At 42.9% G+C, this 72,089-nt stretch overlaps 1 long non-coding RNA gene across 1 annotated transcript; it reads right to left on the bottom strand.

Annotated features, from left to right (window-relative positions):
- Positions 1-42,573: 42,573 nt before the first annotated feature.
- On the bottom strand, positions 42,574-60,930 carry LOC122931022. The gene is made up of 3 exons (XR_006388200.1): positions 60,726-60,930; positions 43,577-43,795; positions 42,574-42,705 (listed from the first exon to the last, which is right to left on the bottom strand). It is a non-coding gene; the product is annotated as an uncharacterized LOC122931022 (long non-coding RNA).
- Positions 60,931-72,089: the final 11,159 nt, after the last annotated feature.

The raw sequence follows: 72,089 nt of genomic DNA, 5'->3' as shown, positions 1-72,089 counted from the left end.
AGATCGGGGGCGCACTCTGGAAATGCAGATGCGGAGAGCACATAGTGTGCTCTCCGCATCCATTCCGTCCCCATAGAGAATGAATGGGTCCGCACCCGTTCCGCAATTTGTGGAACGGATCCATTATACGGACGTGTGAATGGACCCTTATCAAACTGGTGTAAAGTAGAACTGGCTTAGTTGCGCATAGCAACCAATCAGATTCCACCTTTCATTTTCCCAAGATGAATGGAATCTGATTGGTTGCTGTGGGCAACTAAGCCAGTTCTACTATACACCAGTTTGATAAAACACTGTGTTTTATTACTTATTGTCAGTGGTGATCTTTATCACCATACAATGACGTCACAATGTCACTGACAGGCATGCAAAGTCAGCAAACAGCAGCTAGTACTCCACTCCATTGAACCCCTAAAATTATAGATCTGTCCTTAGGTTGCATTGGAAGTGCCAACCCTGCGACACTGCTGATCTAGTACAGGTGGGAGCTGAGGGCCAACAACTACCAGAGAGCCCCCTATATGATAAAGACAAGCAATATATATCGTCTTCTGAGCCACTTTACCTAAGCCTGTCATAGGTGAAACTGTCTGATGAGTGGCTATTCCTAATCCTATCATGTGTGATGGCATACCTATCAACCATACCAGATCTGGCAGGACAATCCCGGATTTTGGCAGCTGTCCCACAATCCCGGGATGGCTTTCAGGGGGCATAACTACTGTGTATGGGGCACAAAGGGGACCTGGGCAGGATGGGGCATGTACACATAGGTATTGGGCAGAGTTATAGGCTGGCTTAGTGTAAAAAAAATTGTCACAGCACGCTGCATGCCGCTGATAATATCCTCCTGGACCTGTGATACCATCTGATAAGTCTCTATATACAGGGAGTGCAGAATTATTAGGCAAGTTGTATTTTTGAGGATTAATTTTATTATTGAACAACAACCATGTTCTCAATGAACCCAAAAAACTCATTAATATCAAAGCTGAATATTTTTGGAAGTAGTTTTTAGTTTGTTTTTAGTTTTAGCTATTTTAGGGGGATATCTGTGTGTGCAGGTGACTATTACTGTGCATAATTATTAGGCAACTTAACACAAAACAAATATATACCCATTTCAATTATATATTTTTACCAGTGAAACCAATATAACATCTCAACATTCACAAATATACATTTCTGACATTCAAAAACAAAACAAAAACAAATCAGTGACCAATATAGCCACCTTTCTTTGCAAGGACACTCAAAAGCCTGCCATCCATGGATTCTGTCAGTGTTTTGATCTGTTCACCATCAACATTGCGTGCAGCAGCAACCACAGCCTCCCAGACACTGTTCAGAGAGGTGTACTGTTTTCCCTCCTTGTAAATCTCACATTTGATGATGGACCACAGGTTCTCAATGGGGTTCAGATCAGGTGAACAAGGAGGCCATGTCATTAGATTTTCTTCTTTTATACCCTTTCTTGCCAGCCACGCTGTGGAGTACTTGGACGCGTGTGATGGAGCATTGTCCTGCATGAAAATCATGTTTTGTTCATGTTGCAGACTTCTTCCTGTACCACTGCTTGAAGAAGGTGTCTTCCAGAAACTGGCAGTAGGACTGGGAGTTGAGCTTGACTCCATCCTCAACCCGAAAAGGCCCCACAAGCTCATCTTTGATGATACCAGCCCAAACCAGTACTCCACCTCCACCTTGCTGGCATCTGAGTCGGACTGGAGCCACGGGCCCATCCATCTGGCCCATCAAGACTCACTCTCATTTCATCAGTCCATCAAACCTTAGAAAAATCAGTCTTGAGATATTTCTTGGCCCAGTCTTTACGTTTCAGCTTGTGTGTCTTGTTCAGTGGTGGTCGTCTTTCAGCCTTTCTTACCTTGGCCATGTCTCTGAGTATTGCACACCTTGTGCTTTTGGGCACTCCAGTGATGTTGCAGCTCTGAAATATGGCCAAACTGGTGGCAAGTGGCATCTTGGCAGCTGCACGCTTGACTTTTCTCAGTTTATGGGCAGTTATTTTGCGCCTTGGTTTTTCCACACGCTTCTTGCGACCCTGTTGACTATTTTGAATGAAACGCTTGATTGTTCGATGATCACGCTTCAGAAGCTTTGCAATTTTAAGAGTGCTGCATCCCTCTGCAAGATATCTCACTATTTTTGACTTTTCTGAGCCTGTCAAGTCCTTCTTTTGACCCATTTTGCCAAAGGAAAGGAGGTTGCCTAATAATTATGCACACCTGATATAGGGTGTTCATGTCATTAGACCACACCCCTTCTCATTACAGAGATGCACATCACCAAATAGGCTTAATTGGTAGTAGGCTTTCGAGCCTATACAGCTTGGAGTAAGACAACATGCATAAAGAGGATGATGTGGTCAAAATACTCATTTGCCTAATAATTCTGCACTCACTGTATAATCCTATTATATGTGATACTGTCTGCTGAGTTGCTGCTAAGCCTATCTTGTGTGATAATAGCTGCTGTGTAAGCCTTTCAGATATACAGTATAGTATAGCAATATTGTATTTTGCTATACAATAAAGTCAATAGACAAACTTTGCTTGGAGCCTCAGAAATGCTAAGTCCACCCCTGCTTATTCTCCCCATCCCCTCTTTTTCTCTTTATTGAGACGCCTAGAAGCATTGCTTTTGTATGCCTCTATGTAAAATGGCATAGAGGAACGATATAGGGCTAATCAACATCTACAAAAGTCCTATTACATATAGTATGTAGATAAGCCCTAAACGTGTAGAGGTTAGCAAATTATATATGTTATGACAGATCCCTGTACTAACTTGTATATACTAAAGAACTAATACTGCATCCAACTACACATCATTGAATTTTGAAATAATATTGATATTAATATTAATAATAATGATAATAATAGTAATGATAATATACATGTCAACAAGGATTAACATGTTCAAGATTCGAGATTCTATTAAAGTTCAACGATTCGGATAAATGTGCTCAGGGTCAATTATAATAAAATAAAATGTAAAAAAAAGACACCATGCATACAGTGGATATAAAAAGTCTACACACCCCTGTTAAAATGTCAGGTTTCTGTGATGTAAAAAAATTAGACAAAGATAAATCCTTTCAGAACTTTTTCCACCTTTAATGCGACCTATAAACTGTACAACTCAATTGAAAAAAAAATAAAAAATCTTTTAGGTAGAGGGAAAAAAAAATATAAAAATAAAATAATATGGTTGCATAAGTGTGCACACCCTCAAACTAATACTTTGTTGAAGCACCTTTTGATTTTATTACAGCACTCAGTCTTTTTGGGTATGAGTCTATTAGCATGGCACATTTTGACTTGGCAAGATTTGCCCACTCTTCTAGGCAAAAACACTCCAAATCTGTCAGATTGTGAGGGCATCTCCTGTGCACAGACCTCTTCAGATCACCCCCACAGATTCAGGTCTGGGCTCTGGCTGGGCAATTCCAAAACTTTAATCTTCTTCCGGTGAAGCCATTACTTTGTTGATATTAACTGGTATTTGGAACTGTTCATAATCTCTAGATTAACTAAGGCCCCAGTTCTAGCTGAAGAAAAAAAGCCCCTTGGCATGATGCTGCCACCACCATGCTTCACTGTGGGTATGGGGTTCTTTTGGTGATGTGCAGTGTTGTTTTTGCGCCAAACATATCTTTTGGAATTATGGCCAAAAAGTTCATCAGACCATAGCACCTTTTCCCACATGCTTTTGGGAGACTTCAGATGTGTTTTTGCTAAATGTAGCCTGGTTTGGATGTTTTTCTTCATAAGAAAAGGCTTTCATCTTGCCACTCTACCCCATAGCCCAGACATATGAAGAATACGGGAGATTGTTGTCACATGTACCACACAGCCAGTACTTGCCAGATATTCTTGCAGCTCCTTTAATGTTGCTGTAGGCCTCTTGGTAGCCTCCCAGACCAGTTTTCTTCAATTTTGGAGGGACGTCCAGTTCTTGGTAATGTCACTGTTGTGCCATATTTTCTCCACTTGATGATGACATGGTATATCTATTGTACAGTTTATAGGTCACATTAAAGGGGGAAAAAGTTCTGAAATGATTTATCTTTGTCTAATTTTTTTACAGCGCAGAAACCTGACATTTTAACAGGGGTGTATAGACTTTTTATATCCACTGTAGATCATATAAAGCAGGGATGCCCAACCTGCGGCCCTCCAGCTGTTACAAAAGTACAACTCCCATCATGGTCAGACAGCCTACAGCTCTCAGACTACAGCAGGGCATGGTGGGAGTTGTAGTTTTACAACAGCTGGAGGGCCACAGGTTGGGCATCCCTGATATAAAGGGTTTGGTGCAAATATTATACCTGTTTGTTAAAATGCACAAAGCATTTACAAAAAATTGGCCCATGGTAAAGCCCAGCCAATAGCCCTGAGATCAGAAGACATATGTATATGTTAGGAGATTCCTTTATAGGGTAGGCATTTTTCTGTCTCCACATTACCATCTGCATAAATCTTACAGTCAAGCAACAAGCCATTTAGACGGCAAAAGTGAAATAAAGCCAAAATGGTAAGAGCAGTTGACAGGCACAAAGACAAAACATCCCTTGTGGCCCGTCTACTGGCAACATGCCAAGAAAAGCTGTATAAATTTATTGGGTCAGATCTGTTTATAATGGCAGGAGGATGCGAGGAAGGTTGCCCCTGTTAAACAATATGCAGACGATGACAGCCAAATACAATGAGAAGAAAGCGTAAGGAGCAAGACTGCAGCATAAATGTTATGTGGCAGCAGACTGAATAAAACACATGCAAATATGTGAACGTACAGGGAAAGTGACAGCATTCTGAAATGTCAGTCTATAACGCAATATAAAAACCTTTGTTATATTGAATATCAAGAGATTTTTTTTCCCTTAAAGGGATTGTCTAACTTCAGTATATTGCATTTATCATGTAGAGAAAGGTGATACAAGCAACTTACTAATGTATGGTTATTATCTATATTGCTTCCTTTGCTGGCTGGATTCATTTTTCCATCACATTATACACTGCTCGTTTCCATGGTTACAGACCACCCTGCAATCCATCAGTGATGGTCATGCTTGCACACTATAGGAAAAAGCGTCAGCCTTTCTGGTGGCCGGGACTTAAAAGTGACCTTCACAGCTCCCCACCCCCTTAACAGTGACCTCCACAGCACCATGTCCCCTTAACTGTGACTTTCAAAAGGCTTGTTTCCTTTACAGTGACCTTCATAGCAACATGCCCTCTTAATAGTGACCTCCAAGACACCCCATCTCCACCCCATTAACTGTGACCTCCACAGCGCCCCCCCCCCCCCCCCTTAACAGTGACCAGTTACATAGTTGTAAAGGTTGGAAGAAGACAAAAGTCCATCAAGTCCAACCTGTAATCCTGCTGTATTGACCCACAGAACAAATCCCTGGATCAATGTCCATCTTCCTTTTAAAAAGGGGTTGGGCCAAAGGGAAAGGGTGTGTAGAACAAGATTTCTATACATTGTCATAAGCCTCAATATTATTTTGAATTAAAAAATCTTAACCTTTTTTGAAGCAATCTACTGTATTTGCTGTAACCAGCTCTTGTGGCTAGTCCGGAGAGTCACTTACTGTAAAGAATGCTTGTCGCTTCTTAATCTATTTTTCTCCAGGCGTGTTTTTTGAGGGGGTTTAACACAGAATAGCTTCCCTTGATATTTTTTGTATGGTGCGTTTATATATTTGTACAGGTCAATCATGTCCCTCCTTAGACATCTTTTTTTAAGGGTAAACAAATTCAGTTCATTTAATCTTTGCCCATAGCTAAGATCTTCCAGGCCCTTTATGAGTTTAGTCGCTCTCCTTTGTACTTTTTCTAACTCCAGGGCATCCTTTTTATGGACTGGTGCGCAGAACTGAACCACGTATTCCAGGTGAGGCCGTACCAATGCTTTATATAGTGGCGGTATTACATCCCTGTCCCTCGAGTTCATACCTTTTTTAATACAAGACAAAATGTTGTTGGCCTTAGAGGCAGCTTACTGGCATTGCATGCTGTTATTTAGTCTATGATCTACTAATACACTCAGATCCTTCTCAACCGGTGACTCTCCCAGTTTTACACCCACTAGGACATATGCTGCATGCAGATTATTAGCCCCTAAGTGCATAACTTTACATTTATCTATGAACCTCAGTTTCCAAGTGGAGGCCCAAACAGTAAGTTTGTCCAAGTCAGCTTGTAAGTTATTAACATCTTCCATAGACTGTACCGTATTACAAAGTTTGGTGTCATCTGCAAAAATAGAAACAGCAATATTAATTCCATCCTCTATGTCATTAATGAATAAGTTCAATAATAGCTGACTCAGCACTGAACCTTGGGGTACACCACTTATAACCGGGGACCATTCAGAGTAGGAATAATTGACCACAACTCTTTGGATAAAATCATGAAGCCAATTTTCAATCCAATTACAAATTAGCGTAGTGGCGTAGCTATCGGGGAAGCAGGGAAAGTGGCTGCTTTGGGGCCAGAGGTCAGAAGGGGCATGGGAGCAGCAGCAGCAGAGGGTGTGTTCAGCAGGGCCGTATTTCTATTAGGCACTCCAGGGCATGTGCTTAGCTCAGGCCCAGCAGTATTGTTTTATTATTTATTTTGTTTTACAATTTCTCTCTCTCTCTCTCTCTCTCTGTGGAAGCCCCCCTCTGCGGCCAGCACTGTGTTAGATGACTGGTTGAGCAGGAGTGGACGGAAGCTACTGATCTACCAATCTGGCCCTCCCAGATGAAGCACGTTGGCCCTGTATGCACCCGCCCTCATGCACTCCTCTCTCGCCCACCTGCACTCCTCTCCTGCCTGCACTCCTCTCTTGCTCTCCTTCACTGATGACCTCCTGTCAGCCAAGAAGCAGCAGGAGTGACCTTGAGCAGCGCTGTCTCAGCCCTCGCCCTCCCGCCTCTGAGTACTGCTGCTGCCTGCCTGCCAGCCACTGCCACAACCTCCTGCTTCAGACATTGTTGAGTTTGATACCCTATACTGTGCCCCCTACAATGTACTGTGCCTTATACCCTGCACAACACCCCATTATAATACCCTGTAGGAGCCATAGTACAGGGGTATAAAGTGATACCCCTATACTGTGCCTCCTAACCTCTACTATGCCCACTTATACACTATACCAGTGATGGCGAACCTTTTAGAGACCGAGTTCCCGAACTGTAACCCAAAACCCACTTATTTATCTTGGCAATTTAACCTGAATACTGAAAAATACCGGACAAGTTAAGCTGTGGGGACGTAGTGTAACACAGGCCCCAGTAAAATGAATGCCCCGTTGGCCCCCTAGTATAAAAAATGTCCCATTAGTGGCTCCCAGTATTAATAAGGCCCCATTAGTGGCCCCCAGTATTAATAAGACCCCCATAAATGTCCCCCAGTAAAATGAATGCCCCCATTAGTGCCCCCTAGTATTATTTTTCCTCCATTAATGGCTCCCAGTATTAATAATGCTCCCATTAGAGGCCACAGTATTATTAATGCCCACTTCTCCACTCTTCTTGCGCAAAAAAAAAAAAATCACCTCATCCACTTAATTGCGCTGCGGTGAACACTCACTGCACATTGAATGTGCAGAACAAGACCTGCGCTCCAGCGTGAAGATGCTTTGCAGGTTCTGCTGCTTCTAGTTAATCGTCAAACGTCATCACGCTAAAGCGCAGTCCTATCCTGCGCATCCAGTGAGCAGCGAGTGTTCTCCATGGTGCAATCAAATGGATGAGGTGAGTTTTTGTATTTATTTCTTTAACACAGGCAGGAGAGGGGGCAAAGCCTGTACTAATAAGCACTCCACGATGGAAGCGCTCATTAGTAATAGTGCACACGTGGCAACCCTACGCATGGCCCACTAAGGTTGTCACGATACCAAAATTTTTATTAGATTTCAATACCATAAAAAAGTTTGATGTTACACGAAAGAAAAATAAAACAGCAAAAAGGCTGTGTGCATTCCACCAGTCAGCTGTTTGAAGTAGTCTCAGTGCTCAAGTATGGTCTACCAGTGGGACTGTGCTATACATAGGCCATGTGACTGGTGTACATGACGTCACAGGCTGAGGAAGAGGCCACAGGGCTCATCGAGTCACCAAGACCCCATCTAACAGCTGAATGGTGCAGGTTCCGGTAGCCAGTCCCCGCTGATCTTCAACTGATGACCTATCATTAAAGGAGTTTCAAATCCATTAACATCGATGGCCTATCCTCAGGATGAATAACTGAGGGTCCAACACTATGCAACTCCTCTGATCAGCTGTTTCTGAAGTGAGTGGGAGCAGCACTTCAGTAACCACCTCCGTCCACTACACAATGAAGAACTGTGTAGTTCCAGTGATGGGGCAGCTCTTGAGCAGCTGATTGGCAGGGGTTCAGGGTACTGCTGTGGATAGGTAATCAGTGTAAAAGGAGGATCTCCAGACATGAAGGAAAGTTAAAAAAAATCGAAGTCAAGTTTGCCATGCAAATGATAGGAAAAAAACGGACGCGGACGCGCGGACGAAGGTTTGACAATCTTGTGTGCCTCTACGTTTTTTCACGGACCCATTGACTTGAATGGGTCCGCGAACCGTTTTCCGTGTAAAAAATAGGACAGGTTATATTTTTGGGACGGACTGAAACCACAGATAACGGACGCGGATGACAAATGGTGCATTAGCCGAGTTTTCAACGGACCCATTGAAAGTCAATGGGTCTGCAGAAAATCACAAAAGACGGACACGGAATGAAACAACGGTCGTGTGCATGAGGCCTAGTCTGATTGCTGGGACTTGTAATTTCACAGCAGCTGGAGTGCCAAAGGTTGCTGATCCCTGTTATATAGTAATCTGATATCCTGAGATAAGGAGAGGTTAGTAATTATTATCTGCATGGTATTCTGTAGTGTTGAGCAAAGTGAAGCATTCGAAATGCAATTCGGTCCAAAATTTAGGAAAACTTTAATTCTCAACGAATCAGAGTTTCCTTGCGCTTCATGGTAACTGATCAGTTTTTCCTAAAATGGCAGCTGCACGTGTTACAAAGTGAAAGTAAGAAGCCCAGGAATGCAAGATCACCCATAATGCCATGCAGCCAGCCAATCCACAGGTAGCCATCCTCTGTGATGTCACAGCCTTATAAAACCCAGATCTCGCGTGGTCTCCACCATTGTCCTGTGAGCTGAGCATAGTGAGAGATGTGGCAAGCGCTCATGTGCTAGGGACGGTGATGCTGCAGGAACAGTGCAGGAAGACTTATGCTGCGTCAGTTTTATTTATTTATTCCTACATTTACTTATTCCTACATCAGCCGTAAACTAAGATATGTAATTCAATACAAATAAAATGGAAGCCTTTATTATTCCACTGCCAGTGTGCCAACCAATACCATCCAGCCTGCACCCCTTAGGGGGGCCAAGTCTTAATGATGACCATCCTCATCTTTTGTCGGCTTTACTTCTTCCAAATCCTTCAAAGTCTCCATGTTCTAGAAGAGTCAGAAAGTTATAGATAGAGGAGGGACTGGATGTTCTTAAAGACATATTCTCATTGATATTAGATGATGTGGAAAAGGAGGAAAAGCAGATGGCAAAAGAAGGGCACCCATCTGTAGGGCAGGAGAGCAATGAGGTTGGAGAAGAGGGTATGCCAGAGCTGATTATTATTCTGTGTTTACTGTCACATAACCTGCAGGAGACTGTAGGCCAGAACATCAATAATATGCATATTGTCCCCCACCTAACCAGCCAAAGCCCATACCAGCAACAGCCCCTGTTTAGACAATGTGAGCATATTGCTAGTACGCCCCTCTGGGAACCGTACCTATGAAGAACAGAGCAGGGAGTGTGGTGGCTGGAGGACCCCGGGTTCCCCGGGGTCAGGCCACCGGCAAGCCCTCTCCCCATATCGCTAGGATATGCCCCCTTTGACTGACCTCTGGGACCCACACCTACACCAAGAACGGAGCGGGAAAAGGTGGTGGAGGGCGCCCTGCGCTTGCGCAGCCATCGCTCCCATTCATTTCCATGGGGCCGATAGAAATAGCTAAGCCAGCGCTTGGCTATTTTCGGCTGCCCCATAGAAATGAATGGAGGGCGGCTGCGCATGTGCAGGGCGCCCTCCACCACCTTTTCCCGCTCCGTTCTCGGTGTAGGTGTGGGTCCCAGAGGTGGGACCCGCACCTTTCAGTCAAAGGGGGCATATCCTAGCGATATGCCCCCATTGTCTTTGATGGGAAGACCCCTTTAACAATAAAGACTGACTATACAGTGAGGTCTTTATTATTAAGGCATGTAAGGCAGTTGCAGGCTAATTGGCTGCGCGGTTCTTCACCGCAGCATGGCTGCAACCCACCAGCAGCATGGCCGCTTCGTGTGGCCTTACCCTAAGGCCTTTATGCACACGACCTTATGTATTTTGCAGTCCGCAAAAAACAGATCCGCAAAAAATACGGATGATGTCCGTGTGCATTCCATATTTTGCGGGACAGATCAGCTGGCCACTAATAGAACAGTCCTATCCTTGTCCGTAATGCGGACAATAATAGGACATGTTCTATTTTTTTGCGGAACAGGAATACGGACATACGAAAATGGAATGCGCATGGAGTAACTTACATTTTTTTGCTGACCCATTGAAGTGAATGGACCGTATACCGTCCGCAAAATAACTGGAACGGGCACGGAAAGAAAATACGATCATGTGCATGAGGCCTAACGCCCCTTCAAAGGGAGAGCTCCAGAAGTCTTAGGGTCCATTCACACGTCTGCAATTTTTTTCAGGATTTTGCGGACCCATTCATTTTAAATGGATCCTAAACAGATGCTATGTGCTGTCCGCATCCACATTTCCGGATCCGTACTTCCGGATCCTCAATTCTGTTCCCCCAAAAAATAGAATATATCCTATTCTTGTCTGCAACTGCGGACAAGAAAAGGCATTTTCTATTATAGTGCCAGCGATGTGCGGTCCGCAAAATGCGGAACGCACTTTGCCAGTCTCCATGTTTTGCGGACCCGCAAAACGCTTACGGACATGTGAATGGATCCTTAACAGCAGTAGACTGTCAATGAGAGAGTAGTAGTTTTTCAGCTGCAAGGATATGAGGCCCATGGTGGAAAGGGAACTGACAAAATACTGCTTGTGTAACACTTTTCAAAAACCGACAGCCAAAAACGGATACATCCCCTTCTCGAGTTGCCACCTACCAAGGTGGCTAACAAATGTCCCTTTCGGACAGTTTCGACGTTTAAAGCGAAACTGCACGGAAGACAATAAATTTGAGGAGGAGGCCAATATCATGAAAAACCAGTTTAAAGAAAAAGACTACCCAGAATCCATTATAAATGAGGCCTTGATGAAAGTAATAAACCTAGATAGGAAGACCTTCTTTGAACCGTCACAAAAACTAAGACAGGAGGAAGATTGGAACTTTCGCATAATACTGCCATATAATACCCAAACAAAGCAGATTGAATATATTATAAAATCTCATTGGCATCATCTGCACAATGATAAAACCATAGGGAGGCTTTTGCCCCCAATGCCCAAAATAATATATTCAAAGGCCCGAAATTTGGGAACACAAATAGCACCCTCGGTAAAGGAAAAACGCAAGAAAAGTCCAGTTACAAACTGGCTTCAGCCAAAAGGCTTTTTCAGATGTGGGAGATGCTTGGGCTGCAAAAAAACTAAATTCCCAAGAAAAACAACATCAATCACTTCCACACAAAACTCTCACTCCATGACTATCAGACATTTCCTCACTTGCAATTCCGCCAATGTTATATACCTGATCCAGTGTCCATGTCGGAGACAATACATAGGCAGGACCAAACGCACCTTGAAGATCAGGATAGCGGAGCACCTAAATAATATCGTCAAGGGCTATGACAAACACGTGCTATCCAGACACTTCAAGGTGGCACATAATCAAGACCCCGGGGGCCTGTCCTTCATGGCACTGGAAAAGGTGGACAAACATTGGCGAGGAGGAAACCAAATTGAAAGACTCTCAAGGGCGGAATCTAGGAAAATTTATGAGTTTGGCAGTTTGTTACCAAGGGGTTTAAATGCAGAGTTGGAAATATTTGGATTTATATGAGAATTGGGTGGCCTGTGTGGGTGTCGATGCAGGGTTGCATGCCAGGCTGTTTTATTCCAGCGCTGCAACCCTTCCTCTACCCCACATAGACAACCCACTTTCCTACAATGCCCCATCTGCATTACTTTGGAATATTCCCTCTGGCAAGAATCTGCACTATATGTAGAACAATAAATAAGATCCACACAAAGAGAATAAGAATAGATCTATCCGGTTAATAAGAACTCCATATATTAAAAGCTGTTTATTTTTATTCACTTTTAAGATTTTTTATGGATTTTTATCTTTATGCTTTGTCTACGGATTTTAGCGATTAATATATGTATTTCTTTTGATAAGAATATGCACGTAAGAGATTGGTATGTAGAAATATATGCTAACATATGGAGTGGTATATAGAAATACATACTAATACATAGAAATTCCTATATTAAAATGCACATTTTGAGAATAAAATGGTATTTTTGAAAATCAAACAATGGAATAGACTAGAATTATAAAGCCGTAACCACTAAAGAAAAAAACGCATCTTCATGAAAAAACCGCATGAAAAAAATCGCATGAATATCACAAATAAACCGCAATATTACAAAACAATTCAATCCAGAAAATTCAAGCCAGACCGGCTTTTTGTCAGTACTCCAGGTCCGAACCGGATTTTGAGTAAAACTAAGAACAGGTATAAAAGAAGTGAATTTACAAGGTCGGGGTATGCCACTGAGGAAGGGGACAGCGTCTCCCCGAAACGCGTTTGGTGATTAATTAGAAGAATACCCCGCTCTTCATGAAAGAAAAAGTGCATTAAAGAGGAATACCTGCACTTTAAAGAGGAATATCTGCCACTATTTTGGAAAAGATCTCCATTACGTCATCTAACCTGCGCCTGAGATCACAAGCACGCAGCTCCTATACCAAGTCAGCTGTGGGAAGTAGCTGTGCAACACACGTGGGGTGTAACGGACTCTACAGCCGGGACGCCGGCTCACAGCACGGAGCAGAGACCGTCTTTTTACCCCCAGGAAAGTGGACAATCAGGCAAAAGGTAAGCCCACATAGTGGGTAAAAAATCAAGAGGCAGTAGGTTAATAAGACCGAAGAAATTGACGATCTATATTTGGCCATTTCATCTTAACCCCTCCGCTTGAACTGCATTGGAAACATATAGAGACTCATACTGTTTATAAAGATTGCCAGTCTCAGGAGAAGCTACCGGGACATTAGCGATACTTGTGCTTACTTAATAGGACACAAACTGACACACACAGTGTTATTGTGTATCCACAATAGGAAACATAGTTGAGATATCTGTGTTCTGAAAATAGTCTATTCGCCTAGGTCAATTACTCATGTGCATTTATTTGGACATAGGATTACAATGTTTAATGTATTTTTAAGGGTATAAGAAGACTGAATAGATTTTTTCGGTAGAGGCCGCCTACCCAGTGTGACCTCCTCCTATATACCTAGTACTGGAATTTATTCCAGTGAGATCGACTGGAGTGGATAACCTCTGCTTGAAAAACAATTTTTTTATATTTTTTACATTTAATTGCTTTTATTTTTTATTATTGTTTTATTGCTATATTGTTTGTATGTTTCAATAAATCCTGTCCTTTAATTCCATGTACGAGTGCCCATCCATAATTCTTTCTTTACATTTAATCCAATTTTGAGGGGTGTCTCAAATTTGGTTGGCGCACCTACCTTGAGAGAGCAGGAGTGAGCGGATCTCTACACTAATATTTTTACAAAATACTGCTTACCCTGCTTGTTACCAGCAGCCAACACTAACGGCAGATCCCTGCATACAGGTTTATCCAGCTATACTTGAGTTCACTGCTAGCTGTATAAATCCATATGCAATAGACCCCTTAGTTGTGGCTAAATTTCATTTATCAAGTCAGAAGAATAGAGCTTCCCTGTATAGTTAAATCAAGAAATGAATCGGCATGGAAGTTCGTAACAGTGGGCATCAGGGGTGTAACAAGTAAACATTGGCCCCCATAGCAAGTTCAGAATATTAAGAGTTTAATTTGATTTCACAGCATATAAATAATGCTCACTATGATGTTACAATTGGGGAATAATATGTACAGTGATGTCACAATAGTGAATAATGCTCAAAGTGATGTCACAATGGTAGGATAATGCAAACAGAAATGTCACAGTACATCTACTCAGTAATGCTACAGCAAAGAATTATACAAGCATACAAGAATTATGTACTATATGATACGGCAAAGTAATAACACAAATAAAAATAAGTCACTATGTACCTATGACTTCCCAGCAAAGGAATACAAAACTATAATGAAATGGGCCCCCTTGGTTGTTGGGCTTCATAGCAGCTGCTATGCCTGCTACCCTGGTAGTGACACCCATGGTGGATATTAAAGGGGTTTTCCCATCTTGCTAATTCGTCCTGTTCACTTCCTAGATTCATGCTTCTAAGACTCCATTCACACATCCGTATAATGGGTCTGCATCCGCTCAGCAAATTGCGGAACGGGTGCTGATCCATTCATTCTCTATGGGGACGGAATGGATGCGGAGAGCACACTATGTGCTCTCCGCATCCGCATTTCCACAGCGCGCCCCCGATCTTCCGGGCCACGGGGGTGCTGGCCGTGTGTATTGCGGATCCGCAATTTGCGGATCCGCAATGCACTACAGACGTCTGAATGGACCCTTAAAGGGTTTCTACCACCACATTTGTACCTAATTAGCTGGTGCCAGCCGGCTGGTTGTATTGAGGATCCGCAATGCACTACGGATTTCTGAATGGAACCTAAGGATGGGTGGGTTTAGGCAGTTTGACTGAAGCCCTGCCACGCCTCTTTCTGACATCACACTCCTTGCGTGCCCATTCATGTGTCTCTTATGGCCACCGCTTTTCTCCCGAATCCCTGGTCCTCACTTCCGCAGAAGAAATGTTTTTTTCACCCAGCCAGCCGCTCATTGCAGTCCTGAGAGCTCACTCTGCCGCCCATGCGCAAAGCCTATTTCTTTAGTGCCGCGTCTCATACAGAGCTGCTCTGCATACAGGGCATGTGCGGCTCTGTATGAGACGCGGCACTGAAGAAATAAGCCTTGCGCATGCGCGGCAGCGTGCGCGTTCAGGACTGCAATAAGCGGCCGGCTGGGTGAAAATAAAGTGTCTTCTGCGCAAGCACGGCCCATGAATTCGGGAGGCAAGTGGTGGCCGTATCTATGGGATACCATATGACAACAATGAGGTAGGAGGGAAAGAATTTTATCAAGAAGGGTGGGAATTTGCCAATACAATATATTTACACAAATGATCACTGACACATCATTAACAGATTAAACAGTGATCATTGTGATGGGAATACCCCTTTAACTTAAATAACCTGGCAGAGCTCTCGGTAGCTTCTGTGTACACCTCGGATGATACCAGGACAATGCATCATGTCTACATGAGCTCTGCTCACTGCTCTAGCTATGGGAATAAAGGGGGTCATTTATTACGAAAGTACCCTAAGAGAAGGGTATGATAGAGGGAGAGAACCTGAGCTGTGTGATATATAGGTGTATATGATTTGGAGCAGAGTGAATCCTCATAGGACTCCTAGGAGAGACAGTGAGAGTCCTGATTGCTCCACCCACACATAGTGATTGACAGTTTTCCCTGTATCAGTATATTTACAATGTGTGTGGGCAGAGTAAGCAGGACTCTTGCTGTCTCTCCCAGGAGTCCTGTCAGAAATCCTGCTCCAAATCATATAGAATTAGAGATCAGCTTCTCCCGTCCTCGTCGTCCCCCGGCGCCCCACCATCTCCTGCCCTCAGATAGGGCAGCAACAGATTTGCTTTAAGCGTTGGCTCCAGATCTGAAATTATGTATAACTAGAAAAGCAATTCAGTTTAAATAAAGTTGAAAAAAAGTGTATTTGTTTCAGTCATTCTATATTAGTGCCAGTGGCAAATATAAGTCAATGTCTCAAGTGAGAGACGGCACCCATTACTGTTCTGTCCAAGACCTGAGTTATGTTCTGCAGATGATCCATTATTGATATAATATCAGCAGCGTAGAATTAGATTGCTAGAATATTAGTTGTAGCTTATTACAGTCTCTACAGTAATGTTCTATAGAGCTGGAGCAGCCCATAGACAGTCCACTAACCTGCAGTGAGGGTCAATGGATCTCATCCCTTATCTCAGTAATACCAGGCCGCAGCCAGTGGAAGCTTCCTACTTGGCCGTTTAGGTACAGAGATTCTCCAGAACGGTTGGGTGTCGGGAACACCTGCTCTGAGCCTCGGTCTGATCATGTGTGGATAGCCGCTGCAATATAAGTGTCCACTTATCATTATGAATGGCCACATACATACAAATGCAGCCGTTCAATGGAGGATAATACAAAAACATACACGGCAAGGTCACAGGCCCCAAACTCCAGGCAGCCAGTTAATAAAACAACAATTTCAGGAAAACAATTGTAGCAGAATGACAGCTCAATAATAGTGACATATGAGCGGAATAGGGGAGGGGGAGTGCTGGTCTGTGCGGGAATAGGATTCTCAGCCTTGTCTCACTCCTGTTCTCCTGCCCCCCCCCCCCCCCCCATTCCTCTTTACCTTGCTCACTTTTCTTTTCTTCATTAACTCTTGATGTGCCATAGCTATATTGTTTACCTCATCGAATGGGCATATGGGGTATAGAAGGCAAAGTAATCAACCAAATGTCCTTCGTCTGGTTCAGCGCAGGCATATGTAGAACGATGAGGAGACATTTAGGCTCTATTGCTAGAAGGAACCCCCCAACTATAAGCCGATCGCATGGCACTCCATTAGCTGTATATGTGACTCACAGATATGCTGTGGTCTCCTCAGCATTATACGCTTTTTGTATTCCCTCCACTGGCTAATACAAGGAGTGATTTTCGGAGACTTTTATGCTGATGGCCTATTCTCCACACACCCAGGACCCCGCCGTTCAGCTCTTTGAGAAGGCACTGGTGCTCCTAGTACCGCTGTGGCCTTCTTGCATCTTTGCCTAGGCCAGTGACGTCACAAACTCGGCGGTCACATGGCCCAGAGATGCAGCTCAGCCTCATTTAAGTGAATGATAGGGCCCCCCAGAGTGTTTAGCTTGGGGGACACATGGTGGCACCGTTCTGTGGGCTTTATTGTGTTGGTACGGTCCTCCGCTTTCTCCTCCTGCTTTCACTCTTGTTTTACAGTGGACTTACCGAGTAGTCAAGCTGTACATCTGGTACGAGCTGGTTCTGGTCTTTTCAGCTGTTGCTGGGGTCATCATGGACAATGGTTACTGGAGCTTATGGCGGGAAGATTTGATCTTTATAAGACGGAACCATCTGAGGTTGGGTGCCAGTCTGAGAAGAAAGAAGACCAGCCCTCCCACCCTTTTTGTTTTAGCTTTTGAACTGTCATGGTGTTTATTAGAGGGGGTTTCACGCTGGGTGGACGTGGTTCAGCTTGATGGATTATTAATGGTTTTTTATTTTGACATTTTTGGTATTCATTTATTTATTGATTAAAAGGTTTTAATTATAATGATTGTGTAACCCCTTAATAAACATTGTGGCCATTATTTATCCATATATTAGTGTTTGTCGTTATTTATTCATATTTCTATTGGTTTGTTAATGCCCACTAATAGAAAGCATGCTACCATGGGGCTCAGTTGCGAAACCAAACACAGCCGCTATGCTATGTACGGCGCTGTGCTTGGTGAGCTGAGAGAAGGGTGTGGCGCTACTGTGAGTGTGGGTGCCTTCTCACCCAGCTAATCAATGGGGGTCCCGGGTGTTGGACCTCCACTGATCAGATATTGATGGTGTAGGTCACCAGTTAAAATATCTCAGAAAACCATGTTAAAGGAATTGTCCCATATGGAATGGAAGTGTCCAAAACGGAGTCACTACTGGAAGGTGCCACATGACTTAAAGAGCACCTGTCACCTCTCCTGACATGTCAGTTTTAGTTACTACTTACTTTTCCCTTGTAATAACAATTCTGGAGCATCTATTCTTAAGACTCCATGTTGTGCCATTCCTTTATTATTCCTGCAACTAGCAACACCCCTCTGTACCCTTACTGCAGACTGCTAGCAATTCATTCATAACTTCTAGTAGAAATAATAGAGGAATGGCACAACATAGAGCCATAAGACTATATGCTTCAGAATTGTTATTACATGGGGAATGCAAGTAGCTACTAAAATGGAAATCAGGAGAGGGGACAGGTCCTCTTTAAGTAATTTGACATTAAAGGGGTTATCCAACCCCAACAATGCCCCCCCTCCAAATGCCCGGGCTCCTCACACAGATTGTACTTACCTCGCTCCCGGACACATGCATTGCTTCTGCTGCCCGCACAGCCGCCGCTGCATCACTCTGGATCAAAACATCATAGCCTCATCCGCGATGCTAGGGAGGCTTGTTCGCGTCGCAGCTTGCTATTGGCTACCCCCCCAGTCACCGGATGTTTTGATCTGTGCGACGGGAGATGCAGCAGCGGGCAGCAGAAGCGATGCTGGTGCCAGGCAGCAATGCAAGTACAATCTGTGTGGGGGCCCAGGCATTTGGGGGGGGCTTTTTTTGGTGTTGAATAACGTCCGAAAATGGCATTTATTATGTAGAGGATGTTAACACAAGGCACTTACTAATGTATTGTGATTGTCCATATTGTCTCCTTTGCATTCATTGCATTGATTCATTTTTCCATCACATGATACACTAGTCGTTTCCATGGTTATGAGTAGTGATGAGCAAAGTTTTCAAAAATTCGCTTAGCTGAACTTCGACAAGTAATTCATAACCAATCACATTCCATTGTATGGAGCGGGCGCAATGATGGGGAGCGGCAATCATGCTAAGATGTTGTGTTCAACGCTGATCGCAGCATCTGGGAGTCACATTCAGCCTATCAGGGGGTTAGTCAGGGGTTAAAACAAAAAAATACATAGTCACCTAATCCATTTGATCGCAAAGAGGTCGTTGCAGCCATCTTGATTGAAGAAAATGTGCCAAGATGGCCGCGACGGCCTCTCTGCGATCAAATGGATGAGGCGACTATGTTTTTTTTACCGCCATTTCAGGAAAAATTGATTCGTTACCACAAAGTGCCAAGAAATTCAGTTTTGTGGCAAATCTTATTTTTCCTGAAATTAGTATTGAATTCCACTTTGTTAGCTTTGATTCGCTCAACACTAGTGGTGGTCGTGCTTGCACACTATAGGAGAAAGCACTAGCCTATGTGCACTCTCGCGGTCCCATCGACCAGAGAGGCCGCGACCACTGCTACTGGATTACAGGGTGGTCGTAACCATGGAAGCGAGCAGTGTATAATGTGATGGAAAAATGAATCCAGCCAGCAAAGGAGGCAATATGGATAATAACCATATATTAATAAGTGCCTTGTATTAACTTTGTCTACAAGATAAATGCCATTTGCTGAAGTGAGCCAACCTCTTTAAGGAGTACTAAGTGAAATTACTTAAAGGGGTTATCCAGGAGTTTGATACTCATGGCCTGTGCTCAGGATAGGTCATCAATGTCAGATCGGCAGAGGTCTGACCAACAGGATGTGGTCTAAGACTGGTCTGAAATATGATAAAAAGTCATTTCAAGCCACCAAGATACTTAGGTCAAAAATCAACTATAAATAGGTACATTTCACCTATATGGAAGGCAAAACAGATTTATTATTAACCTTCTCATTAGGGATTATAAATTAAAGTATGTAGGATTCGTGGGAATAAATAAAACTTTAGATATTCCCTGTTGGTAAGGGGTTGAGAGGATAGAGAGAAGTGGAAACGTTATAATAAAACGTACACCACAAATGACCAGAATGAAGCTTGTAGAAGAAAAGGCCCTATATGATAGTACTATATGATAATCATAGCTACCATCGCTGAAATAGCTGCTACCATATGGGAAGCCACTACCAGGTCAAAGCTATGTATAGTTAAATGCATATGGGGAAGCATTATGCTAAGGCATTGCACAAAATACAGCTACGTCCATAAAAAATAGCCCCCTGCCATAACCATCTCACCTAATTGGCAAGTGACAAATTATAACCAACTACATCCATAAAAATAGCCCACTGCCATAACCATCTCACCTCGTTGGCAGATACCAAATTATACATTTCTAGAGGAGTTGATTAGAAGGAAAAAACTATAAAACTACTTTTACAAATGATGCTTTTGTATTATGCAGATATAGATAATTGGATGTGGAAATATCTTATCCACAGCCAGCAGCCCCCTTATCCAGTGATTGTTCTACAGACTCCTAAGGGAAAGACAGGTCAGATTCACACATATTTTTATTATTGTGTCCGTCTTATCCAAGAAGTAGATGCAAACAAAGAGTAATATTATACGTTTTTCCTTTCGGAACTGGGACCTACATTTGACTTTGGGTATAACAATTAATCAAAACTGGTGTAAAGTGGAACTAGCTTAATGGCCCACAGCAACCAATCAGATTCCACCTTTCATTTTTCAGAGCGCCTTTGGAAAATAAAAGGTGGAATCTTATTGGTTGCTATGGACAACTAAACCAGTTTTCCTTTACACCAGTTTAGATAAGTCTCCTTTCCTAACTGTCCTGTGTGAATCTGGTTTACAGATGTTCCCTCTAAGCAGCTTCTACACTACCCCAACTCAGGGCCACAGTGGGCCTGCTCACCACCCCAGGCCTGGCTTTGGATTTTTGCTCAGAATATCCTGGCGCTACATACATCTAAGTTTTTTCTATACGTTAAACGAAAGACAAAAACATGATTTGAACCCATTTTAAAATGTTTGAATACCTAGGAGGCGCTGAGCTCCCCCTAGTGGCAGCTGCAAGCAACCAGCTTTGTGATGGTGGGAAACGGGAGATTTATCAGTGTATTTATGCCAGTTGTCTGGCGTGAATACACTCAGAAATATGGTGGTCTGAATGAGTGCAAAGAAGTCATAGATGAGGCCAGGTGTGACATTTTTGTATTACAATTTTTTTTAATGAAAATAGTTTCCGCTTAAAAAAATTAAAAATGTTAATTATCCAGAAACCTGAGGTGTTACACTTTTGATTCTGCATTGCAAGGGGGCGATTGACACAAACTTACTCAGAACCAGGGTGGGGCAGGGGGCCCACAGTAAGCTTTGATATGGCACCCTATGAGATCTGTGTACTCCCCTGCTCAGGCTCATTATTCTGGCACAAGATATCTGCCAAATTGTATTGGATCAAGAAAATGCATCAAAAACTACACACTGTTAATCTGGTCTACATGCAACCATGTTTAAACCTCGGCCATTTACCACCAGGAGTTATCCTCTTATTCCGTGACTCCGCACGCATTCCGTTTCTGTATGTCCGCATGGCCATTCCGCAAAAAAGATAGAACATGTCCTATTCTTGTCTGTTTTGCCGACATGGATAGGCATTGTTATAATGGATCCGCTAAAAAAAACGGATGCAATATGGATGTGACATGGACGTCATCCGCATTTTTGCCGGATCCACGTTTTGCGGACTGCAAAGTACACACGGTCATGTGTATGATCCCAAACTGTAATTCCTTCCGTAAAAAGTCCAACATTTTTATTTTCAGATTTTTTTTCCATTTGCATCATTTAGAAAGAATGGTGTCACACTTCGCTTTAATATAACAGTATATGTATATTCTATTTTCAAGGCAAAAAAAAATAGACATTTATTTATTGGTCACAAAGAAAATGATCATTGGAAGCCTTTCTCCATGTATTATGCACATTTTACCCTGCAAAGTATGAGCAGATGAATCAACTATTTGCATATCTTCAACACAGGCTGTCAGAAAGGATTCCTTTATCACAATAATGTGTGTGCAGTAATATAAGTCAATTAACATAATATATATTAGGAGGGTAATTTTAACTTGTTCCTGTGCCTCTAGCCCATACTCTTAGATATTAGTCCATCATTCATTTTAAAGGTTTGTAAAATCTTAAAGCAAGTCTTTAGCATGATATATTGTTTTATAAAATGGCCTTTATATAGCATACATAGTGGAACTGATGGTATGTTTTAATATTTCTATATAAACTCTTAGGGGGTTATTTATTAAACAGAAAAATACCTATATCAGGCGTATTTCTGACGCAGATTGCGGTGCAATCTGCGACTTTTTCTCGCTCGCGTCAGGTCTAAAAATGTGGGCATAGCATAGTTACGGAAGCTCTTACATTTAGAAGGGGCGGTGGATGCACCGAAGTTATGTACATGCCAGTGCCTCTACATAACTGCGGCGGATCCACCGCCAGTGCAGGGCTTTATTAAGACCGGCGTCTAAAAATTTCTCTTAATTTTCATGTATGACATGAACATCTTTTAATTACTTTGAATGGCCAATTGAGGGAAAAAAATCAAGGTTTCAGATCATTCACATAATCCCTCTAGAGAGCGATATGCAGTTCCTGAAGATCGTGGGTTAAAAGCGGCGGAGTCACCCACCCCGAGCGTCCTTAACGAAGGAGAATTCTCTGATTAATAATGAATTAGTACAAATTGGCTGGAGCTGGCTGCGTGCTCGATGCTAATCTGTGTAAATAGGGGAGACAGCGCTAGCTGTGTAGTCGCCCAGTACCAGTTATTCCCTAGGGGCTGATGGGGAGGGAAGACGCATTATTTATATAGCGACAATGTCCTTATTAAATTTCTATTGCTTAGGAATGGCATGTCCTTCCCTCCTCCTCTAGATAGCCTCATTTGGAATAGTGGAATAATAAGGTAATACTGGAGCGAAACATTTATCACTATTTACGTTTGCTGTAAAGAGATTTATCAGAATATGCCAAACTCAGCGTCCACACTGTGTATGGTGGTTAGGAAAGAAAATGTTGTGTTCAGCGCATGCAAATAACATGCACTGATCTGCCAAGTGGAGTATGACATTGTGTGAAAAATGGTTATTAGAGTGCAAAATTAGATTTTAGATTTTGTGTAGTTATAGCTGAGGATTTCCGTAATGTCATGTATGCCGCATTTTTACAATATTTAAACACATTAAATACCGCATTTGACAGTGATGGCGTGAAATATATGTTATTTTCCATTTAGACAAAGGGGGCACACTTATGAAACAGATCCTTGGTCTTGCATTACTTTGGTTTTGAAATTGGCACAACAGAAATGACCCGCTGAAGACGAAAGACAAAATATGGACACAAACAAAAGTCCAGTAAAAAGATACAAAATAATAATTCTGGTAAATCTGTTTGGTGCCCTTGAAAACGTTTTACAAGCACTGTAGGAACCACATAAATAATCTCCCATTAGATTTCAAGAGGGTTCCTGCAAGCAGTGTCGGACTGGGGTGCCTAGGGCCCACCAGTAAAATTCATTCGGGGGCCCCCTGTACAGCTATATGCAAATGCCACCTGTTCACACAGCGGCAGGCAGCAGCAACAATGATTCATTATGGGTGTCTCTGCAACAATTTTGATAAGATAGGCCAAGGAATAAAAGGATACTGGCTGGCCTGCCTCTGTACCTGATGCATCTATCGGTATGTAGTCCAGTCAGTCTACTGTGCCTCTCGTGCAGGGGGTGGAGGACTAGGTGCCCACCGAGGGAGTCACCTGTTCTCCTATAGGCCAGTCTGAGCTTGTCTGCAAGTATGTATGAGGTTACTCCATTCAGAACCAGTAGATGCTGCTCACGTAGTTGCTCACCTGCGTTTTCACCATGTAAACCAATCACTCTGCATTGTTTCCATCTTATATGTAGCACTTCCTGTTGCAGTATCCATCGAAATACATGATGCACTTCTCCTGTCTCTGCCACAGCTCCTGCACCGCCACTAATAACACCCAGCTAGTTTATAGCTGCTCCCACCCAGCTAGTTAGGCTACTTTCACATCTACGGCATGGATTCCGGCAAGCTTTTCGTGAGTCTCTGCCAGAATTCTCCGGATCCAGCACTGGCTACTTTCACACTGGTGTTTCTGGGTCCGCTTGTGGATCCGCACCTAACGCAGGTGTGAAAGTAGCCACTGCCGGATGCAATCAAAATGCCCACTGGCCTCCTTAACTATAATTGGGTCTGGCGAAAATCCAGCTGCAATCCGGCAAAAGTGCTGAGAATCGTCCAGATTCTGCATCACAGAGCCACAGATGTGAAATTAGCCTAAAGGTGGATTTCGAGGGCCCGACTGAGCTGCCAATTGTCCCGAAGGAAGCGTTGCTTCCCGAGAGTCGGTTGCTCATTCAGTGAAGGAGATCACGCATTTACATGCGGCGATCTTCTTCACTGTATGAGGATGGGGGATGGCTATAGTGATTCCTTGTCCTTACACAGAATCCTAGCTTCTGAGCAGCAGATGGCTGTTTTGACCACACAATCTGCTGCTAAGAAGCCGTGATCGGTGGTACCTGCATGAGCGACAGGATCACCTGATGAACGAGTGTTTTGCTCATTTATCGGGGGATCAGTGGCACATTCAGATGGTCAGATGATCGGGAACGACCGTTTGCAGGAACGGCCGTTCCCGATAATCTGGACAATTATTGGTGCGTCTAAATGCACCTTTACATATACACATATACGCTCCGGAAGATAGGAGCAATAAAAGTAAAAGAAATACATTACAAAATTACAGCTATCCTCATAAATGATTATTTTAAAGGACGTTGATGCAAACTCGAAACCTCTTTAAAAGGTACAATAAAGCATACATAAGTTTGGAAAATGCCAAAAAATATAAAATAATTAGAAAACTATCCTTATAACCTTGTGGAATTGAGAGACAAGAGGGAAGGACAAATGGAGAAGAAGGGATAACAGAAGGGATGACATTGCAAGAGCACAAGAAAGATAAAAGAAAATGATTGAGCACGGTGACAGTGGTTGTATGTATACTCTTGACTCGGTAGGTGAGGGTTGAAGTATGCTCAAGCAGGTATTCCTTACAGATCTCAGCAATGAAAAAAAAAATCTTGCCAGTAAAATCATACCTTGTATACTTTTCTAGCTGTAAACGCAGCCTAAAGAGGTAATGAAATTAATAAATATCTGTGTTGGATAGAATAGTATATAGATATAGTTCAGACAGGCAAATTAGAGTTCAAAGTGAGTTCAAAAAGGTATTCCGGCATTTGAAGAAGAAATTTAAAAGAAGGCTGAAGAGTCATTACACATGAAGCAGCAGTATAATACTACATCCTAAACATTTATACTTAGAGGTTTTGTCACACTGTTGCTCCCTTTGTACTCCTCCTCGGTGGAGGAAGAGCGGGGCATGTGGGTAACAAACTACAGCTCTCATCTTGCATTGTGGACATCTACTCCAGAATGTTCTTCTGCCCCTGTAATCCCTGGTTCTGCTCTCTTGTGCATTTCATATTGTGTTCCCGTACTGCAGAGCATCTCCCATTAATTCCCAGTTACAGCCTTAAATAACTACTAGTCCTGCAACTGAGCATGCACAACCAGAAAACTGAACCAGAGGTCATAACCCTAGGCAGCAAGCTATAAGCATGACATTCTGGGCCAGTAAGTGATGAGTGATTTAGTGGAAAACCGCTGACAAGATTGTGTCACTAAATATTAAAGATTTTTTCTTTATACCACATACTTTGAATAGGACTTGAGTTTTGTATATGGGATTATTAATTATAGGTGTTTTCACGTGTACTGTTTTTATGCAATTTTTTTATACAGATGTTAGAGACAATAACAGAGGATCAAAAAAGAGAAATATAATCTTTCCAATACAATTTCCCTTAAGTTTTGATCCACTCCTGACATTGGATTTAAAAACTCCATGACACAACTGCATTAAAATGGCATACGTGAAAGAAATATCAGTTCTATCTTGACTGTTGACCTCTGGGTGTTTTATCTGCAGTAGCTAAGTGAAATGAATAGACTGAGGCTAAAATATCTATAAACTGAGAATGAGATCTACTTTTGGTTCTAGTAATATGTAAGTTTTTCTTAAAATGAGTTAAAGAGTTAATGGAAAGGCTGTAAATAATTGAGTGAATAGCAGTAAAACCACTATAGGGAAGAGAGTCACCTGTTCACTCTCATCGCTAGAGAGGCATACTTAAACTAGTCACTAACCTTTCAACAAACTATGCATAAATTAATAGCACAGGGGAATAGAAGAAACTTTGTAATATACAGACGTGGACAAAATTGTTGGTACCCTTTGGTCAATGAAAGAAAAAGTCACAATGGTCACAGAAATAACTTTAATCTGACAAAAGTAATAATAAATTAAAATTCTATAAATGTTAACCAATGAAAGTCAGACATTGTTTTTCAACCATGCTTCAACAGAATTATGTAAAAAAATAAACTCATGAAACAGGCATGGACAAAAATGATGGTACCCCTAACTTAATATTTTGTTGCGCAACCTTTTGAGGCAATCACTGCAATCAAACGCTTCCTGTAACTGTCAATGAGACATCTGCACCTCTCAGCAGGTATTTTGGCCCACTCCTCATGAGCAAACTGCTCCAGTTGTGTCCGGTTTGAAGGGTGCCTTTTCCAGACTGCATGTTTCAGCTCCTTCCAAAGATGCTCAATAGGATTGAGGTCAGGGCTCATAGAAGGCCACTTTAGAATAGTCCAATTTTTTCCTCTTAGCCATTCTTGGGTGTTTTTAGCGGTGTGTTTTGGGTCATTGTCCTGTTGCAAGACCCATGACCTGCGACTGAGACCAAGCTTTCTGACACTGGCTAGTACATTTCTCTCTAGAATTCCTTGATAGTCTTGAGATTTCATTGTACCCTGCACAGATTCAAGACACCCTGTGCCAGACGCAGCAAAGCAGCCCCAGAACATAACAGAGCCTCCTCCATGTTTCACAGTAGGGACAGTGTTCTTTTCTTGATATGCTTCATTTTTTCGTCTGTGAACATACAGCTGATGTGCCTTGGCAAAAACTTCGATTTTTGTCTCATCTGTCCACAGGACATTCTCCCAGAAGCTTTGTGGCTTGTCAACATGTAGTTTGGCATATTCCAGTCTTGCTTTTTTATGATTCGTTTTCAACAATGGTGTCCTCCTTGGTCGTCTCCCATGTAGTCCACTTTGGCTCAAACAACGACGGATGGTGCGATCTGACACTGATGTTCCTTGAGCATGAAGTTCACCTTGAATCTCTTTAGAAGTCTTTCTAGGCTCTTTTGTTACCATTCGGATTATCCGTCTCTTAGATTTGTCATCAATTTTCCTCCTGCGGCCACGTCCAGGGAGGTTGGCTACAGTCCCATGGATCTTAAACTTATGAATAATATGTGCAACTGTACTCACAGGAACATCTAGTTGCTTGGAGATGGTCTTATAGCCTTTACCTTTAACATGCTTGTCTATAATTTTCTTTCTGATCTCTTGAGACAGCTCTTTCCTTTGCTTCCTCTGGTCCATGTCGAGTGTGGTACACACCATATCACCAAACAACACAGTGATTACCTGGAGCCATATATATAGGCCCAATGGCTGATTACAAGGTTGTAGACACCTGTGATGCTAATTAGTGGACACACCTTGAATTAACATGTCCCTTTGGTCACATTATGTTCTGTGTTTTCTAGGGGTACCATCATTTTTGTCCATGCCTGTTTCATGAGTTTATTTTTTTACATAATTCTGTTGAAGCATGGTTGAAAAACAATGTCTGACTTTCATTGGTTAACATTTATAGAATTTTAATTTATTATTACTTTTGTCAGATTAAAGTTATTTCTGTGACCATTGTGACTTTTTCTTTCATTGACCAAAGGGTACCAACAATTTTGTCCACGTCTGTATCTTATCACAGAAAAAAGCCTCTCTCTCCACTTATAAGTCTTTTCATTTTGAATGCCATGCACAATCTGCCTTGAGAAATCAAGGCAGACTGTTGGCTCAATGAAGGATCATTATTAAAGTTGCCTATATAAGTCTATGGAGAGGGGAGAAAACTAGTAAGTTGCTAGAGGGAGAAAGAACCAAAAATGTTTATATTCATCTGTGCTATTATACAAAGTTTATTGAAAAGTTAGTGACCATTTCTAATACTACTATAAAATCCCATGCTCTACAAATTAAGTTTATAAGGGGGTTTGAATATGGATATGGCTTTCTTCAGATGTTAGAAAAGTTTTTTTTTTTTTATGTTCCCTTGATTATGTTTTATGTATATTAAATGGGGTATGTGGACATGCAAACAAGAGGAACATAATAAGGAAATGATTGTGAGAGAAAGGTGGAACCCCAGAAGAAGCCAACATTGGAGCAGGTCGTCATTTTTAGAAATGCAATTTATGCCTTTGAAATGTTTTGGCTTGTGGAATTTTTTATGCCTGTAGAGTGAGCCAAACAATGAACTTGAGTGAGAGTTCAGGGACTACCTAAATTTACAAAATCTGCAACATTTTCCGTTATATATAGGTACATTGGAGTGAAATTACAGTAGGTCCGGTGGACAACCTTACAGAATACTGCTATAATGGCCTGTTACATGTTGTCACGGCTTATGGTGTGCATTGTGACACTTTTCTTCACTTGCGGTTGCTCGTGGCAATGTGTGGTGTTGTGTACATGTGGTGGCAGTGTCTCGGCCTTCTGGCTGTTTCCCAGGACATGGTTGCCACGCATGTCGTTGCCGGCGGTTTCAGCTGCAGTGTGATTGTTGTTTGTACACTTCCCCTTTAAGTGGCTTTCTTCCCTTGCCTGGTGTTGGAAGGGTTAACTTCCTTCCTAGTGTGTGAACACTGGGTGTGTCTGTGTGTGGGTGTGGCTACTTGGGCTATTTAGCTTCCGCTGGATGCCTGTATCTGAGGGGTACTCCAGCCATGTGTTATGCTGGAGTCATCCTCCTGGTTATATACCATCTATCCAGTGAGGGCCACCCTTGTGGTCATAAGTTTATGTATGATGCGATGAAGATGTGTCTATGGTCTCTTTGTTTATTGCAGCTATGGTTTCCTGGGTTCCTGTGTGATGTGTGGTGTGTGCTGTGTCCGTTTGTGTTGTTGTGGACAGCAGCACTTGTACATGGGTTCCAGGCTGTGTGTCTGTGGCAGGTAAGTGTGGTACTTGTTTCACTTATCTGCCATTGCCATATGCTGTATATGTTCCCCTTTCCTTACAGCTTGGCCAGTGAGACTCCTGTTCGTCCGTATCTAGGAGGAACAGGTCGTCTTACCCTGCTCCTAGTCCAGGGCTACCCTGAGGGCTAGTAAGGACCCTAGGTTCTGGAGTATGAGCCCTCCTACCATCAGGGTTGGCTCATACAGCTAGGAGTCAGGGTCAGATTTAGGTATGCGTTAGGAGGTGACCTGCTCCCTGATTCCTGTCCTGGCAGCGACCATTATCTTCTGTCATCGCACGGCTGAGGGTTTCCCCCATCCTCAGCTGTGACACCTGTACATTTGTACTGTCTGCACTAGGGCTGAAACGATAACGCGATTGAATCGAGTAATTCAACACAAAACATCCTAAATGCAAATTTTTTGCAACAAGGATTCATTTGTGTCATGTGACCACGGAGCGGGAGTGAAGCGCTTGCTGTTACTTACCGCTCCTGGGTCATCCGCCAGGCCGTATCACTCTGCACCCATCAGGTCCTAGTGCACGTAAGTGCACACTATGACCCGGCTCTGTGTGATGTCAGGATCCAGTGCAGCGCGCGGAGAAGAAAAGGAAGGGGCTGATCTGATGGCACTAGGGGAGTGGGGACATGGAGGGGCTGATCTGATGGCACTGGGGGACATAGAGGGGCTAATCTGATGGCACTGGGGGACATGGAGGGGCTGATCTGATGGCATTTATGAACCTACAATAAAGAAGATTCTTCTACTATATGTTCCACTGGTACCAGATTCTTTGCGCCAAAACTAGAAATATTTGCTTCTCTTTACTTCTAGAGGCTCATCTTTCTGCAACTGCCGCCCCATTTGCACTTTGATTGACAGGGCCAGGCAGTGTAAATGTGATCACACCTGGCCCTGACGTCTCCTAAAGTCTTGCAGTGCAGTGTGCACTTTAGTATCTGGGGCAGGAGCAGTACAGGAGCGAGCCTCACAATACAGAAGAGAACTGCTGGCAAGCCTCTTTCCTGTGCTGCTCCTGTGCTAGATACTGAAGAGCACAGCCCAACGCACAACTTTAGCAGAAGTCAAGGCCAGGCGTGATCATGGGATCAACACAGATGCCTTTAGCTGCCAAGTGCAAATGCAACAGGTCAGCCAGTTTCACAGGTACAAAGCTGCTGACAGATGCCCTTTAAAACAATATTCCAGGATGGCCTATCCAGAGGATGGGTCATTAATAGCCAAAAGCTGGAATACCCCCTTAATATCTAATCATTTACTTTGCATTGAATGAGTTAATGATGGCATTAAATACTATATTAAGTGCTCTACTGCTAGAAACACCTAAGGACAAATGCCTCATTAAACCAATTACTTTTCATTAGTTATTCTGCACTAGTTCAGCCTTAGAATTACAAGGAAACAGCTCTTAGCAACACATAGATGGGGCTAGTGTATTTGAATGTTTAACAAGAAAAACTCTAGCTGTGTATAAATTAGGAATTTCAGGGTTTAATATATTAAATAAATAGACAAGTCCAATTTAAGTGATCTTTCAAAAAGTTAAGGCTTTATTCACAATATCATTATAGTTTTCATTATTACTGGATTTCAGACAAATATGACTGATCTTTCTACGGGAAAGAATGTTGCAGCAGACCATAATATTCTATCTGTCCCTAGCCAACGGTAACACAACAGAATGGACTTTAACAGTAATGTGATCATAGTCTTATTTAAAGAACTGAAACACTACAGTTCCCTAGAAGTGATGTTCATAGTTGGTCATAACTGTATTCTAAACCCTGCAACTATATAGCACGCTTGTTAAACAGGATATAGGGCCACAGTGGACTTCCTTAAGTGCACTAGAGGTAATGAGATCCACCATCAAGTTATACACAACAAATGTATGTTCAAACTCTGTTTGACCTGGACCCTTCTTGGCTATGAGTAATCATAATTTCGTGGCTTATTCCCATTGGAAGATTCTCCTGTTCCCTAGTGGGCAGTAGTGTTGTTGGCACCAATCATCCAGAGCTTGAGATGAAGTTGAAAATTGTGGAGAAGGAGAAAGATATGACCCATCAACTCCAATCCCCTCCATTTACCCTTCGAGATAAAAGCCCACTTTCAGCCTGCAACTAATGAAGGGGTCAGATTATTATGCCCACCTGCACCTCAAACCACTCAGGCTTGTAACATGCAACTCTGGGCATGATGTGGAAACAGGGTTAAATGAGTATATTTTACTTTCATTTTATTTTGATTCATAGAGTTGGGCACTCTGCTTGGGGGCTTTCAGGGGAACACAATTCTTTTGGGGGACACAATGAATCAGAATTAATGTTGGGGGAACTACTAAGCACCTCTGCCTGGCACAGATATTTTGGGAAACAATCAGCACTATTACTGCTGGAGGCATACTGCCTTGGACTATGTAGACACCATATTGGAATTTTTGTTGTTGTTGAGGGAACTATGTCGCAGGCACCATGGAAGAACAATGCTTGGCTACTGCTCCCTTTAAACTGCTCATTGTGGTCATACAGTTGTGAGATGGGGAAACAGCGCTCATTGTCTGAACACTGTGTAAAACAAGTTAAATGATCTGGACTGACGTTCTGCTGTTTGGCCACAAGATGCCGCTGTTTCGTAAACACAGTTAACAGACTGCATATTTTTTCCATATTCATGAGAGGTGGAGTAACAAAACCTGAAGAAGAAAGGGAGCATCTATCTTAGAGAAAGCTGAGAATGAGGAACCGTGTAAGCACAGGATCCGTTGACATCCAGGTGTGGGAGCATCCCTCAATGACCAGAGCTGCAGCTAAGTGAAGCTGATCGTGTTCAAGGCCCTGATCCTGTGCAGAGGAATAAGGATTGCTTCTGGCAATGCTGATGAGAGCTGAGGTGCAAAGCAACATACACTGCGGTCCCACATGCTTGTTGAAGAGGCATTTGTTCAGTTCACAGTCACCAGTGGATGCAGAGCAGACCCAAGTCAGTAAGATCGTGCACGCACCTCATTACAGTGTTGGTGCCTAGGATCCTAGAGACTGAGACCAGGCCTGTAGTAAGTTAGATAGGGTTTCTGTTTTTGTCAGGCCACAAGTTTTGCTGGCTGTTCATTGCAAGGACTCCACAATTTAAAGTGACATTTCACACTGGAGAGCTGATAGACTTCCCCACAAACTCAAGCCAGGCTGGCGTTTTGCTCAGAAGGAATACTCAGGCATGTGCTACAAGACCAGTTATGGGAGGGGGAGTACTGTAGAGCATTGTAAGATTGTAAGATGTTGTGCTGCACCGCAGGCAAGCCCGTACCACACACCCAAACAGTTGCTCTTGATTTTTAGGGTAATAATAGGTAAATGACTGCACTTTTCTCCGGCATCCATCGGAGGACGCCGCGATGTGCAGCACAAGTGTCTCAGCCTTCGGGCTGGGTGTATGTAAATTTATTGTGTGTTCCCAGCATTTGTGGTTGTGCTCATTGCCACATTTAAATTAAATACTGTTTTGGCAAAAGCTGGTTTTGGGGTTGCTTTCCTCGTTCGTGACTTCACTGTATCCTGGGTAGCCCACCCCGGTACACAGCTTACACAGGGAGGAGAAACAAGCGTCTTGTTCCTATGTACTGTATAGGTGAAAAATGTCCTTAATAGTGTCATCACAGTACCCCATATAAACAGTAGCATCAGAGTGTAGTGGTATAAATCTGTAGTGGTCTCTGGTAGTGAAGAGAGTAACTGGCAAATCCCTAGTGGTCTAGGGTTGTGACTAGTGTTAATTGAGCACCATAGTGCTCGGGTGCTCGGGGGCTCGGGCCGAACACATCGGGATGCTTGGGTTCTCTACCGAACACCCGAGCACGTCTCAGTGATGGTGACGATCGGTTCAGATGTCTGCCCTATCAACTTTCAATGTTTTTTTCAGCGCCAACCACGGTGACCACAGGTAAGGGGGAATCAGGGTTTGATTCCGGAGAGGGAGCCTGAGAAACGACTACGGCTCCCACATCCAAGCAAGGCAGGATGCGTACAAATTACCTATTAGGTATAATTAGGTGAGGGCCTGCAGGTGAGCTGACCCTGTAAAATAATTTAGGTGCTGGAATGCAGGTGAGCTGACCCTGTAAAAGATTTTAGGTGCGGGCCTGCAGGTGAGCTGACCCTTTAAAATATTTTAGTTGCGGGCCTGCTGGTGAGCTGACTCTGGAAAAGATTGTAGGTGAGGGCTCGCTGGTGAGCTGACCCTGTAAAACATTATATGCAAGGAATTCAGGTGAGCTGACCCTGTAAAAGATTGTAGGTGGAGGCCTGCTGGTGAATTGAACCTCTAAAAAATTATATGCGAGGGTCTGCTGGTGAGCTGACCCTGTAAAACATTATATGTGAGGGCCTGCTGGTGAGCTGACCCTGTAAAAGATTTTAGGTGCGGGCCTGCAGGTGAGCTGACCCTGTAAAAGATTTTAGGCGAGGGCCTGCTGGTGAGCAGACCCTCTAAAAAATTATATGCGAAGGCCTGCTGGTGAGCTGACCATGTAAAACATTGTAGGTAAGGGCCTGCTGGTGAGCTGACCCTTTAAAATATTATATGTGAGGGCCTTCCGGTGAGCTGAACTTGTAAAAGAATGTAGGTGAAGGCCTGCTGGTGAGCTGACCCTGTAAAAATTATATGCGAGGGGCTGCTGGTGAGCTGACCCTATAAAACATTATATGCAAGGGCCTGCTGGTGAGCTAACCCTCTAAAAAATTATATGCGAGGCCCTGCTGGTGAGCTGACCCTATAAAAAATTGTAGGTGAGGGCCTGCTGGTGAGCTGACCTTGTAAAAAATTATATGCAAGGGCCTGCTGGTGAGCTGACCCTGTAAAACATTATATGCGAAGGGCATATATGCAAGGGCATTATATGTGACGAATAAGCATGTTGATATGATGGAAGAGCAGGAGAAGGATGAGAAAAGGAAGATTCAACCATATATTTTTGTTTGTGGTGGAAGGGGTTGCATGGGAATACAGTGTATTCAGTATATTATAAACAACACATTTAAAGTTCCTTTATGTTAATCAACTTTCCTCTGGTGGAGTCGAGAAGTCATGGTTAATCCAGGCCTTGTTCATTTTTATGAGTCATCCTGTCAGCATTTTCAGTTGACAGGTGGATACGCTTATCTGTATTAAATACCCGCTCAGACAAAACGCTGGTGGCAGGGCAGGCCAGCACCTTCAAGGCTTAGAGCGCCAGTTCATGCCACATGTCCAGCTTGGACACCCAGTAGTTTTAAGACACTGAGGGATCATTGAGGACGCTGACACGGTCTGCTATGTACTCCTTCACCATCTTCCAAAATTTTTCTCTCCTTGTAACACTAGGCCGCGCATCAGGGTGAGGGTGTTGGCGGGGTGTCATAAAACTGTCCCAGGCTTTGGAGAGTGTTGTTCTGCCTCTATTGGAACTGCTGTGTGTTCCCCTTGTCTCTCCTCCTAGGTTGGCCAAGGAACCATGGACTCTGCCGCCAGCGTTGTCACATGTAAATTTTTGGAGCAATTTTTCAACAAGGATCTTCTGGTATTGCACCGTTTTGCTCGTCCTCTCCACTTGAGGAATGAGAGATGAGAAGTTCTCTTTGTAGCGGGGGTCGAGAAGGGTGAACAACCAGTAATCCGTGTTGTCTAAAATGCGTATAACACGCGGGTTGCTGGAAAGGCAGCCTAACATGAAGTTAGCCATGTGTGCCAGAGTACCAACAGGTAAAACTTTGCTGTCGCCATCAGGAGGATGACTCTCAATCTCCTCATCCTCTTCCTCCTCATCTGGCCACCCACGCTGAACAGATGGAATTAAACTTTCATGGGTACTACCCTCTGTAGTGGAGGCAACTGTCTCCTGCTCCTCCTCCTCCCCTTCGTCGTCCATTCGCGCTGAGAAGGCGAACTGAGGGTGGTCTGGCTATTACCCTGTGTAATGTCTTCCCCCATTTCCACCACTTCCACATGCAAAGCGTCGTCCTTAATTGTGAGCAGCGAGCGTTTGAGTAGACACAGAAGTGGGATGGTTACGCTGATAATAGCGGCATCGCCGCTCACCATCTGTGTTGATTCGTCAAAGTTTCTTAGAACCTCACAGAGGTCAGACATCCATGCACACTCCTCGCTTGTGAATAGCGGAAGCTGACTAGAAAGGCGACGACCATGTTTCAGCTGGTATATCACTACTGCCCTCTGCTGCTCACAAAGCCTGGCCAACATGCGGAACGTAGAGTTCCAGCGCGTGCTCACGTCGCATAACAGCCGGTGAGCTGGCTATTTCAAGCACTGCTGCAGCGTTGACAGACTGGCTGAAGCTGTCGATGACTTGTGGAAATGTGCACACATGCGGCGCACCTTCACCAGTAGCTCAGGCAAATTGGGGTAGGTTTTGAGAAACCGCTGAACCACTAAGTTTAAGACGTTGGCTAGGCATGGGATGTGTGTGAGCTGGCCGAGCTCCAAAGCCGCCACCAAGTTACGGCCATTTTTAGACACAACCACGCCTTGTTCTAGGTTGAGTGGCGAGAGCCACAGCTCAGTCTGGTCTCTTATCCCCTGCCACAGCTCTGCGGTGGTGTGCTGTTTGTCAACCTAAGCATATTAGCTTCAGCCCGGCCTGTTGCCGCTTCCCCACTGCAGTGCTACACTGCTTCCAGCTACCAACTGATGACTGACTGGTGCTGCACACAGATAATTAGGAGGTGGAAGTGGAAGAGGAGGAGGAGAAGTGGGGGTTGGAACCACTAACTTAGGTGCGGAAACCCTGACCGACGTAGGGCCCACAATTCTTGGCAACTGTAGAACCTGTGCCATCCCAGGGTATGACACGCTCCAGGCCTCCACAACATTCACCCAGTGTGCCGTCAGGGAAATGTAGCGTTCCTGGCCGAATGCTCACGCCCCTGCTCATGTTTTTATGGCACAGGTTGCAAATTACAATTCTTTTGTCGTCCGCACTTTCCTCAAAAAAGCGCCAGATTGCAGATCCCTCCCCCTCTGTACTGCTGTCCTGACTCGGCTTTCCACCTTCCCAGGTTGGGTCAGTGACTTCATTGTCCACCACCTCCTCTTCCTCACTCTGCTCATCCTCCTGACTTGTTGACCTAATCACTACCTCAGTGATTGACAACTGTGTCTGATCCTCTTCATCAACCTCTTGAGACAGTAATTGCCATTGAGTTATTGGCAACTGTGTCTCATCATCATCCACCTCATTAAACAGTAGTTGCCGTTCCCCACTGTCATCTTCTTGTGATTGTGGATGCTCAAGAGTTTAGGAATCAGGGCACAAGATCTGTCCCTATTCAAGTGTGCTTGGCGAGAGGGCCAAATCAAGGAATGGCGCTGAAAAGAGGTCCTCGGAATATCCGAGTGTGGGATCACTTTTTTGCCCAGACTCTCCATGGTGGGAGGAAGGAGTATCAGGGTGAGGATTGGGTTGAGCAGTCTCTTGGCTACTGAGACTGGACTTGGTGGAAGACAGGGTAGTGCTTAAGCGACTGGAAGCATTATCTGCTGCAATCCAACCGACCACCTGGTCGCACTGGTCTGACTTCAAGAGTTGTGTCCTGCGCCGCCCTGCAAATTGGAACATGAAGCTAGGTATCGTGGATGATTGTTTTTCTTGTGCTCTGGCAGTAAGCATAGTTTCACCACGCCCAGGGCCACGGCCTCTGAGTGCACCATCAGCATCACAGCCATTAGTAATGAGCGGCAGGGGCAATATTCGAATTCGCGATATTTTGCGAATATTTCAGCGAATATTTGCCATATATTCGAGAATTCGAGAATTCATGATCTCCAGGCATTATTTTCTTGATTGCGAAAATTCGCAAACAATTCGCATACAAATTTTCGCATAAAAATTCGCATGAACTGGTATTTTCCCAAAAATCGAATATTCGCAATTACGAATATATTTTGCGATATTCGAAATATTCGCGAATTCTCGAAGTGCCGATATTCGCGATTAAAATTCGCAATTCGAATATTCTTGATTAACACTAACAGCCATATCCCCGTCCCTTACTGTTCGCCTTCTTCATATTAAATGTTACAGTCATGGCTGTAAATGTTGGCACCCCTGAAATTTTTCAACTAAATGAAGTATTTCTCACAGAAAAGTATTGCAGTGACACATGTTTTGCTATACACGTTTATTCCCTTTGTGTGTATTTGAACATATGAAAGTAGAATAAAAGAAGAGAAGTTCACTTAGTCTTTGCATTGTGTGTCTGTGTGCGCCACACTAAGCATGGACAACAGAAAGAGGAGAAGAGAACTGTCTGAGAACTTGAGAACCAAAATTGTGGAAAAATAACAATCCTACGGGTGACTGATTGAAGCGGGGTATTATATACCTTCTTCCACAAACACTGCGCTTCTCTAGAGACTTTTGTCACAGGGTCATTTAAAAAGGCAGGCCCTTCCTCAGGAGTGGTAGGGGTCGGACAGGAACACCAGGCCAGAGCCTAAGTGGGAAGTTGCAGAAGGAGCGTGCAATTACGTCAAAGGACGCACCAGAATTGGTTGAGTGGCTCACTCAGCCTTCTGCTTCTTCACCCTCCTCCTCCTCTCTATCTGCACCCTCTTTACTCTCTGCTGTGTGCACCCCAAAGACACCACCACCATATCCCCTTTACTCAAGTCAGAGGAATTATATTCCCATCCATTCCAAGACATCACCGATGCTCAGCCATTATTGGCATTGGATCTGGAAGAGGAGGTATCAACGGTCGCCACTCAGCAGTCTGATGACAGTGCCCAAATCAGCCCAAGGAGGGTGGTCCCCGCTGTTGCTGCCTACTCCGAGATCTCTAATGTCAGTGGTGGTGAAGGTGACGATGATGATGTGTTGATGGACATCACGTGGGTGCCCACAAGAGAGAAAAAGGAGGGAAGTTCAGAGGGAGAGATGGAGCAGCAGATAAGGAGGAGAAGCAAGCAGAACTTACAGTGCACAGGAGGCAAAAAACAGACTGCTAATGAATCTGGAACGAGCAATCCACCATGCACGGTCACATCTGGCGCTCCCAGGATGCCAGCACATGGCTCCGAAGTGTGGGCTTTTTTTAACGTATCCGCTTCTGCACCCTCCTCATCCTGTCTATCTGCACCCTCTTCACTCTCTGCTGTGTGCACCCCCAAAACACCACCACGATATACCTTCCGCTTGAGTCACAGGAATTATTTTCCAATCCATTACAAGACATTTCCGATGCGCAGCCATTCTTGGCATCGGATCAGGAAGAGGAGGTAGCAACGGCTGCCACTGCTGAGATCAGCCCAATGAGGGTGGTCCCCATTGTTGCTGCCTACTCCGAGATCTCTAATGTTAGTGGTGGGGAAGGTGAAGTCGATGATGACGTGTCTATGGACGTCACGTGGGTGCCCACAAGATAGGTAGAGGAGGGGAGTTCAGAGGGAGAGATGGACCAGCAGATAGGGAGGAGAAGCAGGCAGAACTTACATTGCACAGGAGGCAAAAAGCAGACTGCTAATGTATCAGGAGCGAGCCATCTATCATGCACGGTCACATCTGGTGCTCCCAGGACGCCGGCACATAGCTCCGCAGTGTGGGCTTTTTTTAACGTGTCCGCTGCTGACAATAGTGTTGCCATCTGCAGCCTTTGCTGTCAACGCATAAGTCGTGGTAAGCCAAACACTCACCTAGGGATGACCGCCTTAATAAGGCACCTGGCCTCCCATCACCGAGCTCAGTGGGAGCAATGCCATCATAACCCACAAAGCCACACTTCAGGCGCTCACCGTCCAGCCTCTTCTCCTTCTCCTCTCTACTCCGAATTGTCCTCCACTCCACCTTCCATCGTGCCATCCTCACTTTTATCTGGCAAAAGGCAGGCTTCCGTGGCCCAAATGTTCCAGCGTAAAAAGATGATGATGCCAGAACTGCTAGCCCGCCAACTATTGCCATATAAACTGGTGGACTCGGAGGCCTTTAGAAAATTTGTGGCCATTGGAACATCGCAATGGAAGGTACCAGGAAGGAAATATTTCTCCCAGAAGGGAATCCCAGAGCTATATGGCCACATTCAGCGGCAAGTGAATGTATCTTTGGCACACAGTGTCTGTGCCAAGATACATCTGACCACAGACACGTGGTCTAGCAAACACGGGCAGGGACAATACATAACTTTTACTGCCCACTGGGTGAACCTTTTGATGGCCGTCAAGCATGCAACCCGTGGCACCCATGTAGATTTGGTGTTACCGCCACGGATTTCATGCAAGCCTGCCTCTTCTTCTCCTACTCCATCCTCCCTCTCCTCCTCAGCTGACTCCTCCTTTTCCTCTGCTACCGTCTCTTCCGCTGCACCCCCAAGATCCTCAGAACCTATTTGACATGCCAGGTGAGACATTGTCATGCTGTGCTGCATCTGTTGTGCCTGGAAGCCAAGAGCCACACCGGTCCTGCACTCCTTTCAGCTTTGCGTTCACAGGCAGATCAGTGGCTAACGCCGCTCAATTTGACAGTTGGTAAAGTGGTGTGCGACAACGGTGTCAATCTGATGAGCGCGCTGAAACACGGAAAAATAACACACGTGCTGTGCATGGCACACGTCCTGAACTTAGTCGTGCAGCGATTCGTTGCCAAATACCCCGGGGTCCAGGACGTCTTGCGGCAGACCAGGAAAATCTCTGGCCATTTCAATAGATCTTACACGGCCATGGCTCACCTTGCTGACATTCACGATGGAACTCCACCTTGTATATGCTTGATAGGCTGCTCCAGCAGAAACGTGCAGTTAATCACTACCTGTACGAACTCTGCGGCAGGACAGGTTCTGGGGAGCTTGGTTTTTTCTCACCGCGCCAGTGGCTGCTCCAGTGGCTGCTCATGCGCGACGCATGCAGACTTCTGCGGCCATTTGATGAGATCACCAAACTGGTCAGTCGCAGCCAGGGCGCCATCAGTGACATCATACCTTACGCCTTCTTTCTGGGGCGTGCATTGCATCGTGTCATTGATCAAGCCGTCGAGGAGCAGGAGCAGGAAGATGAGGAAATCGCAATGCTGGATGAATTCCCAGGGGGGGGCTACTCCATCTGAGACAAGTCAACGACAGGAGTCTGAAGAGGAGTCAGAGGAGGATGGGGGCGGATGAGGAGGAGCAAGAAGAGCATACTTTAAACCTTTCTGGGATCCCTGGTGTTGTCCGTGGATGGGGGAAGGAGAACAAGGACAACATTATCCTGGATGATAAGCAGGAGCCAGGCCACCACACCGCTTCCAGTTTAGTGCAAATGGGGGCCTTCATGCTCCAGTGTTTTAAGAGGGACCCTCGTATAAAAATCACCCCTGGTACAAACAAGAAATGGCGGAAATGTTACCACCATCACAGAGGGCTGTCAGAATGCAGCACCTCCAGGCCTTGCTTCGAGAAATGCTGCATTCTGCTTTTGCGGGCGCTGGCAGAGGAATTTCCACTCACAGAGAAACAGTTGCGGGTACCAATCCAACAGCGCCTGCAAGAAGAGGGCGGTTTGAAGATGTGTTGGTCACTTCTGATATGAGATCATTCTTTCAGCTGACCCATCGACAGCTGTCCTCCGGATCCAGCCTCAAGGAACTCCTAGACCGACAGGTGTCCGACTACATCGGGTTAACGGCCGATGTCGACGCTCTGAGAAGCAATGAACCCCTGGACTACTGGGTGGGCAGGCTTGACCTGTGGCCAGAGCTGGCACAATTTGCCTTGGGACTGTTGGCTTCCCCTCGTCCATTGTCCTGTCTGAAAGGACGTTCAGCTCAGCAGGGGGGATCGTGACCGATAAGCGCACTCGCCTAGCTCACGACAGTGTGGACTACCTCACATTTCTAAAAATGAATGAGGCATGGATCTCAGAGGAATTCAACACATGTGACCAGTAGACCATGTTTGATTCAAATTCCTCATGACAGCCCACAAATATCCGCCACCACCCAGAACAATTCATGGTCCCTGTCTTAGGTAAATACAGCGGCATAAAAGGCCTTTTATGTCCGTTGAATGCCTAATTTTTGGGGTCTGTGCTAGTGGCCGACACGTATTTATCCTGTGACCGGCTAATGTACCTCCAGCCACGGAATACAAAGTTCTTTGCTGTCAGGTGAACGCCTGTTGTCTAATTTGTGGGGCCTGTACTGGCCGACACTTAGGCCTCTTTCAGACAGGCGTTGTGGGAAAATGTGCGGGTGCGTTGTGGGAACACCCGCGATTTTTCCGCGAGAGAGCAAAACATTGTAATGCGTTTTGCACTCGCGTAAGAAAAATCGTGCGTGTTTGGTACCCAAAGTCCACTTGCTCGCGTAGCCGGCATCTCCTTCTGTCTTCATCTTAGCTTTGTGTAGCAACAGGACCTGTGGTGACGTCACTCCGGTCATCACATGATCCATCACCATGGTAAAAGATCATGTGATGACTGTGACGTCACCAAAGGTCCTTGTTGCTACACAGAGCTAAGATCAAGACAGAAGGAGATGCCGGGCTGCGCGAGCAAGTGGATTAAGGTGAGTTAAATTTTTTTATTATTTTTTTTTAACCCCTCCAGCGCTATTTTACTGTGCATTCTGTATTCAGAATGCTATTATTTTCCCTTATAACCATGTTATAAGGGAAAATAATAATGATCGGGTCTCCATCCCGATCGTCACCTAGCAACCGTGCATAAAAATTGCACCGCATCCGCACTTGCTTGCGGATGTTTGCGATTTTCACGCAACCCCATTCACTTCTATGGGGCCTGCATTGCGTGAAAAGCGCACAAAGAGGAGCATGCTGCGATTTTCACTCAACGCACAAGTGATGCGTGAAAATCACCGCTCATGTGAACATCCCCATAGAAATGAATGGGTCGGTATTCAGTGCGGGTGCAATGCGTTCAACTCACGCATCGCATCCGCGCGGAATACTCGCCCGTGTGAAAGGGGCCTTACTTATTTATCCTGTGAATGCCTAATGTACCAACAGCCACAGAATACAAAGTTCTTTGCTGCCAGGTGAACGGCTGTTGGCTAATTTTTGGGGCCTGTACTGGCCGACACTTACTTAATTTATCCTGTGAATGCCTAATTTTGCTTACTGGAATTGAAAATCAATGTGTCTGTACTGTAACCGTTCCGCTAAATTGCGGAACAGATCCGGACCCATTTTACAGACGTGTGAATGGACCCTATATGTATTTGACATGTATTTACAGGCTGGCTACTGTCAGTTCTGGCTGATTTAGGCCGAGCTATTACACTAAAACAGAGCAATATTACAAAAACCAAAATACACGTAATAACTGCATAAATGATTTATATAACTTATTAGAAAAAAAATTAAAAAATTTAAGGCAACTTTTCCAATAGCAGGAGCATCTCCTGCACCCCCTTCATGGCCTGGCGGTGCCTCTCCTCCATGGCCTTCATCAGCTCATGAATTTCACGCAAATCCTGGAGGTGCTCCTTCTGCATTTTTGCCACTTTGGCCTTCAATGTCTTCAGTACTGTTGGAAAAAAAAATATGAACATTATTTGCAAATCTTATTAAACCTTTAAACCTTTATTTTGTGGTGCATCTGACTTTTTGATCGCTTGTTATTACACCTTTTTGTGATAAAAGTATGATATTGGTATGATATTTTTAAAGAGCTGGGTGTTACAGATGCGTAAGATCTAATATGTTTTTTTTGTTATTTCTGTTTTACACAATAAAAGCATTGTTGAACTAAAAACAATTAATGTTTTAGTGTCTCCATAGTTTGAGAGCCATATGATTATTTTTATTTGGCGATTGTCTAATGGTAGGGTCTCATTTTTGGCTGAATGAAATGACAAATTGGTACTATTTTGGGGGGCATATGCCTTTTTTGATAGCTTGGTGTTGCACTTTTAGTGATGTTAGGTGACAAAATTATTATTATTTTTTAATTGTTTTTTTTTTTTTTTTTTTTACGATGTTCACCTGAGGGGTTAGGTCATAGGATATGTTTAAAGACGGTCGATATGTACACAGCGGTACAAAATAGGTCTGTTTGTCAATTTTTTACCTTTATTTTTTATTTAAAGTCTTTATACACATTGACGATTTAAATCTCAATACGTTAGTTAGTGATATTTAAGATGATTATATAGTTTATTAGTTTGTGATATTTCAGTACAGTATAATTTTATTTTGTTTGTTAGTTAGTGATAGTTCAATAGAGTTTAATATTATTTATTTGTTAAGTTAATGGTTTTAATGTAGATTAAAGAGTTATTGTCCAGTGTGCTTTTTTTGTATTACTATAGTGTATGTTGTCCCCTCATTGTTGGCCCTTTTAATGTTTATGTACATGTTATGGCTACATAATCATATTGCTATGTGCACGTATTTACCCTCCTGGCGGGGGCTGGTGATCGCCTCCAAATCCTGAGATGGGGCGGTGCTGGAGTGTCCAGCACTTTCCACTTCCACCTCTTTAATTTCTCCCACATCTGGTGGGGGTGGCTCAATAGGCTGGGAGGGTCCGGCCACCTCCTCCTCTTCCTCCTCAACCTCCACCACTTCCACGGCCTCCGCCGATCGCCTTCTCCGAATGGAGGGAATAGGAACTTCTGTAATCACAGAATGTTCAGATTTTAGATAAACAACTCAGAAATCTTAACAACATTAGATATAAAGAAATTCCAATATGGAGGGATCTATATATAATTGCAGTGACTGCCAGCTTTATGCTGCATAACTCAATAAAAAATGAACAGCATGCAAACAGACATCCCCTCCACAGTGTCTTGATGAAACAATAGGGAGACCCATGGGATCGGATTATCTCCTGAGTGTATCATAGGATGATCTACTTCTCTACACCAGAGTCGGCTACTTCTTAATCTCATTACTAACATAATAGAACAAAGGGACAAATAAACTAACACATTCATTGTGAGTCTCAAAGCAGAGTTAACCCTTATTGCATTTATGGATTCACACCATGCAACTTCAATGGGGAATAGGAAAGATGTGGCCTATAAACTCAACCAATAAATCATGGTTTATAGTTCACTCTAACCCAAATAGGTCAGAGTGGGGGTCTCCATAGTCCTGGGTCCATAGCCCGTAGGAAGGAGGCTAGCCACTGCAGACCCAGTGATGGTTCAGTCCGTCACTTGTACGAAATCAGCTGGTTACATCTGAAATCTCAATCGTGCTGTGTGTTTAAATATATATATATATATATATACAATACAACCACAGCTAGGTAGAGATGTTGGATGTAATTTAGTTAATTTGGGGCGTGTACCACCAGGTACTAATTAATCAGTTGTAAAGGGATGAAATATTTATTTGCATTACTGTGTATACAGTACCTTTCAAATGTATTCACCCCCTTGACTTTTTGCTTATTTTGGTACATTACACCCTTCTGTAAAAGGTTTTGTTAATCTGAATTTTATGTGATGGATCAGAACACAATAGTCTAAGGCTACTTTCACACTTGCGTTTCAGGGTCCGCCTGTGAGATCCGTTTCAAGGCTCTCACAAGCGTCCCCAAACGGATCAGTTTAGCCCCAATGCATTCTGAACTGATGCGGATCCGTTTAGAATGCATCAGTTTGGCTCCGTTCCACCCCCATTACGATCGGGGTGGCGGACACCAAAACGCTGCTTGCAGCGTTTTGGTGTCCGCCTGGCGGTGCGGAGCCGAACGGATCCGTCCTGACTTACAATTTAAGTCAATGGGGATGGATCCATTTACATTGACACAATATTGGTGAAATTGTAAACGGATCCGTCCCCCATTGACTTTCAATGTAAAGTCAGGAGTCCCTATTAATATATCATCGGATCTGAGTTTTCTCCAATCCGATGGTATATTTTAACTTGAAGTGTCCCCATCACCATGGGAACGCCTCTATGTTAGAATATACCATCGGATTTGAGTTAGATCGTGAAAACTCAGATCCGACAGTATATTCTAACACAGAGGCGTTCCCATAGTGATGGGGACGCTTCAAGTTAGAATATACTAAGAACTGTGTACATAACTGCCCCGTGCTGCCTGGCACCACCTGATGTCTTACAGGGGGCTGTGATCTGCACAATTAACCCCTCAGTTGCCGCACCTGAGGGGTTAATTGTGCGGCTCTCAGCCCCCTGATCGGTGCTGCCAGGCAGCAGGGGCCAGACCCCCATCCCTCCCCAGTATTAAAAGCATTGGTGGCCGGTGCGGCCCCCCTCCCTCCCTCCCCAGTATTAAAAGCATTGGTGGCCAGTGCACCCCCCTCCCTCCCTCCCCAGTATTAAAAGCATTGGTGGCCAGTGCCCCCCTCCCTCCCCAGTATTAAAAGCATTGGTGGCAGTGGCAACAGGTTGATTGCAAATTTTCGTAATGCGAATTTTTGTAATGTGAATTTTTGTAATGAGAATCAATGAGATCGTGAAAACTCAGATCGGATGGTATATTCTAACCCCCAGGCATTCCCATGGTGACGGGGACGCTTGTCCGGGAGGAGTATGCCAAAGTGGAACAACTGTAGAGATTTTAAAAAAAAAGACGACTATTCTAAAAAATGAATATATTAGTTTTTTAGAATATTCTTAATATTCTAAAACAAGAATATATACCAATATAGCAAATATTTGGAAAAAAAACGAATGTAGAACAATTTAGCTAATATAGTGCTATAATCTTTTTTTAATAGTTGTAATTTTTTTTCCAATCTGAACTTCAGATGAGAATAAATTCCAACTATTAGACAGAATATTATAGCACTATATTAGCTAAATTGCTCTATATCCGTTTTTTTTGAATATTCGCTATATTGCTATATATTCTTTTTTAGAATATTCGTAATATTCTAAAACAAGAATATATAGCAATATAGCAAATTATAATATTACGAAAATTCGCAATTAAGTTAAGCAGGGAGGAATCATGACTTCAGATGGAAAAAAAGACGAATATTCTAAAAAACTAATATTATCGATATAGTGCTATATATTTGTTTTTTAGGATATTCGTAATATTCTAAAACAAGAATATATAGCAATATAGCGAATATAGCGAATATATATATTTTTTAATCAGTACACATGATCCCTCCCTGCTTCTAGCTTGTGGGCCAATGAGAAGGCTGCAATATCTTTGACTTTAAGAGTAGTGTTGATTGCGAATTTTCGTAATGCAAATTTTTATAATAAGAATTTTTTGTAATATTATAATTTGCTATATATTCTTGTTTTAGAATATTATGAATATTCAAAAAAATTAATATATAGCAATATAGAAAATATTTTGGAAAAAACTAATATAGAGCAATTTAGCTAATATAGTGCTATAATCTTCTTTGTCTAATAGTTTGGTATATAAAAATGTGATGGCACACTCTCATATGGTGAAACAATGGAATAAATGAGTATCTTTGGTTGTAATAATAAAAATGTTATTTGCACAAGTAAAAGTAAAAACGGGAAAGATCTTCTATATTAATAAGAATTGAGATGTCTTGAGGATATTCAATGTAGTATGTTGTGTAATTATGGATGAATAGTATTCTGTATGTGTATGTAATCCTTTGGTGGGATATAATGGTATTCACAATGTTGGATTTGTGAAGTGCTAATATAGATTAAACGATGAGTGTTCTGTATAAGCTAAGTACATAAGGTATCCCGTATATGCTGGATATACAAAGTGTTACGTGCGAGCTCAGTATAGGAAGTGCTATGTGCAAGCTTGGTACATAAGGTGCTATGTGCAAGCTAAATACATATGTCTATTATTATTCGGATTGATATGCTGATTTTGCGTAATGTATAAAGTGCTATGTGCAAGCTGAATACATAAAGTGCTGTATGCAAGCTGGGTACATATAACTGGTCTGTATAGGTTAGCCAGGTACACAGGAATTAATGTTTATAGCACCTAAATTATCACACTTAGGCCTCTTTCACACTACAGTATGTCCATTTCAGTGTTTTGCGGTCCGTTTTTCACGGATCCGTTGTTCCGTTTTTTTTGCTTCCGTTGTGGTTCCGTTTCCGTTCCGTTGTTCCGTTCCGTTTTTCCGTATGGCATATACAGTATACAGTAATTACATAGAAAAAATTGGGCTGGGCATAACATTTTCAATAGATGGTTCAGAAAAAACGGAACGGAAACGGAAGACATACGGATGCATTTCCGTATGTGTCCCGTTTTTTTTGCGGACCCATTGACTTGAATGGAGCCGCGGACCGTGATTTGCGGCCAAATATAGGACATGTTCTATCTTTCAACGGAACGGAAAAACGGAAATACGGAAACGGAATGCATACGGAACACATTCCGTTTTTTTTGCGGAACCATTGAAATGAATGGTTCCGTATACGGACCGTATACGGAACGCAAAAAACGGACCGCAAAACGGAAAAAAAAAACGGTAGTGTGAAAGAGGCCTAAGGCTGAATACATGAAGTGCTGTGTGCAGGCTGAGTATATATATATTTTGAGTTGCACTGCTAAGCTGGGTACACAAAGGTTGATATTTCTATCATCCAATTATCACAATATGGCTGAATACATAAGGTGCTGTGTGTAAGCTGAGTACATATAAAGTGATCTGTGCAAACTGGATTCATATAAAAGAGCACTGTAGGTTGACTGAGTTCATATGGTACATAAATATACCAAGGTTAGTTCTTCAGGAACCAAAAAATGTAGTTCAAGTAAAATAATGTGCTCTGTTAGAAATTGGGTAGGTAAAACAGGTTGTTTACATAGTATTGGGGTATAAGCACTTGTGGTGTATAGAGTGTGCTTTAATTATGTCTGCACTGGCAGATTATGCTATGTTTAAATGAGAGTCTGTTAAATAATGATAATAATTTGAAGTTTATTTCCTCTGAACTGGAATCTTTCTTCAGAGAAAATAAGACTGAAGGCATCCCTAGTTCAATAATCTGGGAAACACATAAGGTGGTTGTCAGGGGCCTACTAATCCAAATTGGAGCAAAAGAAAAGAGAGCGAGATGCAAGGAAGTGGAGACATTGCTAGATAAAATACGGACTTTGGAAAAGTCCCATAAAATCTCCCTAGACCCAAAAATAGAAACGGAACTCAGAAAGTTAAGAGTCAAAGTCAAAAATATTCTAGACCACTCGTACCAAAGATAGATTTATATGGCCAAATACAATCAATACCTTTATGCCAACAAATGTGGAAAAGAACTGGCCCGCCTTGTACAAAAACAAAGGGTCAAGAATAATATAGCCAAAATTAAGAACAGCTCAAATAAAACGACCCAGGACTCGAAGGGAATTGCCTCTGTATTCAGAGAGTTCTATGAAAAATTTTATAATCTACATACTTTAGACTCACAGGAAATTATAACGTCCACCCAAAATAAAGTTAAAAAGTATCTTGAGGATGTTTCGATTCCAAATCTGTCACTGTCCCAACAAGAGAGATTAGAGGCCCCCTTTTCCTTAGAGGAAGTTCTTAAAGCCATAAATAGCCTTAAAGTGGGCAAGAGCCCTGGCCCAGATGGGTTGACAGCCAGCTATTATAAAAAATTTAAAGAAACACTGGCCCTACACTTAGTGGAATATTTTAGCTCAATAGGTAAAGTAGATGGCGTAAGAAAGGAATCACTCCTCGCACACATCACAGTACTTCCTAAGGAAGGAAAGGATCTGACAAACTGTACCAACTCTCGGCCAATTTCATTGTTGAATGTGGACTTGAAGCTGTACGCGGCCCTCCTAGCGAATAGAATTAGCCCTTTAATAAGTTCTCTAGTCAGAGGCGACCAGGTTGGATTTGTACCTGGCCGCGAGGCCAAAGATAATACAATTAAAGTGATACATCTGATGCAGTATGCTAAGGTCAAAAGGGTGCCGGTAGTTCTGGTCGCCTCCGACGCAGAAAAGGCTTTTGACCGCCTAAACTGGTTCTATCTAAAGGAGGTGTTGCAGAAACTTGAGTTTACGGATGGCTTTATTAACAAAATCATGGCTCTTTATACAACTCCCAGAGCCAGAATAAAGGTTAATTGTACGTTATCAGATGCCTTTCACATCAAAAATGGAACAAGACAAGGTTGTCCTTTGTCCCCACTGTTATTTATTTTATCCCTTGAACCCTTCTTTGCCAAAATAAGAGCAAATGGAGATATTAGCGGGTTGTTTACGGGCACCGAAGAGCATAAAGTTGCGGCCTATGCTGACGACGCCCTATTCATAATCACCAATCCCAAATCCTCACTTCCTCATCTGATTGAAGAATTTACTAAATTCAATGAAGTTTCTGACTTTAAAATTAATCTCACTAAATCAGAGATCTATAATGTGAGTTTAGGTACCAGATCCTGGGCAGAGGTATCATCACTAAGGGCTCTGAAACCAGCTAAAAAAAAAATAAATATTTAAGGGTTAACATGAGTAGTAACTTGTCGGAACTATATAAATTCAATTTCCCTAAAATATTAAAAACAATAGAGGAGAAACTCAAGGATTGGGAGGACCTTTGGCTCTCCTGGCTCGGGAGAATCAATCTTATTAAAATGAACATTGCCCCAAAAATCTTGTATCTGATCCAAACTATACCCATAAACATTCCCAGAGATTTTTTAACCAAATATAGAAAGATAATATCCAAATTTATATGGAAGGGCAAGCAAAGTAGACTTTCATACGACCTCATAACTCGCCCCAAAGACCGTGGAGGTACCAGCTTGCCAGACATAGAGAAATATTATAAGGCAGCATATCTGACTAGAACTTTTGAATGTTTTATACAACCAATCAGAAAGAAGTGGGTTGTAGTAGAAAAAGAAGATCTAGTAGACACTAGTTTAACGGCTCTTCTCTGGAAATCTACATCATTACAAAAGAGACTTAAGGTAATTAAAAATCCACTGACCAAGGAAACAGTAAGAAAATGGCACACCTTAAACTCTTCTCTTCATTTTCTTCCGGAGTTAATTAGGGAATCGCCAGCTATATGTATAATCCCTAAGGATTGGTCATATTGGCTGAAGAAGCTGAAATCAGGCCCGACGGGAGATGATATCCCTCTAAAAGCTCTCTGGTTTAAAGGGAGACCCATTAGCAGAATAGATTTAGGTAGACTCATCGCCTCACTATACATTGCCGATAAAGAATACAATAGTTTGGTCCAGCTGCTTGAAAATTTTGAAATCCCTATCCAGCCATCATGTGAAAACGAATGGTGGTACAAAATAATTCATTTTAAAGTCCCGGCGCCCCACATATTGTCAAAATGCTTCAAGCTAATAAATTCCCCATTACAGGAACCAGTGTTTTGTTCTAAATGGAATAAGGAACTTCAACATAAGCTCACTGAGTCACAAAAACTTTTAGCCATCAAAAATGCTGGGGGGCGTGGCTTGGAGCGCACCAGAGCGGACGCATGTCTCTGTAGCTCCGCTACTCACAGTCTAAAAGCGGCCCAAAGGAACTTTTTTCAAAAGCGATTTCTAGCCTAACTTCTCCTCTAACATCCAGGGGACTGACCCGTCATGCTAAAGATGCCGAGGGGCAAAAGGAGACCGGGAACCCCAGCTAAACTCACCAGCTTCTTCAGCCCGGCATCTCTCCAAAATGGCGCCGGCGCGCGGGATCCCTCATCTCCTAGGCATGAAGAAGCAGTTCCTGCTTTTGGCTCTGTTCACAGCTCGCCGGCTAACAGCTCACCGTCCTGCTCATCAGACAAAGCACAAGGCAAGTCATTCTCCTCTTCTTTATCCCCTGTACACCCAGAAGTCACGGGTGTAGGGAAAGCTCAGAATGCGGATCCTATAACTTTTGAGGCCATGAAAGAGCTTTTGTCTGACCTAAAGTCCTCATTTAACAATGACCTGAAGACAGCTCTCTCTTCACTAAAAGCTGACATCACTGCTATAGGTGACCGCACAGCCCATTTAGAAGAGAAAATGGAGGAGTTTACGAATGCTCATAATTGCCTAGTGGACGCTCATAACTCTGCTGAAGATGATATAGCTGCTATCAAGCTAAAACTGGCAGACATTGAGGACAGATCCAGAAGGAACAACATTCGTTTCAGGAATATTCCAGAAACAGTGCAAGATGACCAATTGCAGGACTACTTGATTGATCTCTTTTCAGCTCTGCTACCTCAAGCTTCAAATACAGATCTACTAATAGATGGAGTCCACAGACTCCCTAAACCTAAATCTATTCCAGCTTCCCTGCCTAGGGATACTATAGCAAGGATTCATTATTACCACATCAAAGATTCGATCCTTAAAGCCGCAGCCAAAAAACCAGATCTTCCTGAACGGTTCCGAGAAATTTCACTTTTCACGGATCTTTCACCTGCTACTCTTGCCAGACGCAGGGAATTTATTAAAATCACACAAGTTTTAAGAGAGCAAAAAATCCTCTACAAGTGGGGCTTTCCAGTCAAGCTTCTAGTTCACTATAATGGACGCACTGCAGTGTTAACATCTCCTAAAGAAGCTATGAACTTCCTAACAAAGAATGCTCTCACTAACGATCAAGAAGAACCGAAAAGCCCTCCAAAGAAAAAGCACCATACACTTGCCCAGGAATGGACAGTAGTAGGTTCTCCTAAAACCAATACGTCCCCTAGATAAACAACTACTCCAACATTGGCTAGTACCTATATGGTTGTTTTACTCTTAACCTGACCCAAACAGTATCAGACTGTTGTGAGATTGTTAGGAGTAGATTACCTCCTTAATTTTCACCACCACCTCCCAAGTTATGTTTGCGACCTGGGGTCGCGTTGGTTCACATAGAACCGGACTTTATTATCTCACTTACGTGTTTTTTGTGTTATTTTATTTCAATGTTTTTTCAATAACTACTTGTTTATGGTACATTGGTAATTTATGGAATATTCCATCATTGCAGGTATACCTTACATTATATCCCCCTCTGCGTACTTCTTTCCTTTAACGCACTATGGTTCTACAAATTGCCTCCTTAAATGTTAAAGGCCTTAATAGCCCAGTCAAACGCGCCTTTTTATGGAAAGAAGCCCACAGACTGGGTTGTGATGTACTCTGCGTTCAAGAAACGCACTTAAATGAAGCAGATAGTTTTAGAGTCAAGCATAAGGACTTTCCCACTATTCTCTTTTCGCATGCTATTGATAAGAAAAAAGGTGTTCTAATAGCTATAAAAAAATCTATCGCTTTTCAAACTTTATCTTTAGATATAGATCCTATGGGCAGATTTATTATTGTTATTTGTTTAATCAATAACTCTCCGTATACTATAGTGTCTTTATATGCCCCTAACTCTAGAACTTTAAGTTTTATTAGGTCTATCTTGGAGTCTATCTCATCCCAAAGGAAAGGTTCTACTATCATCTGTGGAGATTTTAATCTGGTAATGGACCCTCGTATTGACAAATCATCTCCTGTAAGTAAAAAAGATAACTATAAACTTAAAGATTTATGCCACAAGGAAGAGCTGTTCGATGCTTGGAGGTCACTTCATGCCTCTGAAACAGATTATTCCTTTTTTTCCAATCCACATAACTCATACTCACGAATAGACTTCTTTTTGGTAGACAAATGGTTGCTTCAAAAAGTAGTGGACTCCAAGATAGGCCTGATTACTTGGTCTGACCACGCCCCTATTACTATTTCCATTCAAGAAACCTTTAATCTCAAACATTCTTCTCCATGGAGGTTAAACAACCTTCTATTATCAAATAATCACTACAAAGAATTAATATCAAAGGCACTAACTGAATACTTCCAACTCAATGATAGCACCGAGGTCACTCCAACAACACTATGGTGCGCTCACAAAGCGGTAATAAGAGGCCTCTTCATTAAATATTCCTCAGAGGAAAAAAAGAACAGAATGCTCAAATTAGAGGAATTACACAAAAAACTTAGATCCTTGGAATTAGGAAACCAAAAATCCCCTACCCCTCATATATCTCAGAAAATTACAAGCATTAGACACGAAATTTATCTTTTAATGCAAAATAATTTTGAAAGACATCTTAGACAATCCAAGGCACAATTTTACAGACAAGGTAACAGAGCATCCAAGATGTTAGCCAATAAACTCAAAAATAAAGCAGCTAACACTCGAATCCCCTTCTTATGGTCTACTAATAAGAGCAAAATAATAAACCCCCTTAAAATTACTGAAGAATTTGCCAAATATTATCACTCCCTTTATAACCTAAAATATGACCCAAACTCTCACCAGCCGTCTATAGAAGATATTAATTCCTTTTTGAATAACTTATCACTCCCCCTTTTATCCCCAGCTCAACTCTCCCTTCTAAACAAACCTATCTCCTCACAAGAAATACTTGATACAATTTCTAGTCTTAAGATTAATAAATCCCCAGGTCCAGACGGCTTTATAAATGAATATTACAAATCCTTTTCTCATATCTTAACTCCCCACTTATTGTCTTGCTTTCAGCATATGATGCATGATAAAGGTATTCCCACAGAAATGCTTCAAGCAATAATAATCACCTTACCTAAACCTGGAAAAGCTCCCAATACACCAGCTAATTTTAGACCGATTTCCCTTCTAAACACCGATCTAAAATTATTCTCCAAAATCTTAGCTAATCGTCTGGCAGACATCCTACCTAGTCTAATAGATTCCGACCAAGTAGGTTTTGTCAAACATCGACAAACGTCAGATGGGACGAGACATTTTTTAGATCTAATCGAAATCGCCTATACCCGTCGGACGCCTTCCATGCTCCTCTCGTTGGATGCGGAGAAGGCGTTCGATAGGGTTCATTGGGGTTTTCTTAGCTCTGTTCTGAAAAAATTTGGTTTCAACGGCCCCTTATTAACTGGGATTTTAAACCTATACTCATCCCCCCAGGCTTTTGTTTATTCCTCTGGTTTCAAATCCCACCTTTTTCCCATCTCAAACGGCACTAGACAGGGCTGTCCCCTATCTCCATTAATTTTTGCTCTAATAATGGAACCACTCGCTACTCACATCAGATCATCCCCCCACATTACAGGTATCTCAATTTCAGGGAAAGACCACCGCATAGGTTTATTTGCAGATGACGTCCTTCTTTTACTGTCCAACCCAGCCACTTCTCTTACTCACACTTGCGATATACTTTCGTCTTTTACGAAGGCTTCTTACTATAAAATTAACACTACAAAATCCCAAATCCTAAATTTAGGTATTCCAGAAAAAACTGTCAAATCTCTAAAACTAGCCTTTCAATTTGACTGGGCTAAACAATCAATTCCCTATCTAGGAATCAACCTAACAGCTACCCCAAGTGAAACGTTTGCCCTTAACTATATTCCCTTATTCCAGGACATTAAGTCCAAATTGTCTAGTTTTAAAATACAAGGCATTTCTTGGTTGGGCAAAATCGCTGTTATTAAAATGAGTATCTTGCCTAAAATCTTATACTACTTCAGAAACTTACCTATCCCAATACCTATCAAATATCTCAAGGCTTTGCAACAATGTCTCCTACATTTTATTTGGGGAGGCAAATATCACAGAATAAAAGCGGATATATTATATCTTCCTAAAAAAGATGGTGGTTTAAACTGTCCCTCAATCATACAATACTATAGAGCTACAATCCTAGAACAATTAAAACATCTATGGCACAATGATCAGCAAAAAGAATGGTCTCGCATAGAAAAACACTCTCTTGGGAAATACTCCTTAAAAGATCTCCTCATAGCCATGTCTATTTTTAAGTTCATCCCGAACAATAACTTGGCCACCATTAAAGCCATCTTTAACGCCTGGGACGTTGTGGCCAACAAACGTCACTTATTTACTATACCCCTTCAAGATTACAGCATCTCGATTCTAGAACCTTATATCCCAGATTTAGACATTTCAACCTGGAAAAAGAAAGGTTTATGTTCTATTAACGATCTCCTCACAAATAATGTTCTTAAACCCTTTTCGGATATCTCACAGTGTTATGATCTCTCCTCAAGAGATTTTTATAAATATCTCCAAATCAGACACGCCATTGCTAATACACTTTTTACACAACCCCTCAGACGCAACAACAACACTCTAGCCTCAATTCCTTTCACTGATTGGATTTTAAACCATAACGTTAACAATAAAGGGATATCTAAATCATATAAGGTTCTTATTACTCCATTAGAAGATCCCTTACAAATAATCAAGTCCAAATGGTCTAAAGACCTTTCCATCGACATACCTATAGAACAGTGGTCATCTGCATTTGATGCAGTATTTTACATGTCAAGATGTATCTCTCACCTAGACACATCTAGGAAAATTCTATATAGATGGTATTATCATCCGATGAAACTAAATAGAATATTCCCAGATACACCCTCGGCTTGCTGGAAATGTGGGCACCCACAAGGATCCTTCCTCCATTGCTGGTGGGATTGCCCCCTGATCAATTCCCTCTGGCAGAGATCATTTAATGTTTTTGCTAAGGTTTGCCATCTCTCAATTGTACCCTCTCCACAACTGGCACTTCTTTTTATAGGTATTGAGACAATTCCCTTAGAGTTCAGAACTATATTCGGACATATATGCATTGCAACACGTCATCTTATTGCCTCACATTGGAAATCTAACCAGATCCCTAGTAATCTTGACATTATTAAAATGATCGAAGATAACTGTTGGTATGAAGGAGCCGCTGCTTCAGCTCTCTTTAGAAAAGGGAAATTCTATCATCAATGGGGTGCGTGGTTGAAGAGTAATTTTCACACCAATTCTAATTTAGTAAGTTCCCTAGCCTTATAACTAGGCTCTAGCTGGCTCGCAACAATATTTCACAACCTGCTTGCATTACTTTATAAAGGTCAAACTCAAGATATAATGATTACCTGGAAATATCCACATTAATGTACCAGTTTACGTTATTTTACGTTATACTACGTTATTGTAATTTCTTCAACAGAAACACTGACCTCTTATGTTGAAATCTATTTGTCACAACGGATACTGTCAGTATATTTGGTCCGTGCACTCTGTATTATTATTATCCTATGTCCCTCCTCCCCCCTCCCTCCCCTCTCTCTCCCCCTTCCCCTTTTACTCTACCCCTTAAACTATGACTATGTATGTAATCAATGCTTGATTTGTACTGATATCATTACTTTCAATTGCTTGAAAAAATTTCAATAAAATTTCATGTTTCAAAAAAAGAAAAAAATGCTTTCTCCAGTTTCCGATTGACAGAGTTTTTTTATCCTCCACTGGACTTATATAACCCCCTGGGCATTGAGTAAGATGTACAAAACAAGGGACGCAAAATGTTGGAAGTGTAGAGAGGAGAATGCGGATTTTATTCATCTGATCTGGTACTGCCCCATTGTGCAGGATTATTGGACCCAAGTTTTCCAGGACCTCACTAGAGTAACGGGGTGTTACGCCCCATTGGAGATTACTATAGCAGTATTGGGAGATTTTAGGAAAATCGGGTGGACAAAGAAAGTGAAAGGAAATGGGAAAAAGGATTAAAAGGATTAATGCTGGTGGGGAGCGGACAGACCAACAAGTGTCGCAGAGTGGAAAAATTTATGCGAGAGGGTGCAGAGATATGAGTATGCCTGTCAGGTGGAAAGAGGTGTAAGAATGAGTGCAAAAAATTAAGTAGGAGGGAAAGGGGATGATACAAAGTCCTGAAAAGAGATTACTGGAAATAAATCGCCTTATGGACACTCCCAAGACAACCGAGGGTGGAGGGGAGGGGGGGGGGGTATATGGTTTCTTTTTTCTGTATTTTCTTTTTTCTATTTGTGAAATGAAAGCAATTTAGATAAGGTTAGAACTGTCATTGCCTATTGCAATTATGTACTACATGTGGGTGTATATTTTTATATTTGCAATGTCTAGTCCTTGTGCTTCTGGGGTTTTCTTGCCTCTTCTGTTTCTCTGTTTTATATGAAGAAAACAATAAATAAATATAAAAAATAAAATAAAAATGCTTTCTCCAATTCTCCGGCATATAATTATCAAGAGTTACAATATAAAATTACAGCCCGTTGGTACAAGACCCCGGTACTACTTCACAGATACAATCCGGAGATCTCTGATTTATGCTGGAGATGCGGACAAGGCACAGGAAATTATGCACAGCTTTTGGTTTTCATGCCCAATTCTCTCCTCGTTCTGGGAGGGCATTTGTAAAATTATACTTGGATCTGATGTCAAACTGTCTATCAACATGGTTTTATTCAATATTTATAATACCCATCAACAATGTTTAAAATCAGATTTATTCACGTTAATCCTAAACGCTGCAAAGATACTGATTCCTAGACGGTGGCTTTAGAAAAACCCACCTACCCTAGGTGAATGGTTCACCAAATTCACCAAAGTATATGCATTTGAAAAAAAGAGATAGAACTCTGTCCACAAACCTGAGAAATTCTTCAAGATTTGGAAGAAATGGCTGCACTTAGTGGAAAAGGATGTCATCTTCACTCTTTTATAATGTTTTGGGACATTAAACCGAAATGTCTGGACTGTAGCTGAACATTGAATTGCTAGTCTTCACCCCACCCTCATTTCCCTATATCTCCCCTACCCCTCTCTTCTTTCTCTTCTACACCTGACTTGATCTCATAATTTATCTGATCATTATGTTATGTATTTACTCTTAAGATAAATCTTTACTGTATCAAAATACAAATAAACACATAATTTACACAGATTATGCTATGTTTGCAGATTATTCCTCTTTCAGCTTTCACTTTGTGGAAAAAGTTTATGTAATATAATTTACCCCTTGTGTTGTATTCAGGGTTCTTTGAGAATATCTTCCATACAATATTATCTTATATAATAAAGTTAGTGTATGTTACTGCTCCCTGCCGCTTTGGTCTTAAATTTTTTCTGCAAGGACCTTACGTGGCGTCCCACGTGGTCACTTGCTTGTATCACGTGATGTCCCAAGTGACTTGGGCGGTGCGATGCGTCACTTGATCCGGGACTTGTGATTGGTCCTCCTTCAGGTTTCATTTCAAGGTGTCCGGAAGCTAATGTTGGTAGTCAGGGTTTATTGATAGCCCATTGGGTGTGAGATACAATAAATACAGTAGTGAGACATTTAGCTTTTTAGAAATAAATAGGAATTTTATTTAAAAAAAAGAAATTTTATTTAAAAAAAAGAAATTTTATAAAAAAGGAATTTTATAAAAAAGAAATATTATAAAAAAGGAATAAAAAAAAATGATATACTTTAATGTAAAGAATTATAAAAGATGTTGATATATTAAAAACAAGAAACTTTGTGACTGGCTAATCGTCTCCTTAAAGCTTATGTTGTTAATCACAGCTAGCTTGGTGTATTTATTCTTCCTCAAGAGTATATTCTTTTGAGAAATAGTTATGATGTGGAGACTTTTAGTATGTGAAGCACTAGGACTTATGTTCTATGAGGTGAAAAAAACTATCAGATTTGCTTGCAGTTCTTGTGCGGTTTGAATGTGTTTGTTATGTTTTTGTCTTTATCACTATAGTCTAAGTGTCTTATTTGTTTTTAAGTAAATTAAATTCATGTTATATGGTTTGTCCTGGTGTTCTTGATTACTATTCTTATTTTATGGTTGTGTGTATATAAATAGAATAATGTATATCTGACATTGGTAGTGGAGGAGCTGGCTATCTGCGAAGTATTGCTTTTGTGAATTGATAAGAGGATGTATAGGGGGAGGGGCCTGTTGGGGAGAGGAGATAGAGGTGATGGTAAACAGCCAGACCTCTATCTCCCTGTCCCCAGGAGGCACCCCCATCATCTATAGGAATACAAAAATTTCAAGTTCTGCATTGAGACCTGCAGGGGATATGGTATTGAATTCATATATTCGTTTTGATTCTGCTCTGGACATGTTGTCTATATAGTTCCCTCCCCTCCATGGTTTATAATTTTTTTTGAGAACTGTGAATATTAGTGTCAATGGGTTACTGTTGTGGTAATCTTTATAGTGTTTAGATACGGTGTGTTGTTCCTATCGTTTTTTGATGTTGGCAATGTGTTCCGCTATTCTTGTTTTCATTTGTCTTTTGGTTCTGCCTATATATTGTTTATGACACGGACACTCCAACATATAGATGACATTGGTTGTGGTACATGTTAAGCAGTCTTCAATTAGAAGTTTAAATAAATTGTTTTTTTCTGGAAGCTTGTGGTCTTACAATTACTACAACTGCCACATCGGAAGAAGCCTTTTAGTGAAAGACAATTATTGGGTGTTCATTTTGTCTGATGTTTTATTGTGGGGGCTATTTTGAGTCCTAAATTGGGGGGTCTTGGTATATACAATTGATGGTGTGGTATTTAGGAGTGGACCAATGGTTTTGTCATTAAATAGATGGTGCCAATGTTTATTAATAATTTTTGCAATGGTTTTATGTTGGAGAATCAGTCTTGTTTCTTCACTATGCTGTGTGATTTTTTTCTTTATCTTTGAAGAATTCCTGTCTTTCCATTCCTTTTACCTTATCCATTGATTTCTCTATTAGTCTGTCAGGATACATTTTTTCTAAGAATTTTTGTTTCATCTGTGTGGCTTCTTCCTTGAATTTTGAATTATCTGTGCAATTTCTTTTTAATCTCCTGAACTGGCTTGTTGGTATGTTGGTTAGCCATTGTGGAAGGTGACAACTGGAAATAAGTATATGACTGTTTTTCATTACGGGTTTCTGATAGGTACTGCAAATTAGTCAATGTTTTTTTACTTGAATGAGTAGATCTAGAAATTCTATCTGTGTTTTGGTTGTGTTTGTTGAGAAACGTAAGTTTAGATTATTTTTGTTAATATTTTCCAGGAAAGTGTGTAATGACTCTTCTGTATCTTGCCAGATGAATATAATATCATCGATATAACGCCTCCAGTGCACCAGACTCCCCCCAGTTGGTTGTAATTTAGTAAAAGTTTTAATTTTTTTCTCATCTGAAGTTCAGATCTATAAAAAAAAAAAAGTTTATAGCACTATATTAGCAAAATTGTTCTACATTCGTTTTTTTCCCGAATATTCACTATATTGCTATATATTCTTGTTTTAAAAAATGGAAAGAGAAATGGTGGCTCTCTCACTGATCCACTTCTGGAAAGGTGCACTCCCCACAGCACTCTCAAATGCTGGTGTAAAGAAGTAATTGTAAAGTGGGGGTTGGGGGTCACTCAAATATTAGGCAAAACACACGATATAAGTAATCCACATAGATTTTATAGGCTTGAATATCACCACATTACGATATTACACATAGAACATTTCATAAAATTAATAAAACACAACATTAATTGAACACAATATAATAAAACTGTGGTAAAATTATGCACCGCACTAATAAGATCGCACTAATGAGATCATAGACTGTGGACCTATATACCAACAACACTAAGGGTCTCTGAATACTGTATAGGTGCTGATGTATTTCCAAAGGTTGTTAGCAATTGGCTGCACGTTCTCTAGTTCAGAGACAGCTGTAGCTGATGAATCGCAGGTTCTATAGTCCTGAAACAGTTGTATTTGACAAATCACAAAGTGTCAATAAATCCAAAATATATACGGTACTTTACCGCTCCCGTAGCTGATCCACTTGTGTGTCAGGTTAGCTGATGGAACGCTCTGCTTTGAGCTGTCAGGACCTGTGAGTCGGCTGTGTGATGAAGTTCCCCGGATATTTGTTGTAGGCGGTGGTGTTTGTATTACCGCTTTGACCTTCCAGGACCTAGGTGGCGTCCCACGTGGTTTACTGGGCGGTCAGGTGTTTCCAGGCGGGGTTTTCAAACTTCTGCAAGACAATTGATAGTTACAATTTTGATACATCGGTGGAGAACCACGATGATTCCACAAGGAATGTTGATGATACATTTGGCAAGCTAGAAAAATTAGTTCAAAAACAATTGCGAAATAAATGGGAAATAAGAGCACTCAACCAATATATTCAGAGTGGTCTTGTTCCCAAAGGGTTAATATTAACCAAAACTCCAGCTTCAGATCTAATGAATGACACTTTTAAAAGAGAATGGGACACCTTCCTCAAAACACAGTCAATCAGCCTAATCCATGTGATTATAAACAGACGTACACAGATTTTGGCTGATATTGTAGAACAAATAACTGATTTGAGGAAGGTGGCAGACCAATTCCCTAGTAATGAACAAGTACATAAATGGCAACAAAGAATATGTAGAAATGTAGATGCCTTAGAGAAAGATATCATATATAAAAAATCAAAAAAATTGAGAAACTCCAATCCTATTGATGTCCAAAATGTTAGTACGGTAGAAGACATTAATAATGATCATCAGAATCAATACACACAACCACAAACACAACAGGATATTAATAAGAAGGAACATATGAATACATATAATGTCCCTACTAATAATAGATATGAATCACTCTCATCACCCCTTTTTTTAGACTACACACCCCCACATCACAAAACCAAATCGAAAAAAGTGCGGACCCCATCACCAAAAAGAAGAGTAGGGAGAGATCACAGACAGACACACCAAAACAACTTACGACACCGACAAACACCAGTAAAAGAAACACCATACAGACGGAATCACAATCACTATCGTCCTTCACAGATACACTACCCAGTACAGGAGTACGAACTGAGGACATACAGAAAGACACAACCACACAGAGGAGAAGAGAGATCAGAAGAGGAAGACATTGTAAGACGAAACAGATACGAGAAAAAGAATCCATATCGAAGTATAGTCAACTTAAGTAATACTGAACTTACGGAGATACACAAAAACTTGCTGAATAAAGGCTTGAAATATGCCCCGACCACCAAGCTAGATAGGTTTTCCACCTATATAGGGGTGGAAAAATTTATCCGTAAACTTTGCTTGAAAAAATATTTCATAAAGAACCCCATAATAAAAGAATTAAATGGTGATTTTATTAATAAAAAATATGCACATACAGGATTAAAAATGAGTTCTAAACAATATCCAAAACAAGAGATTAGCTATCACATGGCAACTTTTAAAAAATGTGTAGAAAATGATCTGATTGAAAGGATATAATATAAAAAATAACCTTACCAAGAAAGAGACTGAGGCTATCAAACAATTACAATCCGCTAATAATATAACTATTAGACCAGCGGATAAAGGAGGCGCTATAGTGGTCCTAAATACAGAAGACTACAATCAGGAATGTTTAAGACAATTACAGGATGAGACCACCTACACGAAATTAAAACGAGATCCCACAGAAGATTATTTTAGAGTATTAACACAATATTGTAAGAAGGGCACGGAATCCGGGATCCTTTTGGAACAGGAGGCTAAATACATTATGGGTACTGAGAAAAGATTACCAATTCTATATTGTATTCCAAAAATCCATAAAAACCCTAAAAATCCCCCAGGGAGACCCATAATATCTGGGATTAACTCCATTTCTTCAAATTTATCAGGGTATATAGACCGATTGTTACAACCTGCGGTCAAAAATATACCTTCATATATAAAGGATACCACTGATATTATTAAAACATTGGAAGAGATGGAGTTCAACAATAGATGGATTTCAGGCACCCTGGATGTTAATTCGCTTTATACAATAATCGACCACAAATTAGGTTTATGGGCCCTACGTGAACAACTTGCGACCCACAATGCTATGAAAGAGGAACAGATATTATATACGATAGAGGGAGTTCAATATATATTGACACATAATTACTTTTCATTTAATGAGGAATTCTATGTGCAAAGGAAAGGAACAGCCATGGGTACCAGATTCGCCCCCAGTTATGCTAATTTATTTATGGCCCAGTGGGAGGCCACCACCATCAGACCAATACTGGGGGCGGGTCTGGTACTATGGCGAAGATACATAGATGACGTGATATTTATATGGCGAGATACAACTACAGCACTGTCGTCATTTCTAGAAGATATAAATGTAAATGATTGGAACCTCAAATTTACCTCCACTACTAGTGTGGCGAACATACAATTCCTAGATCTCAATATTACAGTACAAGACAATAAACTCATATGTAACACGTATCAAAAATCAGTAAATAAAAATAGTTACATATTATATACGAGTTGCCACTTACCTAGATGGCTGACTAATGTGCCAAAAAGTCAATTTAGAAGAATAAAACGTAACTGTACCCATGATTCACAGTTTGAGACGGAAGCAGAAACACTAAAACAACAATTTGTGGAGAAACAATACCCTATCCATCTTTTGGAGGGATCATTGGAGGAAGTCAGAACAATGAAGAGGGAGGAATTTTTTGTCCCCAAGCAGAGGGAGGCAATAGAAGATTCTTTGAGAATGATTCTACCTTTCCATGCACAGTATAAAGGCATGGAGAGAGTAATCAAGAAACATTGGCATCATCTGCTTGGGGACAAGATAGTTGGTCCCCTTTTGAACACCTCACCCCAAATAGCATATACCAGAGTTCCCAATCTGGGTCTCAAAGTTGCCCCATCGGTAAAAAAGAAGAAATATACTATAGCAGAAAAACTAAATTGGTTGTCGTTTAGTGGTTTTTTCAGATGTGGACGATGTTCCAACTGTAAAATTACTAATTTCCCTAAAAAAAACTCTAAAGCCCAGTCGACGCAGAATTCATTTTCTATGGATATTAAAGAAGGTTTGACATGCGACTCAACGAGTGTTATATACTTAATTGAATGTCCATGCCGTAAACAGTATATTGGAAGGACAAAACGAACTTTGAAGAAGAGGGTGTCGGAACATGTCGCAAATATTAAAAAGGATATGAACTACACTCACTATCTAAACATTATAAAGATCATCATGATAGTGATCCATCTAGCCTCAAATATATGGCACTAGAGAAAGTTAAACATACATGGAGAGGAGGCAATCATATCCTCCAGATGTCCAGAATAGAATCTAAAAGGATATTTGAATTTAATACTTTGTTACCGAAAGGTTTGAATGCTGACATGGAACTATTTGCATTTTTATAGCAGGGTCGTCTGGCCTGGGGGGACAGGGACATCTGTGTTTGGCTGTTTATCAGCACCCAGATCTCTCTCTCCCGTCAGCTCAGCGTCCCCCTTTACACCGATATATTCAAACAAGCTATTGAAATCAAGTTATTGAATTGGAGAATAGTACCGACACCCTATCTAATATCCCCGCAATGTCAGAACTCATTTTACATCATTTTAGGAAAAAAAGCTTTTACATATTTTATTTTTTATACTTTTTATAAATGTATACATTCAGTTTGATGCACAGATCCATTTTAACATAGCTTCCGAGAAAAACTGTCATGGAACCATGAACCAGACGTACAAGAGATAAGTGGAAAATAAGAAGGTTTTATTGAAGAGCAAGCCGTAGCAAAGTCCGAACGGATGGCTAAACCGAAGCAGGGTCTTGTGGAGACAGAGGTCAGGAACCAGAAGGGTAGTCAGACGAAGCCAGGAACAGGAACCAACGGGGTAGTCAGACGAAGCCGGAATCAGGAACCAACGGGGTAGTCAGACGAAGCCGGAATCAGGAACCAACGGGGTAGTCAGACGAAGCCGGAATCAGGAACCAACGGGGTAGTCAGACGAGGCCAGGATCAGGAACCAGAAGCAGCAGCAGTCTTGGAAGCATGTGAACACAGGAGGACCAAGCAAGGAACTGAAGCCACAGACCTTCTATATATATGAGCTAGGCATCCAGCTCCTCCCAGTGGGAAGGAGGAGCCGCAGGGTGGGAGGCTACAAGAAAACCCAGAAACCAAGATGGCCGCCAGCACATGTCAAACGAAGGGAACAGCAAGGAGGTAAGACCATGACAGTACCTCCCCCTCAAGGGCCCCTCCTCCGCGGAGTAAGGAACGGTTTCTGAGGGAAGCGTGCGTGGAAGGCTCGGAGCAAGACAGGAGCATGGACATCTGCGGAGGGAACCCAGGAACGCTCCTCTGGACCATAACCACGCCAATGGACCAAAAACTGCACCCGGCCGCGGACCAGGCGTGAGTCCAGGATATTGCTCACCTCATACTCCTCACGATTGCCCACTTGGACCGGACGAGGCCGAGGAATCGAGGAAGTGAAACGATTACACACCAGTGGCTTCAACAGGGAGACATGAAACACGTTGGAGATCCGCATGCCAGGAGGAAGCGCAAGGGCATAGGCTACCGGGTTTACCCTGCGAAGCACTCGGAAGGGACCAACAAAGCGAGGCGCCAGCTTGGGAGTGGGCACTCGAAGGTTGAGGTTGCGGGTGGACAACCATACGCGGTCTCCGACCTGGTAGGAAGGAGCGGGCGCTCGTCTGTGATCAGCCTGGAGTTTCTGGCGCTGCGCAGAGACCTCAAGGGACCTCTGGATCTGTACCCAAGAAGCACGTAGGACGGAAAGGTGATCCTCCACAGCCGGAATATCCTGGGGAGAGAATACCTCCGGTAACACGGCAGGTTGGAACCCATAATTGGCCATGAAGGGAGACGTCCCAGAGGAAGAGTTCACCGCCGTGTTCCTGGCAAACTCAGCCCAAGGCAGGAGGTCAACCCAATTGTCTTGGTGATCGGAGACATAGCAACGAAGGAATTGCTCCAAGGCCTGATTGGATCGTTCTGCGGCCCCATTGGACTGAGGGTGGTAGGCCGAGGAGAAAGAGAGATGAATCCCCAACTGGGAGCAAAAGGCGCGCCAGAACCTGGACACAAACTGACTCCCCCGATCCGACACAATCTCCTTGGGCAAACCGTGCAACCGGAAGACCTCCCTGGCAAAAATCGAGGCCAACTCTTGTGCAGAGGGTAACTTCTTGAGAGGAACACAGTGGCACATTTTGGAAAACCGATCCACAATCATGAGAATGACCGTATGGCCTCGGGATGCAGGGAGGTCCACAATGAAATCCATCCCCAGGTGTGACCATGGACGCTCCCCGGTGGCTATGGGTTGCAAAAGGCCCAACGGAAGGTGCCGAGGGGACTTACTCTGGGCACAAACGGAGCATGCCGCTACATATGCGGCGATGTCGGAACGTAGAGAAGGCCACCAGAACAGACGTGAAACCGCCCAGGACAGCTGATTCTTTCCAGGGTGCCCCGCGGCCTTGGAGTTATGGTAGGTTCGCAACAACCGAGTGCGCAACTCCTCAGGCACAAAACATCTGCCGTTGGGTCTCCCAGAGGGAGCACCAGATTGAGCCGCCAAAATCTGCTCACCCAGAGGAGAAGTCAGGCTGGTGCGAATAGCGGCCAGGATCTGATTCGGGGGTATGACCGTAGTCGGAATCGACTCCTCCCCGGACAGCTCGGAGTACTGCCGTGATAAGGCATCCGCTCTGATGTTCTTGGAGCCGGGTAGGTAGGAGACCACGTAATTAAAACGTGACAAGAACAGAGCCCATCTGGCCTGACGTGGTGTCAATCTCTTGGCCTCAGAAAGGTAGGTCAGATTCTTGTGGTCCGTCAGGATGAGAACCGGAACCACCGAGCCCTCGAGCAAGTGCCTCCATTCTTTAAGGGCCTGCACGATGGCCAATAACTCCCTGTCACCAATCTGATAGTTGCACTCCGCGGAAGACAGTTTCCGGGAGTAAAACCCACAAGGAAGCAGAGGACCCTCTGGTGTTCTACGCTGAGACAGGAGGGCGCCTACTCCCGTCTCAGACGCGTCCACCTCGAGGACAAAAGGCAACCCAGGGTTGGGATGCGACAGAATCGGAGCCGACACAAAGGCGGACTTTAGAGCCTCAAAAGCTCGGATGGCCTCGAGCGGCCAGACCTGCGGATTACTGCCCTTCCTGGTCAGATCCGTGAGAGGCTTGGCTAGCATGGAAAAGTCCCTGATGAACTTCCGATAATAATTGGCGAAGCCCAAAAAGCGCTGCAGGGCACGAAGCCCACTGGGCTGGGGCCACTGTAAGACAGCCGAAACCTTCTCAGGATCCATGGAGAACCCCTCAGCGGAAATGATGTAACCTAAGAAGGTTACCTGGGATCGGTGAAATTCGCATTTCTCAAGCTTACCGAACAGCTTGTTCTCTCGTAAGCGTTGCAACACTCGTCTGACATCCAGAATGTGGGCCTCCATGGATGCAGAATATACCAAGATGTCATCCAAATAGACCACCACACACTGCTGCAACAGGTCACGGAAAACATCGTTGATGAATTCCTGGAAGACTGCGGGCGCATTGCACAACCCAAAGGGCATAACCAAGGATTCATAATGACCGGTCCTGGTGTTAAACGCGGTCTTCCACTCATCGCCCGCCTTGATCCTTACCAGGTTATATGCCGCCCTCAGGTCGAGTTTGGTAAAGACCGTGGCCCCTTTGAGGCGATCGAACAGCTCGGAAATCAAGGGTATCGGGTAAGCGTTCTTGATCGTGATGCGATTGAGACCCCTGTAATCGATGCAAGGCCTCAACTCGCCGCCCTTCTTTTTCACAAAGAAAAATCCAGCCCCTGCCGGGGACGAGGATTTGCGAATGTGTCCGCGTGAAAGCGCCTCCCTCACGTACTCCTCCATGGCCTCATTCTCCGCTACCGACAGTGGATAGACTTTGCCACGAGGAGGAACGGCACCGGATTGTAACTCTATGGCACAATCGTATGGGCGGTGCGGAGGTAGGGCAACCGCGCGCACCTTATCGAATACATCCCGGTACTCTTCGTATTCAGGAGGCAACAGAGAGTCCGAGGAAGTACACAGCAACTTGACAGGCCCATGGATGCAACTAGCCCCACACTGCGGTGACCACGAGAGGATCTCGACCGATCTCCAATCGAAAGTCGGATTATGCTTCTGGAGCCAGGGGTACCCCAAGACCACCGAGTAGTGTGGAGACGAAATAACCTGGAGACAGACCGACTCTCTGTGAACGGCACCAATGGCCATCCCCACTGGAAGGGTCTCATGAGTCACGTGTGGCGGCAGAAGGGGTCTGCCGTCTATCGCCTCAAGAGCCAGTGGGGAACCTCGAGGCTGCAGAGGAATGGAATTGGCGGCAACGAACACTCTATCAATGAACAAACCACCAGCACCAGAGTCCACCAACGCCTGGGTCGTCACCGAGCCCCCGACCCAGGAGAGGACAACCGTGATCAGTGGTTTGTCAACACGGGAAACCGGGGACGAGGAGACTCCACCCAAGATCTGCCCCCGACAGGACCTCAGGTGCGAGCGTTCTCCCGGACGGTTCGGACATGCCAACCGAAAATGCCCACCGAGACCACAGTACATGCATCGGCCCTCGCGTCTCCGGAGTACCCTCTCCCCCTCAGACAGGCGAGCAAACCCCCGCTGCATGGGTTCACCCCCAGACAAGTCATCCCCAGGAGGCGTGGGAGGAGAGGGAGGCACGGGTGGGACAGCAAACGTAGGCGCCAATCTGTTAGGAGACCTCCGCAGGCTCTCCTTAAAGGAAGGTCTCTCCCTGAGTCTGGTGTCAATCAAAATCAGGAAAGAAATAAGAGACTCGAGCTCCACTGGTAGGTCCTTAGCTGCAACCTCATCCTTCAAGGCATCCGAGAGACCATGAGAGAAAGCAGCGACCAGAGCCTCATTATTCCAGCCCACCTCTGCTGCCAGGGTACGAAACTCAATGGCGTATTCAGCTACGGATCGTGAACCCTGTCTGATGGACATAAGGAGCTTCGCAGCAGAGGCAGCACGAGCCGGCACATCGAATACCTTCCGAAGAGAAGCAACAAAACCGGAAAACTCGGCAACCACCGGATTGTTGTTCTCCCATAAAGGGCTGGCCCAGGCCAAGGCCTTGTCCGAGAGCAGCGAGATCAAGAAGCCCACCCTTGATCTCTCAGTAGGAAAGGCATGTGGCAGCAACTCGAAGTAAATGCCCACCTGGTTAAGGAAACCTCGGCACTGAGTTGGCTCTCCCCCAAAGCGCTGTGGAAGGGGGGCAGAACCGGTCATACCCTGAAACACCACAGGCGCAGCAACAGGTGTCAGGGTAGACTCTGGCGCAACAACCGGAGCGGCAGTAGGAGCGGGCCCAGGAGCGACAACCGACCCATCGGCAACGGAAGCTAAATGAGCCGTGCGTTCAAGCAGGGTTTGCAACGCCACAGCGAACCGACCCAACAGGTGATCCTGCTGATCAAGTCTGGCAACCAGCGTAGGTAGCGAGGGTGGCCCTGTACCGTCAGAATTCATGGCTTGGTCCTAATGTCATGGAACCATGAACCAGACGTACAACAGAGATAAGTGGAAAATAAGAAGGTTTTATTGAAGAGCAAGCCGTAGCAAAGTCCGAACGGATGGCTAAACCGAAGCAGGGTCTTGCGGAGACAGAGGTCAGGAACCAGAAGGGTAGTCAGACGAAGCCAGGAACAGGAACCAACGGGGTAGTCAGACGAAGCCGGAATCAGGAACCAACGGGGTAGTCAGACGAAGCCGGAATCAGGAACCAACGGGGTAGTCAGACGAAGCCGGAATCAGGAACCAACGGGGTAGTCAGACGAGGCCAGGATCAGGAACCAGAAGCAGCAGCAGTCTTGGAAGCATGTGAACACAGGAGGACCAAGCAAGGAACTGAAGCCACAGACCTTCCTATATATATGAGCTAGGCATCCAGCTCCTCCCAGTGGGAAGGAGGAGCCGCAGGGTGGGAGGCTACAAGAAAACCCAGAAACCAAGATGGCCGCCAGCACATGTCAAACGAAGGGAACAGCAAGGAGGTAAGACCATGACAAAAACGCATTAAAAACGCACAAAAAACGCACAAAAAACGCACAAAAAACGCACAAAAACCGCACATGCGTTTTTTCCGGATTTTACTGATTTTATCTCATATAAGTTATATTTATGTATTAAAGTGAAACACACCGCATGAAATGCTAAACAGAATGATGAATCTATTAATATTGAGATTTATAAGAAGAGATGTACTTTGAATATCTGGATCCTAACTCCTGGTCTTCATGATGTCCCTCACTAGTCCAACCCATGGTTCAATCCATGTCCCACCCCATTTTTACTAATTATGGACACTATATAAATTGGGGCCTCACACCTCTACTGTCAAGCCACTGAGGAAGGGGTCTTCTTACCCCGAAACGCGTTTGGTGAATGACAGTGAGGGACCATTAAGAAGAATATACAATCGGATGTCCATATGAGTACGGAGCAAGTCTGTTATATTGCAGAAGTTTGAAAACCCCGCCTGGAAACACCTGACCGCCCAGTAAACCACGTGGGACGCCACCTAGGTCCTGGAAGGTCAAAGCGGTAATACAAACACCACCGCCTACAACAAATATCCGGGGAACTTCATCACACAGCCGACTCACAGGTCCTGACAGCTCAAAGCAGAGCGTTCCATCAGCTAACCTGACACACAAGTGGATCAGCTACGGGAGCGGTAAAGTACCGTATATATTTTGGATTTATTGACACTTTGTGATTTGTCAAATACAACTGTTTCAGGACTATAGAACCTGCGATTCATCAGCTACAGCTGTCTCTGAACTAGAGAACGTGCAGCCAATTGCTAACAACCTTTGGAAATACATCAGCACCTATACAGTATTCAGAGACCCTTAGTGTTGTTGGTATATAGGTCCACAGTCTATGATCTCATTAGTGCGATCTTATTAGTGCGGTGCATAATTTTACCACAGTTTTATTATATTGTGTTCAATTAATGTTGTGTTTTATTAATTTTATGAAATGTTCTATGTGTAATATCGTAATGTGGTGATATTCAAGCCTATAAAATCTATGTGGATTACTTATATCGTGTGTTTTGCCTAATATTTGAGTGACCCCCAACCCCCACTTTACAATATTCTTGTTTTAGTATATTACGAATATTCTAAAAAACGAATATATTAGTCTATTAGAATAGTCGTCTTTTTTTATCTGTACAATTGTTCTACTTTGGCATACTCCTCCCCGACAAGCATCCCAGTCACCATAGGAATGTCTGGGGGTTAGAATATAATATATATCGTTTTCACGATCTCACTGATTCTCATTACAAAAATTTGCATAACGAAAATTCTCATTACAAAAATTTGCATTATGAAAATTTGCAATCAACACTACTCCGGGACTGCATTATTCAGTTGGATCATCCCAAAAGAGTGATTGTGCTAACGGCGATTGTGCCATACTTCTACATATTTTTTGCATCTCTCTTTTGACATCCCCTGATGAATCCGGTGATAAATTTTATCGGAGGAAACGCGTTGGGATAATTATTTAATAATTTTTTACATTTTGCTATGCTGACACTGGGAGATTGTTTTTAGGGTCAGAGTAACAGGGATAGCCACCGATAAGTGGGGTGGCTCCCTTGGGGGTGATTCTCCCGCATATAGGCAGGAGACCTCTCCGCTTTTAGGCAGGGCCTTACCAGCTGGTTAGGGATATTGTTCTCCCAGTTACCCACCCTCTCTGCCTAAGGAGAGACAGTTTTTTCCTCAGTACATCTGCAGTGAAGACCTACTACTGGGGTCTTGGTGGACCCTTCTACCACAAATACGTTTATCTGCTGTGGCCGGATACATCTCCTTAAATTTTCATCAAACCGTGAGTGGTGACTATATAGTCCAAAATTGTATTCTCTATGTTTGTATACCCAGTGTCTATTTAATGCATAAGCCTATCTTATATATGCAGTTATTTAATACTTTATTGTGGGACTTTTAAATTGATATTGATATAAAAGCTGAGTTTTAGTAGGATAATTTTTCAGTGATATACAACACTACTCCTAACAAATATTCAAATTCTACAAAATATTTGTGAAATATCGCGAATTCGAATATGACCCCTGCCGCTCATCACTAGACATTATGTCCAATTTGCCTTTTTTTCCTCCCTTTTTTGGTTTAGTTCCAATACACACAAAGGAAATAAACATGTGTATAGCAAAACATTTGTTACTGCTATACTTTCTGTGAGAAATACTTCATTTTCTTGAAAAATTTCAGG

Source organism: Bufo gargarizans, chromosome 3 (genome assembly GCF_014858855.1).
Source record: "Bufo gargarizans isolate SCDJY-AF-19 chromosome 3, ASM1485885v1, whole genome shotgun sequence".
Classification (NCBI taxonomy): Eukaryota; Metazoa; Chordata; class Amphibia; order Anura; family Bufonidae; genus Bufo; species Bufo gargarizans.
Note: the sequence above shows the minus strand (reverse complement) of the source record. Positions and strands in the feature narration are given on the sequence as shown.